This window comes from Bombina bombina, chromosome 2 (assembly GCF_027579735.1).
Source record: "Bombina bombina isolate aBomBom1 chromosome 2, aBomBom1.pri, whole genome shotgun sequence".
Lineage (NCBI taxonomy): Eukaryota > Metazoa > Chordata > Amphibia > Anura > Bombinatoridae > Bombina > Bombina bombina.
In genome coordinates, this window is record NC_069500.1 from 834,258,765 (window position 1) to 834,330,853 (window position 72,089).

Genomic DNA, 72,089 nt, shown 5'->3' on the forward strand with positions numbered 1-72,089 from the left:
GCAAGCCCCACGGCACACCCACAACATTCATAGTGAAATTGGGCAGGGGAGGAGCAAAGTATAAACAAGCAAAAGCAGCCGGGAAAACAATTTGTTGAAATTGCAGCACTGGCTCAAGGGGCAAAAAAATTGTGGGTCTACAATTTCCCCAGTCCCACTAATGTTCACAAATGCCAGCCTCTAATAAAATAATCTATGCATCTCAAAATTGTATTTATTTGAATTTCAATAAAAAATTTTAAAAAATGATTTTTTTTGGTGTCACCCAGGTGCGGCCCGCAGCCCCCGCACCCCCCTAGTGACGCCACTGGTTGGTCTCCTGCCCCCTCCCTCTTCCCCATATGATACACTCTGGCATGCAGGAATGCGACCAGAGTGTTCAGCGCGGTTTCTCTCATAAAATACTGTATTTATCCCTACTTCCTATTGCATTTAAAATATTTAACTTTCTATTAGACCTTCATATGCTTCAGACTATGCAGTAAGATGTTTCAGCTTGTGAGGAACCTATATGTTTTCTAATTTTTTTTTTATCTTTATGTACGTTCTCATATTTAGGGAACCTCAGTTTAATGTGTATGCTTCACATCTTTTATTGGATATTAGCGAAGCACCTTTTGATAGCTGGTATGTTTTTCCATAAGTTTTATATATATCTTCAGAACATTTCAAAGTTAGGGGGAAAAAATTAGAAAATGTGAGGTTAAGTTTATTCTATACATATTTAAATTCTTCTGTGACGCTGCAGATACAATCTTATATTCTCAACAATATGCATGTTTTAATTTTTTTTTTCTCTCTGTATTCATATATTTTTTTTTACATATCACATGTATGTTGTGTTGTATCTTTAACCTCAATAAAAATTACTTAAACAAAAAAAAATGATGTCATCAATGAAAGGAGTCCATGTGACTATGCTCTCACTGTGCAGATTATTATTCCAAATATACCCTCTCAGAAACCCATATATAGATTAGCGTATTTTGGGGCAAATTTTGTTCCCATTGCTGTTCCGCTAGCCTGTAAATAGTATTCATTTTCAAACAAGAAGTAATTTTTCTCTAGAAATTTATTCCAGAAATAAATTTTGGTGTATGTCAGAAAGCGAGGTAAACGTATTTAGCCAGTATTCAACTGCTTAAATCCCAAGAGTGTGAGGAAATAGTATCCAACACGCTCACATCCAGGGTTACCCATATATATGCCTCACACCACTAAATAATTTTGTAATGGTATCCGGAGTATCTTTAATATATCATTTTAAAATGGTAATAAGGGTTGTAAGAAATAATCTTCATATTCAGAGAAAGATGACATTAATGAGTTAATCCTAGAAACAATTGGTCTTCTTGGGGATTTTTCTTATTCTTGTGAATTTTAGGGAGGTGGTAAAAGATTGCTGCGGTTTTAATTCCCTTACAAAGAAATTTAAATGTCTTCTCATCTAGAATATTGCTATATTTGGCAGTATCCACCAAATGTATCTATATACTGCCAGATCTCACAATAGTCTATTTGACGCATTGATATAGTCTCCTCTATTTTGAATGACTATACCGCCTTCCCTTGTCTGCCTCTCTCACAACGTCAAAATTATTTTTCAACTTTTCCACTTGAAACTTTTTACAGAATTTCCTCTGTTACTAAACTTTCTAACTATGGGATAAAGTTCCCTTTTGATTGAACTGGATATAAAGTTGAAATCTGTGTATAAATCATATGTAATCTGTACTTGTCCTATTTCTGATATAGTTTCCTACCCATAACTGTTAGCCTCCCGTTCCTCCAAGGCTATAAATGCCTCAAAGTCCTTATTTAAAAGGGTAGCTATATTTACATTTTTGTCTGCTATACATATCCCCAGGACCGTCTTTAACACAGGGCAAAAGGGGCAGCTGCCCTGGGCCCAGTCTCTGTTGAGGGGCCCAAGAGTCCTAAAAAAAAATAAAAAAAAAAAAAATTTTTTTTTTTTTTAATGGTTCATACCAGACTGCTGATGTGACATGGGGAACACACACATTCAGTCCTAATACTGTCACAGTCAAAAGTACTCTGCTTATATTTTTTTTAAAAAACTGTGCCAGACCGTGCCGGTGTCATGTGACATGCCAAGCTAGTGCCATGTGCTGTTTTAGATTTGCACTGTGCAGCACTGAATGCAAAGCCCTAACTCGGCATCCAGCCACTTCCCACTGCATCAGAAAAGGTCCTACTGGGGTTACCACTGTTACCAGGTAACTGCTCTGGTGGTGGGGATTGTTTCTGGGTAGGGCTGACTATAGGCGCATGCAGCAGAAAGCTGGAGCGGCAGACACATGAGGATTTGAGCATCTGTGCAGCTGCATACACTGCTCTCTTCAGTCTTGAGGCTGTGTGACTCATCTCACACTGTATCCATGCAGCCTTGGACAGACAGCATCATGTCTACTGGTCCCCTTAGCCCTGCTCTTTCTGCTGTGGCCCTAAGATCAACTAACTGAAGTTTCTTAGGGGAATAGTGCTTTGTAGAAAGGTGTCAGTGGGAAGAATAAGTGAGTGCACACACGCCCCTCCCCATGCAGCATTGTCTAGTTCAGGGTGAGAGGGAACTTGTTCCTAGCAAAGAAGCTACATGTGCTGGTGTGGCTGATGTATAGCGTCATGCTGAAACTTCACACATTAATGTAAGGTTTATTTTTATAGTTTTTAATGTCTCTCTGTCTCAGATTTTACAGCTTCCCATAGTAGTTCTGCTGTTCCAGTCAGTAAACTTATATTTGTCTGCACCTCCATGCTTCCTCCTCAGTCTTTACCTTGCTTTGCTCCTGTTGGCTGCCCTAAATCTCTTTAACCAGCTAACCTCACACCAGAATCACATTCAAAAGAATATTAAATGAATCCACAGTGGAGGAATTTATATATTTATTTACTTATTAGTTCTGCTTAGGTCCAGTTTCACATATTGCAATGTATTTCATTTTTTTTAAATGATTAGCCCACCAGTGGATGATCCACCGCTGGGCTAATAATAATAATAAAAAAAAAATGGATTTAGTTGTTTTTTGGGATGTTGGGGTGGAGAGCGAAATTGCATGGGGTGGGGGAGGGGGGGCCCAAGAAAATTTTTGCCCAGGGTCCAATCAATATTAAAGACGGCCCTGCATAGCCCTTTTTACTTTCTCAACATGTAATTTTAAAGTTATTTTTTTGTGAAAGCCTATTGTGTTTTTAATATGCCATTTTGCTTGCGGTCATTTGGTATGTGTGCATTTTACATTTTTTTCCTGTTATTAAATAACTTACTATACAGATTCCTCCAAAGATGTAGTTTTTGACCAGTTACATTTTATATATATATATATATATATATATATATATAATATATATATATATATATTATATATATATATATATATATATACACACACACACATAAATACAAGGCTTGAAATTGTCCCGGACCTCTTAGAAATTGCAGCAGACAACTTAGAAATTTGACTTTTTCCTATCTTTAACATTGAGTGGATTAGTAACTTTTTTCTATTTCTATTTAAACCAATAGCAAAAATATAAAAAAAATCTCTAGTACTTTGTATAAATTTTTCTCTGAAACTCCCGGTAGCGATGGGGTTAATATCATATAGCACTATGTATATGACGGCGCAGCAATCAGCATCACCTTTTGCCTCAGCTAAACATATTATTTTACAAACTGCACAACGTTTTGGATTGCACACCAGAAACCATATAGTAAAAAGTATATTCTGTGTAATGCTATATCATGATGCATAATTCAATAATTGCTGAGCATTAGCATAGATTATTTTATTCGACTCTAGTATTGTTTATATTGAAATTATGGAGAGATGGACGAAAGATAAAAAACACAAAAAATCACCCTTTCGCATATATCTAGTCGAGTTTCTCTATAGTTAATGAAAATACAAAAATTGGTAGAATGAAAAAGGGTTGATTACTAAAGTTTCTGGTGTGATTTAAACGCTAGAGCTTCTCTTTAAACGCCTATCTGGACAATGACAAGTCTCTAAACCATCATAAAGACTATGCACGGGTCTTAAATATCATGGTTTTTCAATGATACGTAAAGCTGTAAGTTCTTTCTAACGACGGTACAACAACATAATATTCCCTGTAACTAACAAATAAAACTATGAGAGGCTCTTGTTAAACCTTAACCAATGAGCAGTTGCCAGTGTTTTCCCGCCTTAAAGTCTCTCCAATGAGATAAGCCTGTCTGCTGGGTTCGTCATCGAGAGTTGACTTGTGTATAGCTTGTTGTGATTACGTCATCTGTTAGCGCCTTTGAGAAGAGATCGTAGCTGCTGTGAAAAGGAAATATGTCGGAACGAAAAGTGTTAAATGTATGAATTATTATAGGGGATAGTTGTAGCAGAAGATGGGATGATACGTAGGGAATATCGGGAAGTGTGAATGTTGACTGGTTACATAGTAACATAACCCGGTATTTAGGTGTGATTGTGGGGTTCGTTCATATTGGGGAAAAAATGAGTTTCCTTTTTTTTTCCTAAGAACCACAGCAGAAGAATTACGCGGAATGTATGCAATGATGTGATATATATATATATATATATATATATATATATATATATATATATTTCTCTTATTTTAGCGTATTTTATTCTCTATGGGAGAAACAAGCGTTTTACATCCCCAGCCACTGTTGATGTTTTCTATACAATGTTGCATCTTGAAGAAACTGCACAGAGAGCTTCTAAAATGAAAACAGCACTGTCCTTAGGGCACATATTGACATACTGAAATCAATCTCTTTTCTATTAACCCTTGCAATGCCATCAGTTATAAACTATTAACCCCATTACCGTAGGCAATAAAGGGTTAATTTTACAGGGCATAATACTAGTTACTGTACGCAATAAAGGGTTAATTTTACAGTGCTTTATAGTAGTTAGGTTAATTTAACAGGGCATAATACTAGTTACTGTAAGCAATAAAGGGTTAGTTTTACAGGGCATACTAGTTACTCTAGGCAATTAAGTGTTAATTTCACAGTGCATAATACTGTACTAGTAAAAACTGAAGGCATGAAATGGTTAGCTTCACAGGTTTTCATGCAGTCTGATTACTTGCAACGTTGTATAAACATTGTGTTACCAGTGAGAGCACTGAGAATAAAATATGCTAAAATACTGAATTGGGCAGATGTTCCTAATAAAATACACTAAAGAGATTACCTATATATATATATATATATATATATATACAACAATGTGTGTGTTTTTAGAAGTATTATCAGGGAAAAATCGAAGCAACTTTTTTATTCTTGTGCAAAACAAATAACTAATGCATGGTTGCACTATTTAAAGAGAAATGCAGCAACATTGCAACAGGTGTTTTGGTAACCGTAAAGTCACGTTTAAGAAAAAGAAAAAAAAAAATTCTTAAAAATAAACATGTAGAACTGTGTTTATCATCCAGTGAGTTTCTGTTCCCCATGTCCCTTCCTGTCAGTATAAATAGATGTAACTAAACTTTTCTCTGGTAAAACATGTTTAATATAGTGCTCTTCCATATTCATAATAGAAAATTGCTGTATTTGATTTCATTTAAAATATGGCCACCGTACGTGTGTGTGTTTTATTTTTTACTTTTTATCATTCTGCTACTGGATTGTGTTTCCTTGTATTTATACTCACAATCTATCATTTGTAGAAATATTACCCTCCAGATTTTGATCCGTCGAAGATCCCAAAATTGAGGCTTCCGAAAGACCGTCAGTATGTTGTGCGTTTGATGGCTCCATTTAACATGAGGTGAGGAGTCAGCTCAATGCATATAGTTAATTTATATTGTTAAAGCTCATTATTAGATAAATTATATTATTTTTGATCTTAACAATTTTCTCCTATACATTGTAGGTGTAAGACTTGTGGAGAATATATTTACAAAGGAAAAAAGTTCAATGCAAGAAAGGAGACCGTTCAGTGTGAGCAGTACCTGGGACTTCCCATATTCCGCTTTTATATCAAGTGTACACGCTGCCTTGCTGAAATTACTTTCAAGGTAGAAATAGAAGAAGAAATTTTAAAAAAAATAAAACCCTTATATTAGGAAAACATATGGGTGACACATTAATGGATTGGTTCTACTTCAAGTCTTTTTTTTTTTTTATCATTTATGATTTCTTACTCATTGTATTCAGAAATGTTAGTATGTTAATGAGGAAAGCTTCCTGCCAACTGGTTTATGGAAAGCAATTAAGAGACATTGTAGAGCAAAAGTTACATGCTCCAAGTTGTTAAAGCATGTCATACTAGTAGTACTGACCTTGCAGGCCTATGTGGTTAGACACATAGTTAAAGTTCTGCTTGGGAAGCTCCAACAACTGCTAGTCCCCAAGCAGGCAAGCATGGTGAATGGCTGAGTCATGCAAGTGCTGCTGAAGGTCTCACCGTCCGTGTTTGCACGGGACCAGAATTCTCGGCGGCTCCTGACTAGTGTGACTTTGTGTTTCACTTCTTTGAACGGTTTAAACCCAGATTTCCAGGATCAGAAGTGCTAAAATGATTTGCTCTTACAATTTAGTGCTTGTAAGTTTTTGCAGTACGGTGTCTATTTAAGAATAAGGAGGTATTAATTATACATTTTTATGCTTTTTTTTTTTTAAATAGTCCTGCTGTTTTAGCTAATAGAAGGTAAACAAACATTGTTCAACTGTGATCATATTACTGTATTATACTTTGCATCATTATAAAGTAAAATATTTTTTTTTTGTTCTAGACTATACATGGCAAAAATGATTTATTTTTCTTTCTTTGACAAACAAATAAGAAAGTTGAAGTATTTTGTCATACATTTATTCGTTGACACAAGAAACAAATGAACAAATATATTTGTTCATTATTTCAAGCTAATAGATAAAGTTTAGTCAAAATTACACTTTTATGATTCAGATGGAGCATGCAATTTTAAACAACTTTCTAATTTACTCCTATAATCAAATTTTCTTTGTTTTCTTGGTATCTTTATTTGAAAAACCAAGACTAAGCATAGGAGCTGGCCCATATTTGGTTTAGCACCTGGGTAGCACTTTCTGATTGGTGTCTAAATGTAGCCACCAATCAGCAAGCGCTACCCAGGTGCTGAACCAAAAATGGACCAGCTTGTAAGCTTACATTCAAATAAAGATAGCAAGAGAACAAAGAAAAATTGATAATAGGAGGAAATTAGAGCATGCAATTTTAAGCAACTTTCTACCTGAATCATGAAACTGTAATTTTGACTAAACTATCCCTTTAAAGGGCCAGTAAAATCAAAATTAAACTTTCATGATACAGACAGAGCATGCAAATTTAAACATTCCAATTTAGTACTACTATCTAATTGACTTTGTTCTGTTGGATAAGATAATGAAGCAAATTGGAAAGTGTATTAAAATGCTATTCTCTGTCTGAATTTAAAAAAATATAAAAAGTTTGTTTCATGTCCCTTTTAACGCTGTTATGCCGTTCTATTCCGTCATAATTACACTGGGCTTTAAAACCGTTATGACGGAATAGAGCGTCATAGCCAACGGCTGTCCTGAAGCCTACTGTGCTTCTCAGATTTGATCGCAGTCTGGAGGGTGTTCCTAGGGTTATAGGGACACCCCCCAGACCCGATCCAATAATTGAAATCTCGCGATCGTGTACACTTTAACCCAGTCAGGAAAGGGTTAATACATAAGAGAATTTGTTTTGTCAAATGGTAAAGTGATTTATTTTTTTCAATGTCTTCTAGAGACTGATCTGTGCTGTGTCAGAAAGGATATCTAACTTGTTTGTAGACTAGAAACATGAAGTTGTAAGTCTGTATCAAAGGACCAGTAAATGCAGTACATTTGCATAATCAAAAAACTTATGATAAAAAAACCAATGCAATAGCACTTAATCTAATCTTCAAATTAGTATATTTTTTTTTTTCTGACAAATTTTAAATTTGTTTATTTCCACTCCCCCTATATCATGTGACCGCTATCAGCCAATCACAGATGCATATATGTATATTCTGTGAATTCTTGCACATGCTCAGTAGTACATGTAAATATAAAAAGACCGTGCATATTTTGTTAATAGAAGTACATTGGTTGTTTAAAATTGCATGTTCTATCTGAATCATGAAAGTTTAATTTTGACTTAAGTGTCCCTTTAAAGTGATAGTAAACTATGCAAATATTTTAAGTTTTAAAATCTTGTATCATACACTGGAATAGCAAAATGCATTCATAATTGTTATACATTTTACTTAATTTATTGTATTTTTAATCCCTGTCAATAACTCTTTTTCCTCCAACCCCGCAATGACTTCTTTCTGCATTGCAGTGATGTGTAGAGCAGTTCGCCCACTGTACGTGTCACTATATACGTCCCCACATCTCTCATTTTCTTTAACCCCTTAATGACCACAATGTACCCTGTATGTCACTGGTCGTTAAGGTTTTTTTCAGGACATAATAGCACAAGTCTAGCAAGAACACGCTATTAATTCCCTCCCTCCAGCAGGCTTTGCGGAATAGAGCAGTCTCAAAGCTGGTGGCAAGACCACGCTATAAAACAATCAAGTCCCAAAAAATGGCCAGCGACATACAGGGTACGTCGCTGGTCCTTAAGGGGTTAAAAAAGGAAAGGACCCTTTTACCAGCTAATACACTACGGATTAGCTAGTAAAGGATGATGTAATTAAAAAAAAAAAATGCAAGAAGGGGGCAGGCTGGCGAGCTGGATTACTGAAGGGAAGGGGAATACCACACTATTGCAGGGAGGTATGTGAGACAATTACATTTTTATACTTTGTTTGGGAGAAAGTTCACATTTCAACAAAGTTGTACATGCAAGTTTACCATGACTTTTAGAAATGTTAGAGAGATTGAAAACACATGCCTTAATTTGATAGCTAGTATGCAGAATTTTAAAGTGATGGTAACGTTCATTGCTCTGCACAATATCATTAGAGGTATCATCAAAAATAAACATCACTTTAATTCATGATTTTCCTTATATTTTTTTTTTATTTTTTTTAAACTGCCACATAAACCTCTTATTGCCGATACCGACATTGTATTTGGGATGCCACTCCTTCACTCGCCGCCCTCCCTTTTTTTTCTTCTCATGATGTTTGTATCTGATATCCAATGATCTCCCGGCCGTTAATGTATTGTATAAATCATTCTTTATTTGTGATATGTTAATGTGTGCTTTTTTTTTTTTTTTTTTTCTACAGACAGATCCTGAAAATACTGATTATGCCATGGAGCATGGCGCAACGCGCAATTTTCAGGCAGAGAAGTTGATTGAGGAGGAAGAGAAGAGATTTCAAAAAGAGCGTGAGGAGGAGGAGCTTAATAATCCTATGAAGGTATATACAGGGGTTTGGTCAGCAATGCTTTGCAGAGAGTTAAAATTAAATTGAAAACCTTGAGTTTTGTTTATCTAATGTATTTTGCTAGGGCCGGTTAGATGCAGCTATAAGTTCTTACACTGACCAAGGGATTCTGCACAAATTACTATAGCCATTTTGGGGGACAGTGGGGAATACCCCTACAATTTTTAGAGTTATATTACAGGGAAAGCAGGAAAAATAATGAAACTACAAATACTTATTTATTGCTACTCATATTAATCATTTTATGGGTAATTCAGTTGGAGTTTACTAAACATAAAAACAAAATTTAACAGCTTTGTAGTCAGATACTTGTAACATGTGCCTTTTTGTCTTTTCACTTGCATAGGAACATAGATTTCAAGGGCATGTAAGAAGCATATGCCCAACAAGTCTGCCCACATTTCCTATAAAGTATAGGTTTATTTAGTGCATACGATAGCCTTATGCTTAACTCCCCCACAGTGTTTTCCTTTACCACCTTTAATGGAAGTTTATTCCATAAATGATCTACCCTTTCTGTTAAGACGTGCTTCCACAAATTACCCCTGAACCTTCAACCATTTAAACTGTTATCTTTTTGCACAAGCGTGTATGGCATTGATAACACCTTACAATGGTAGTTGTAAATCTGCCACATGTCTGTAATATTGTCTAGCTCTGATGTCCTATAAAGGTTAGATTCTGGGTTTATCTGTGGACAGGTTCTGGAGAATAGAACGAAGGATTCAAAGATGGAAATGGAGGTTTTGGAGAATCTGCAAGAGTTGAAAGATCTAAACCAGCGACAGGCAAATGTGGATTTTGAGTCAATGCTGGAACGTTACAGGGAGACTGAGGAGGAGATGAGGAAGAGGCAGGAGGACGAGGATGAGCAGGAGATGAGGTAGAATTGGAAAGCAGTTATATTAACATTCATTTAAAACTTTAAGTCCATTGTAGTTAATTTCTGCGTATTGTACTGGTTTGGAGAGAATAAACAATATACTTTTCTTTGAAACTCATTGTGTTTAGGGCAATGCTTGCTGAAGCCCAGAAGAAGCGGTCTTTGGTGGATTCTGATTCTGATGAAGAACCTGCTTGTACGAAACCTAAAATGACAAAAGTCAACCCAACTGAAATTTTGAGTGAGGTCAGTGATCCCCAAGTTTCTTATGGCCCTTAGGACTTGCCCGATTGCATTATGTATAAGTAATAAGATGTTGTAACTTACAAGTATACTATTGTTACATATACTACATATCCATATAGAAACCCACTGATTTCCATCTGAGGGCTTACCATGAGTTTTACACTTCCTTGGAAGCTAACTAGTTAGACACTCACATTATTTTGGTACCTACTGCTGGAATAGGCCAAGATAGTATATGGATAAAATAACTTATAGCTATATAGATAGTTAAAAGGTTCAGCCTTTAAAAATGGTAGCTATAAATCAACAGACCAATACTGACACACACACATGCCTGTGGCTTGAAAATTTCACTAGTTTGCTAGGCCCTAACTATTAAGAATTTTGCAGTGTATGCGTAATAAATTAGATGATGTTCCTACATTTTTTATTTAAATCCAACTCTATTAATGCTTGACAAAGAAACATGCAAGGGCAAAACACAAATCAAGCAGTCAAGCAAACATTAATACACTTGAAAATCCTAGAAAATCATCCATCATTTTAAGTAATAACTAAAGAACAAATACAGATTTAAATATTTCACAGAATGCTCTAAACACAAGTAAATATCCATATCCTTATTACAGAGCAACTACATATGCCCGCTCATTCTCGAAAACTTATTTATAGAGATCATTATATCTCACACTGTTAATTAAAAAAAATCCTGCCATCTATAACTATATGATAATTTTATTTCATGATTATTTATAACTTATTTTATCATTAGCTTTTCCAAAGCATTTGCACATTGATGTACAGTTCTGTTATTTTGCTGTTGGTAATATAATTGCTCTAAATCAGTTGATTTGCTATCTTTTATTAGATATTTATGTATATAAAATATTTCAACACCTCCTTAATCCATAAAGTAAAATAATTAATTAGTCAGCATTAGGCTCTATCCGTATAATCAGCAGAATCAACTTTAGTTATCATAGTGGCTGGTGTTGGCACTCCTATAACACGTACATTAAATAAATACCATATGTTTATAGCATTCATAGTATCAGATTTCCTCATAGGATGCAACATTAGGCATTATAGAAGTCTATTATGAAACCATGCAAGATTATACTAAAGTCACAGTAAAGCAAAATGTGAACTCAATAATTATGCTAATTGACTGTTTTTCACCATGACAGTAAAAACAGTAGCTGAATGATAACTGCTAAGAGATGTTCATGTGATATTTTCTTGTCTGCTTTATACAGATATACTCCATCATTTCAAGTGATTTACCATATGGGTAACATGTTCCTTTTACGCTTTTCAGGATATAAATACTCCTCTTTGCCCCTTGCTGAATAAGTTAAAATAAATGACTTAATAAAGATTAGTCAAATTTGATTTGCTTTATAGACTTGACTGATTTGTGTTAATCTCTGTATAACCCTGTGCTGTTCAGCAGAACTTTGACTCTCAGAAGAACAACAAGGGCAAACTGAGTAACCGCCAACTAATTTCGGGATTGATAGTGGTGAAAAAGCAGGATGCTGCTCGATCTGGACAGGAGACACGACCACCAGTGATTGCACCACAAGTCAATGATAAAAGGCCTGGAGAGGTTACAACCAAGGGCATAGGAATAAAACCTGGTGAGTGTATATGCTGCTTGAGCTAAATACTTTCCACAGGTTTAATATGTCAATAAATAACATCCTTCACTCACTGAGGGTCCAATTTATCTAAAGGTCTCTGGGCTTGCAAGATTCTGTAAAAAAAAATCTCTACTATGAAGCACCACATAGAATTCCCTAAAGGCAGTTTATACCTTGAGAACAGTGTGTTTTTGCAAAGATTTGTTCCCCACATTTAAAGGGACAGTATACTCCAGCATTGGTATTGTTTAATTAGATAAATAATCCCTTTATTACCAGTTCACCAGTTTTTGCATAACAAATATGGTTATATTACTATACTTTTTACCTCTGTGATTACATTGTATCTAAGCCTCTGCAGATTGCCCCCTTATCTCAGTTCTTTTCACAGACTTGCATTTCAGCCAATCAGTGCTAACTCATAAATAACTCCACGGGAGTGAATACAATGTTATCTATATAGTACATATGAACTAGCACTGTCTAGCTGTTAGAAATTAGTATACGCATACCTAGGTTTAACTTTCAACAAAGAATACCTAGAAACAAAGCAAATTTGATGCTAAAAGTAAATTGGAAAGTTGTTTCAAATCGCATTCCCTATCTGAATCATGAAACTTAATTTTGACTAGACTGTCTCTTTTAAGTATGCTAAGGAGATGCATACATTAAAATAGGGCTCACAAAAATCATATGGAATTAAATATTGAAAAAGAAAAAGGAGTAAAAATCATATTGTTAATTGCATTTATAAAATCAAATAGTTCTGCAAAAATGTTATTTTATGGGGAAATTTAAAATTCTTATTGAAATTCCACAGGAAAAAAATTAATGTGGCACACAGTAGAAATTGTACTAAAATTTACACATTAACCTGCAAAAAAAAAACCGCTGTAATATTTATAAAAGTATGAAATTCAAAGTGTATTGTTTTGCTTATTGTAAAATGTTTTACAGTCTCTGCTAGTGAGCTAAACAGGGGCATTCTATAGATGCAACTGTTCTTTGCCAGGACTAAACGTATTTGCCCCTGCAGATCCCCATGTTTTATCTCACACTCTGAAAGTTGTCGAGATTGTGTCAAAATACACAGAACTCTTACTGTTCTAATTGGAAAAACATGCTATGACAATAGAGGGGAATGTAAGATACTGTACACTGAAAAAACAGGTAGTCTGATTTGTATTTGCTAGAGTAACCTTTCCATCAAAATTTAATTACTTTCAATGGGGAGGCATTAAGCAACTTGCAGGGAAAAAACCCTTTTTTACCAGTATTATTATGGATTACAAATTGTTTTGCATTTTCTTTGCAAATCTAGTGATTGCTGTCTCTCTTTTTTGGTTTATATTCTAATATTTTTGGATCTGGCAACCTGATCATTGTGTGCAGATACACTCAACTTTGTTTTACTTTTTTTTTTTTTTTCTTTCTGTATTGGGTAAACGTTCCAATAGCTATAAGACACAGGCTTTTTGCTATGGTCAAGGCAGTTGAATTCAGTTAATAAAAACAATCCTAAAAAAATGTCATGTCCCTTTTTAAAAATGTAAAAAGTGTAAGTATATATTCAAATTTATATTGGGTTGCAGTCCATTTTATTTACTTCGTTTTTGTTTCTTTATATATGGGAAGTGAGATTCAATAGCTAATTTATTTAGCAAGTAAAATAAACCTTTGTATTATATTCTATTATTAACCTTTGAATTTATGTGATTTCCTTTTTTATTTTTTTACTTGGTGATTGTTTTCATTCTTGTTTGACCTGTGTGGTGTTGTTGAGAGGTTGTTTTTTAACTAACTAATTTGCTGCAGATGACGACATGATGTCATCATTAGACATGTGCATTTGTAAGTTTTGAATGCGGAAGAAGGCATCCGCTTGCAGCATTCAGCTCTTTCAGAGCCAGATTTATTCTTGTGGAAAGTTCAACACTCTAAGATCTGTGCAAATCATGTAAAAATAAAATGAAAATTACTCCACAAAGATGCCATACTATGATTTTGTATTAGAAAATATTAAAATACTTCATTCATACATATATGTAACACTCATACACATATATCTAAACACATACATATTCCCCTTTTGAGCCCTTCCCAGTTTAAAACACCTGGTCATATACCAAATCCATATAAATCACTTTTTTTCCAAAAACTTTAATGTGTATTAATATGATAATATAATATTAAATAATCCCAGCCAATGAGTCTTAGCAATTTTTTCAGCAAAATATTTTAATAGTTTCACACTATGTCATAATCAATCTGACATTACTTAGAAAACCGTTGGAGAAGACCAAAGATACACTCATACAGATCCACACAAACCCCATCCACCAAAAAACACATCTGCACCATATAATCCTAAAATAAAAGTCAAAAATGCAAATGAAAAAAACAATGAAGAAAACAATAACAGAAATACACCCCCAGGGCGTCCCATGGGTGTAGAGTTAAACGGTTTGCATTTTTTGTTCTAGGGTACCTATGATAATGTCATATCAAATATATGATTTTGTTAACCCTTTAACTGCTGAATGGTTTTGGAGTTTTTTGATGCTGCTCACATTTAAGCCCTACTGTACGCAATTTTTAAGTTCCCTATAGCTCTCCATTATCTCATCTTATGAGCACAACACATAATAGAGGTGGAAAATGTTGCACTCTTGTAGACCTGAAGTAAAGTAAGTGTTAAGGCATGAAATATGCATAAAGTATTTCACTCATATTAATACACAGTAACAAAAGAGTGACCGCACCACCTAATAGGTATCAAATGCTCAGGCACGGGCTAGAGTCTGGTCCATGATTCAATAATAATATAATATTAAATAATCCCAGCCAATGAGTCTTAGTAATTTTTTCAGCAAAATATTTTAATAGTTTCACACTGTCATAATCAATCTGACATTACTTAGAAAACCGTTGGAGAAGACCAAAGATACACTCATACAGATCCACACAAACCCCATCCACCAAAAAACACATCCGCACCATATAATCCTAAAATAAAAGTCAAAAATGCAAATGAAAAAAACAATGAAGAAAACAATAACAGAAATACACCCCCAGGGCGTCCCCAGGGAGTGAAGGACAGCAGCACCTGTCTCATAACCTGTAAGAAATCTTATAGTATTTCCATTTCAGGAAGGCACAAAATAATTCCCTTCACAAGAAAAATAAATTGTATCCAATGTGTTGAGAAAGTTAATACCACATAGTCATTTCACTTGAATCCGGATATTTTGTAGTATGCTAGTATACAGTCCGGTCATTTGTAGCATGTGATGTCCTGTAATAGACCCAGGATACTTGTAAATACTTGAAATTACTAATGGTGTTTATAGTCCGTGTTATATTATATCACACAGGAAAATTCAAGCTGTCATATGAGCGGCCCCATTTCTAATATGCAAACAGCTATTTATAAGTGAGGTAAACTCCGGCTGCAGATCCAACCTCACACACTTTTAATATTTTCACTCACGGTAAGTATGCTAATATAGCATGTAAAATCACAAATGCTCAGTGTGTAACCCAAACCAGGGGGTTCACTGTAGATGTCAGTTAAGGTACCTTTATATATAGCTGGTAAACTCCTCACTGCAATGTGTTTTTTGGTGGATGGGGTTTGTGTGGATCTGTATGAGTGTATCTTTGGTCTTCTCCAATGGTTTTCTAAGTAATGTCAGATTGATTATGACATAGTGTGAAAATATTAAAATATTTTGCTGAAAAATTGCTAAGACTCATTGGCTGGGATTATTTAATATTATATTATTATTGAGTCATGGACAAGACTCTATCCCGTGCCTGAGCATTTGATACCTATTAGGTGGTGCGGTCACTCTTTTGTTACTACATATTATTATAGGTCCGTGACTAGCACACTTATTTATTTTGTATTGTTCTATTTATTCCTCTAATTACTTTAATGGAGGGCTCTAAGATATTTGCTTATTCAGATCTGGATGCCTCACGAATAGCAACCTTATGTGTAGGCAACAGAGATTTCTTAAATACAGAACCTGTTAATAAGGACCCACCCAGTTTAGAACAAATGATCAAACAGAAAATTGTTTATGATCTTCATTCTGTCACTTTGGCAGAATACTTCAGACAAAAACGTATTCCTAGGGGCCTTAAAAGTCACTTACACCCCACACTGTTCAGGGACAATACAGAATATTGTTACAAATTTGAAGGCATTTTAAATAAATGCTCATATGATATAATAATTCTTACAATTGAATACATACAGAAGGAATTACCCAGAATGCAACAGGAAATTGATACGGTAGAATTGTCCATTAAGGAGTTGAAGTCTGAGACAGAGTTTTATAGTTTTAAGAATAAACTAGATGGGGACTTGAATAATTTCAAAAAAAGTCTGGAAAGTAAAAAATACAAAAAATTTCAGAGGGATCTCAGTGACTACCAAAATAATAAAGTATATAGATGGCGCAATCCTGACTTTACACCCTTCAGGAGATTTAGAAGGGGTACACAACCAAGCAATTTTACAGGCGAATCCTCCTCTGATAGCGATTTTAGTGATTCACCTGTCCCTTTTCCTTTAAGAGGACGTGGCACAAGGAACAGAAGAAGAGGCAGAGGAGAGGGGGGAGGAAACACAGGCAACACAAGAGACACCACATACCAGATCTCTACCAGACAGAACAGGAGGTAACCACGGATAGTTTAGTGGTGAATATATCTGATCTTAATATTGCAGATGATAGTTTGAGAGTGTTACAGAAGGGGTTGTCCTTTGTCCCTACTACTCTCCCTGATTTCTTTGCGATTGAATGTGATCTACACAGATTTTTTTAGAAATCTATGGTTAAAAAGTTGTTTTGTTAATAAAGAACAATCCACTCAATCTGAGTCAACTGGTCCCTTTCAATTTCACACTATGAATATTAAGCCTAAAAGCACCTTTAATCCTCCTCATACTAATGCTTCTGTTGAAGCATATATTACTGTGTTTAAAAAGGAATTTGAAAAGATGAGGAGGAGCTTTCATACAAAGGCAAAATTCAATATGACTAAGAAGGAGAGAGAACTACTTGGGGAAATCCAGAAACACACTGATCTGATTCTGAAGCCAGCCGACAAGGGTGGAGCCCTTGTAATTATGAGTAAAACAAAGTATAAGGAAGAAGTTCTAAGACAACTTCAGGACCAAACAAATTATATAAAAATAGCAGGGGATCCCACCACAAGAATGAAAGACAAGATCTTGATGGTAGTCGAGGAAGCATTAGCTTCTGACATAATCACTAATAAACCAGCACAATTCTTGATAACAGCAAACCCGATTATACCAGTCTTCTATGTATTACCCAAAATACATAAAAAACTGCAGGATCCTCCGGGTCGCCCAATTGTGGCAGGTACGGACTCCATTTTCCAACCGATTGCAATATTTCTGGATCAATTGATTAGACCCCTACTGGGTTATTTAGAGTCATACTTACAAGATACAACAGGTTTCGTATGTAAGATTGCACCCAAGGTGGTTCCTCCTAATAGTCTGTTGGTAACTATGGATATAGCCAGTCTTTACACCTCTATTCCCCATGATTTAGGGATTGAGAGTATTTTCTATTTTTTGGATAAGGATAATTTATATTCACCGAGTGAAAGGAGATTCATTAGAGATCTCTTTGAGATCATTCTTTATGAGAACTTTTTTCTATTCGAAGACACATTATGTCCAAAAGAAAGGGACGGCTATCGGCTCAAATGTAGCACCAACCTATGCAAATGTATTCGTTGGCAAATTTGAAGAAGACATTGTCTTCAGGGATCAGGGCTTTAGAGATTATGTACAAGGCTGGTATCGTTATATAGACGATATCTTTTTCATTTGGACAGGGAGTGAAGAGGAATTGACCAACTTTGTGTCGAGGTTGAATTTTGCACATGCATCATTGAAATTCACTATGGAAGCCAGCCAGACACAAGTGAGCTTCCTAGATACCATGGTATCTGTGGTAGATAAACGATTGAGAACTGACCTATACACTAAGGAAACAGATCGCAATAATACATTATTGTATGATAGTTTCCATCCACCGTCTCTCATTAAAAATCTTCCTTTGGGCCAACTGCTACGAACAAAAAGAATTGTGGATGACCCAGAGATGTGCCTGAGAAGACTGGATGAGATGTCCAAAAATTTTTCAAATAGAGGCTATCCCACTGAAGTTCTGACACATAACATGAAGAAAGTTATGGATATTGATAGGTTGAGCCTCTTAACGAAAAAGAATCCTATCCCTAAGAAATTCTCGGTACCATTTGTAAGCCATTTTGGTTTCCACAGCAGAGGACTCAAGAGGATTATACTCCAACATTGGCATCTACTGAGAGATGATGCCCAAGTGGGTAAGATGTTTGTTGACACCCCACTTTTTTTCTTTCAGACGAAATAGAAACTTAAGAGACACATTAATTCGTGCTGACTGGGGTCCGACAAAGAAACCAATTGAAATGATTAAGAAAGGATCCTTTCCCTGCATGAATTGTGCCTTGTGCCATTCAATGCAACAAGGGGATTGTGTCACTCACCCTCTTTCAGGCAAGAGAAGACCTATCAAAGGGAGGTTCTCCTGTAGTTTGAAATATGTGATCAAGTGTCCGTGTGGCCTGGCATATGTAGGTGAGACCACTCAAACGGCCAGAGACAGGATACGTCAACATAAAGCAGCTATAGGCAAAGATGATGAAGATGCCCCGATAACGCATCATTTCACAAGATTTTCACATAATAAAAGCCAATTGAGATTCCAAATTGTTGATGGGGTACCCCCTCTATGTAGAGGTGGGGACAGACAGAAATTATTATTTAGGAAAGAAGCCCAGTGTATCGGGAAACTTGATACCATGACACCCAAATGCCTTAATAGGGATATCTCTTGGGGTAACTTTATTTGAATTTGTTCAAGCTTGAATGTTTCAGCTTGAGTGTTAGGTACCAAATGACAATTAATCCTGTCTAGTGAGCTCTTGTGTAGATAGTTCCTGTCCATAACACCTATCAACGTTAACATACTCCCTGGATCTCAGACAAGGTCATCATATCATGTCGAGATTGCGAGTAACGGTAGTAGTTTGGGTATCTCACTTTTTGACAATAGGGATAAAATACATTTTATCTAGGTAATATGTGGAATATTGTATTGATGGAAACAAAACAATTTGGCACTTATGATATCTGTAGTCTACAGGATATGATATGCCTTAGACTCACTGAGCTCTCCCTGAAACATTTGAGCTAAATATATGTTTATATAGTGTTGGGATTATTTTATAATCATCCTCTAACACTTACTTCATATCATTCACTTGGTCACTCTAGTGGTGACAATATGCTAGGGCGCGCTTCCAATACTCCCCCGTAGATTTAAGTAACTCTGTCTAGATTCCAAATAGAATGTTAGACTCTTACCTCAGTTTCTCTTGGGGTAAGTTACCAAGATATTAGGTATCTAGATGTCCGACAGTTGTATCTGGGTAACCCCCTGTATGTATGGCATCATTACTTTTGCGAATAAATAAAAAAGTTTTCCTTGTTCTCTATATTAATTTAGGTAAGCTTACTTTAATTAATAGGGATTATTACACTTAGGTCACAGAACTATTGCTCCGGACAGTGAGGGGTAGTCTGTGCCTTTATATTGCGTTCGGTGACTTCTTAATTGTTCAGATTGTTCTGAAAATGAGCACTTTTCCTTGAAATATAACCATGGAGAAAATAATGTGCATGTCAGTCTGACTTATACAGACCATGGGTTAAAGGGATAGGAGTACACCTCCTGATCTATATGTTAGCTCTGTTTTCTTTTCTTTGATATATAATGGTAGTGCGCTATTTGTGAGGATTTTCCACATCCGTAGTTCCATATACTTTTGAATGATATTGACGTGCATGGAGAGCTTGTGACGTGAAGGGGGAGTGAATGCGTGGTCCAATAAGCTTTTGGTAAAATTTGTTCAAATAATACCTCCTCACAAGCACCTGTACATTTCCTTGACAAAGGGGCGGAGTCCCCGAAACGCGCATCGGAATTAGCCTGGACGCTTGCACCTGACCTTACCTGTGCGGTCTGAGCCATCCTGCATGCTGATAGCTAATGGCTTCTAAGACGAAGGTAGCGAGATGGGAGTATCCTGATTGCGGTCCATTGCCACACTGAACAAACACGCTGCTGACAAGTCTCACGGTAGTACTGCATATACCAGAACTGATCGGTACAGGTAATATCATCTATCGCTATTTCCTTGGTTTGCGGTGAGGAGTTTACCAGCTATATACAAGGTACCTTAACTGACATCTACAGTGAACCCCCTGGTTTGGGTTACACACTGAGCATTTGTGATTTTACATGCTATATTAGCGTACTTACCGTGAGTGAAAATATTAAAAGTGTGTGAGGTTGGATCTGCAGCCGGAGTTTACCTCGCTTATAAATAGCTGTTTGTATATTAGAAATGGGGCCGCTCATATGACGGCTTGAATTTTCCTGTGTGATATAATATAACACGGACTATAAACACCATTAGTAATTTCAAGTATTTACAAGTATCCTGGGTCTATTACAGGACATCACATGCTACAAATGACCGGACTGTATACTAGCATACTACAAAATATCCAGATTTAAGTGAAATGACTATGTGGTATTAAAGGGACACTGAACCCAAAATGTTTCTTTTGTGATTCAGATAGAGCATGACATTTTAAGCAACTTTCTAATTTACTCCCATTGTCAAATGTTCTTTATTCTCTTGGTATCTTTATTTGAAATGCAAAAATGTAAGTTTAGATGCCGGCCCATTTTTGGTGAACAACCTTGGTTGTCCTTGCTGATTGGTGGATAAATTCATCCACCAATCAAAAACTGCTGTCCACAGTCTGAACCAAGAAAAAAGCTTAGATGCCTTCTTTATCATATAAAGATAGCAAGAGAAAGAAGAAACATTGATAATAGGAGTAAATTAGAAAGTATTTAAAATTGCATGCTCTATCTGAATCACAAAAGAAAATTTTTGGGTTCAGTGTCCCTTTAACTTTCTCAACACATTGGATACAATTTATTTTTCTTGTGAAGGGAATTATTTTGTGCCTTCCTGAAATGGAAATACTATAAGATTTCTTACAGGTTATGAGACAGGTGCTGCTGTCCTTCACTCCCTGGGAACGCCCTGGGGGTGTATTTCTGTTATTGTTTTCTTCATTGTTTTTTTCATTTGCATTTTTGACTTTTATTTTAGGATTATATGGTGCGGATGTGTTTTTTGGTGGATGGGGTTTGTGTGGATCTGTATGAGTGTATCTTTGGTCTTCTCCAACGGTTTTCTAAGTAATGTCAGATTGATTATGACATAGTGTGAAACTATTAAAATATTTTGCTGAAAAAATTGCTAAGACTCATTGGCTGGGATTATTTAATATTATATTATTATTGAATCATGGACCAGACTCTAGCCCGTGCCTGAGCATTTGATACCTATTAGGTGGTGCGGTCACTCTTTTGTTACTGTGTATTAATATGAGTGAAATACTTTATGCATATTTCATGCCTTAACACTTACTTTACTTCAGGTCTACAAGAGTGCAACATTTTCCACCTCTATTATGTGTTGTGCTCATAAGATGAGATAATGGAGAGCTATAGGGAACTTAAAAATTGCGTACAGTAGGGCTTAAATGTGAGCAGCATCAAAAAACTCCAAAACCATTCAGCAGTTAAAGGGTTAACAAAATCATATATTTAATATGACATTATCATAGGTACCCTAGAACAAAAAATGCAAACCGTTTAACTCTACACCCATGGGATGGCCACTTCTATCTACATTGTGTGAATGCTGTCATGGAACATGGATCAGGAAAATAAAATAACTGCAGGAAAGTTTAATTATTTTGTATTTCATGCTTCAGTTTTTATCTTCTATTTTTTTTTATATTTATATAGATTTTTTTTTTTTTCTTCCCAGGGATTGAGAAGCCGCACCAGAACTCACTTCCTACGTCTTTAGCACTGTTGGGGACATATTCTGATAGTGAGAGCAGCGACTGAGAGACAGGAGTGCCAGCAACTGTCCTGATGTGATGGATTACTACAGATTGTGTGGAAACTTCCTGTTATCTCTGCAATATCCCATGTGCTGATTTACTGGAACCACAGACCACAAAATGGTTAAAATGCAGTGGAAGGAGAGCGCAACATGTGCTTGTTAGCGCAAAACACCCACCATGTTTTCTCAAGTCACAGATGCATTTAAAGTGCTTAGGCTTTGATATAGGATTAGATTGCTGTGACTTCTGATGATTTGATTTAAAAGAAATTATTATATTTTAAGAGCATCTCTTACACCCATGTGTTTGAGAAGCATTTGTAAAATATCTTCCCGATTGCTTCTAGTTTGTACCTTTTATCTGGCAGGCAAGGCTTTTGTGATTAATGCATAAAACAAATACCTCTTCGGTGACAATATAAAAGCACATTCTATTTCCTGGCTACTTCTCTTGCACTGGTTGCATTTTACCTAAAAGATTAAGGGATATGTGAGAAAAAAAAGTGTTTTCATGTCAAATTGCAGAAGTAGGTCCCTTTCTGCCAGTAAAACAGAGGCTAGAGATGATTAGTAGTACAAAACAGATACTGCAGTATGTGTAAATGTAACACGTGCTCATGGCAGATTGATATATTTTTTTTTTTTTTTAAGCACAGTGTCCCATGAAATACATATAGTGCTTTCCTATTCTAGGAAAATGTTAATGTCTTGTCCCTTATTCTTGCACTGTTCATAGTGAAAATAGCACATTCCAAATTGTGTCTGTTTTATCTGGAGATAATCAAAGTCTGCCAGGTCACTGATGCATATAATTACAGGAAGTCTTTTTGTACAATCTGATTATTAGTATATACAATGATACTACAGCATGAATCAAGAAGACCAATTATCACATAGCAATAACTAAATAGTACCAACCAGTGTGCTGTAATTAGGAGATGGGTTATGTTCAAAGTAATTGTATAAACACTAGAATTTAAAGGGACAGTCTACACCAGAATTGTTATTGTTTTAAAAGATAGATAATCCCTTTATTACCCATTCCCCAGTTTTGCATAACCAACACAGTTATTATAATATACTTTTAACCTCTGTGATTATCTTGTATCTAAGCCTCTGCAAACTGCCCCTTTATTTCAGTTCTTTTGACAGACTTGCAGTTTAGCCAATCAGTGCCTGCTCCCAGATAACTTCACGTGCACGAGCACAGTGTTATCTATTTGAAATACGTGAACTAACACCCTCTAGTGGTGAAAAACTGTTAAAATGCTTTCTGAAAAGAGGTGGCCTTCAAGGTCTAAGAAATTAGCATATGAACCTCCTAGGTTAAGCTTTCAACTAAGAATACTAAGAGAACAAAGCAAAATTGGTGATAAAAGTAAATTGGAAAATTGTTTAAAATGACATGCCCTATCTGAATCGTGAAAGTTTATTTTGGTATAAACTGTCCCTTTAACAGCAGATACGATTTTGCATATTTGAAAGCTGAAAATTAAAGGGACAATCAAGTCCCAAAAAAGCTTTCATGATTCAAATAGGGCATGTAATTTTAAACAACTTATCAATTTACTTTTATCACCAATTTTGCTTTGTTCTCTTGTTATTCTTAGTTGAAATCTAAACCTTTGAGGTTCATATGCTAATTTCTTAGACCTTGAAGGTCGCCTCTGCATTTGACAGTTTTTCACCACTAGAGGGTGTTAGTTTGTGTTTCATATAGATAACATTGAGCTCATGCACGTGAATTTACCGAGGAGTGAGCACTGATTGGCTAAAATGCAAGTCTGTCCAAAGAACTGAAATAAGGGGGCAGTCTGCAGAGGCTTAGATACAAGGTAATCACAGAGGTAAAATGTGTATTATTATAACTGTGTTGGTTATGCAAAACTGGGGAATGGATAATAAAGGGATTATCTATCTTTTAGAACAAATAATTCTGGTGTTGACTGTCCCTTTAAGTTTCTGCTTGGAGCTGAGGAATCTGTACTCGTTGGGGAAAAATGGGACATTGAACTCACTCTCTGTTTTTAAATGATGTAGCTCAAAATCTGTAATTCTTAAATGTTCAGCAAAGTATTTATTTTATTATAGTCAAATGGTTTGCAGAGCTCTGTGTTAATCAATGGAAAGATAAAGTTTTATAAATGTATAGAATTTTTTTGTCTCCTTAATATGAATAATGTATTGAAGGTTAACAAATATTTTTATTTTTTTTAAAAAAAAATCATAAATAAGAGTGGTTTGAAATGGAATTTTTTTCTATACAATATCCATGTGTCCACCTAGGGAAATAAAAAGCCATCTTCATTTTATAATTTGAACTATAGTTGATGTAGTCTGCATAGAATTTATTGACTTCTGTCAAATTCACAAAAGGGGTGGCTTTCTCAGAGACTAAATCTTTATTAAGTGACATATAGGTGTAGAAATACTTATATAAGTAGACTGTTGGGTTATGTGGCTCTTTCAATACACTTTGAATACAAAAGATGGCATTATATGTAACAAGCATGAAGGGTGCCCAAGGAACTTATCCCTATATATATACAAGAGAAAATCTAGAGACACGCTCAGCTAATAATGAATAACAAACGGAAAATCTATGCTTGTTTGAAAAGGCAGTTCAGTATCTTTTTAGCTCACTCTGCCTTACAAAGTGGAGAAATATCCTGTAGTTTCAGTCTGATCCAGACAAAATACAGTTCAGCAATTCTCTTAATACGATAAAGCAAAAACAAAAAAGTGTGTTCAGCATCTCTGGGCCTTGACAGAGAGGTACCATTGCATATTTCTAGGAATATGAGCCCACGTCTGGTTTCCCCTTCTTATTCTTAGAGAGGCATAATTAACATACAAGAACAAAAAAAGTAGAGAGAGACGCGCACACACTCATCTGAAAATGAACAGCAGCTAGCGGGAAAAAAGACTTGTTAGAAAGGCCAGTGCAGTCTCTTTTAGCTGACTATGCCTTTCACAGGGGAGAAATCCTGTAGAATATCATTATGATCCTGCCAATAAGTCAGTCCAGCCTGAAAATGCCAGGCAGTTGTCCGTATGAAAGAAAGCAACAAAACACAAATGTATGTTTCAGGCTCAATAGGCCCCGTCCGTGAGTTACAGTTGTATCCCTCTAGGCATGTGAGCAATGAGTCCATGTCTGGTTTCCCTGTGTGGCTTTGGCCTTTTGAACCAACACATTTCTTACAGCTGTTTATTCTGTTGAGTGCATTTCTATATTTTGATTATTTTTTTATATAACCCTATACAGACTTTGAATATAAAAAAGTGTCCTTTGACAGACCTGTTTTAAATGCTTTAGAATAAAATTTTCCAGGTTTGTGCCAACCCTTGATTGATTCCCACAGAATTTTCCTGTTAGTAGAATATGTTGATAGCTGTTGTGTTCTGCTTCAGCTATGCTAGGTCTAGCTGTAAGGTAAACCTATTAGATCCAGTGTTTGATAATTCATCAGAGCTATAACAGTGTGTTATTTTGGGCCCATTAACAGACAAATGTCATTTTCTGGGAATATATATATATATATATAGGTAGCCCTCCGTTTATGCCGGGGTTAGGTTCCAGAAGGAATGGTTGTAAATTGAAACCCAGTTTATAATGTAAGTCAATGAGAAGTGAGGGAGTTAGGTTCCAGGCCCCTCTCAAAATTGGCATAAGTAACATCTAATACATTATTTTTAAAGCTTTGAAACGAAGACTTTGAATGCTAAACAGCATTATAAACCTAATAAAATAATCACACAACACAGAATATATAATTAAACTAAGTTAAATGAACAAAAACATTTGCTAAACAGCATTATAAACCTTATAAAATAATCACACAACACAGACTTCACTTGCATTTTTCTGCAAACAGTTATTTCTATGCATTCCAATCTGGACTGATTTATAGACAGGAAGATCTTGTTCCTTTGAAATCAGCTCGATAGCTCAGGTCTGGTTAAACTGATTAATTTCAGCTTGCTTGGCTTTGCTGCAACACAAGCGGACAGCGTCACCTACTGGCTATTTTAATCAATGCACTGCTTCTCAATGCTTTCAATTAGCAGTCACATGACTGGAAAAAAAGGTTGTTATTCTGAAACGGTGTAAATTGAACCGTTGTAAAATGAGGGCCACCTGTGTGTGTGTATATATATATATATATATATATATATATATTTATATTTCTCCAACATTGGTGTGTCCGGTCCACGGCGTCATCCTTACTTGTGGGATATTCTCTTCCCCAACAGGAAATGGCAAAGAGTCCCAGCAAAGCTGGCCATATAGTCCCTCCTAGGCTCCGCCCACCCCAGTCATTCTCTTTGCCGTTGCACAGGCAACATCTCCACGGAGATGGTTAAGAGTTTTTTGGTGTTTAAATGTAGTTTTTATTCTTCTATCAAGTGTTTGTTATTTTAAAATAGTGCTGGTATGTACTATTTACTCTGAAACAGAAAAGGATGAAGATTTCTGTTTGTAAGAGGAAGATGATTTTAGCAGACAGTAACTAAAATCGATTGCCGTTTCCACATAGGACTGTTGAGATGAAGTAACTTCAGTTGGGGGAAACAGTTAGCAGACTTTTCTGCTTAAGGTATGACTAGACATATTTCTAACAAGACTGTGTAATGCTGGAAGGCTGTCATTTCCCCTCATGGGGACTGGTAAGCCATTTTCTTAGTCAAACAAACAGAATAAAGGGCTTAATATGGGCTAAAAAACTGGTAGACATTTTTATGGGCTAAATCGATTGCTTTATTTGGGCATATTATTCAGATTTAGGCTAACAATTGGCATTTATAATCTTGGGGAACGTTTAGAAAACGGCAGGCACTGTGTTAGACACCTTTTTCAGTCAGGGGGCCTTTCTAGTTATAGACTGAGCCTCATTTTCGCGCCATTACTGCGCAGTTGTTTTTTGAGAGCAGGGCATGCAGATGCATGTGTGAGGATCTAAAAATCACTGAAAAAGCTTCTAGAAGGCATCATTTGGTATCGTATTCCCCTCTGGGCTTGGTTGGGTCTCAGCAAAGACTATAGCTGGGACTGTATAGGGGTTAAATTTTAAAACGGCTCCGGTTCCGTTATTTTAAGGGTTAAAGCTCTGAAATTTGGTGTGCAATACTTTTAATGCTTTAAGACACTGTGGTGAAATTTTAGTAATTTTTGAACGATTCCTTCATACTTTTTCACATATTCAGTAATAAAGTGTTTTCTGTTTGAAATTTAAAGAGACAGTAACGGTTTTATTTTAAAACGTTTTTTGTGCTTTGTTGACAAGTTTAAGCCTGTTTAACATGTCTGTACCTTCAGATAAGCTATGCTCTATATGTATGAAAGCCAATGTGTCTCCCCATTTAAATTTATGTGATAATTGTGCATAGCGTCCAAACAAAGTAAGGACAGTACTGCCACAGATAATGATATTGCCCAAGATGATTCCTCAAATGAGGGGAGTAAACATGATACTACATCATCTCCTACTGTGTCTACACCAGTTTTGCCCATGCAGGAGGCCCCTAGTACATCTAGTGCGCCAATACTTATTACCATGCAACAATTAACGGCTGTAATGGATAACTCCATAGCAAATCTTTTATCCAAAATGCCTACTTATCAGAGAAAGCGCGATTGCTCTGTTTTAAACACTGAAGAGCAAGAGGGCGCTGATGATAATTGTTCTGTCATACCCTCACACCAATCTGAAGGGGCCATGAGGGAGGTTTTGTCTGATGGAGAAATCTCAGATTCAGGAAAAATTTCTCATCAAGCTGAAACTGATGTTGTGACATTTAAATTTAAATTAGAACATCTCCGCGCACTGCTTAAGGAGGTGTTATCTACTCTGGATGATTGTGACAACTTGGTCATTCCAGAGAAATTATGCAAGATGGACAAGTTCCTAGAGGTTCCGGTGCCCCCCGACGCTTTTCCTATACCCAAGCGGGTGGCGGACATAGTAAATAAGGAGTGGGAAAAGCCCGGCATACCTTTTGTTCCCCCCCCTATATTTAAGAAATTATTTCCTATGGTCGACCCCAGAAAGGACTTATGGCAGACAGTCCCCAAGGTCGAGGGGGCAGTTTCTACTCTAAACAAACGCACTACTATTCCTATCGAAGATAGTTGTGCTTTCAAAGATCCTATGGATAAAAAATTGGAAGGTTTGCTTAAAAAGATTTTTGTACAGCAAGGCTACCTTCTACAACCAATTTCGTGCATTGTTCCTGTCACTACGGCAGCGTGGTTCTGGTTCGAGGAACTAGAAAAGTCGCTCAGTAGAGAAACTCCATATGAGGAGGTTATGGACAGAGTTCACGCACTTAAGTTGGCTAACTCTTTTATTTTAGATGCCGCTTTGCAATTAGCTAGATTAGCGGCGAAAAATTCAGGGTTTGCTATCGTGGCGCGCAGAGCTCTTTGGCTAAAGTCTTGGTCAGCGGATGTGTCATCCAAGACAAAATTGCTTAACATCCCTTTCAAAGGTAAAACTTTATTTGGACCAGAATTGAAAGAGATTATTTCAGACATCACTGGGGAAAAGGGCCACGCCCTTCCACAGGATAGGTCTTTTAAGGCTAAAAATAAGCCTAATTTTCGTCCCTTTCGCAGAAACGGACCAGCCTCTAATTCTGCATCCTCTAAGCAAGAGGGTAATGCCTCACAACCCAAACCAGCCTGGAAACCAATGCAAGGCTGGAACAAGGGTAAGCAGGCCAAGAAGCCTGCCACTGCTAACAAAACAGCATGAAGGAGTAGCCCCCTATCCGGGACCGGATCAAGTGGGGGGCAGACTCTCTCTCTTTGCTCAGGCTTGGGCAAGAGATGTTCAGGATCCTTGGGCGCTAGAAATAGTTTCTCAAGGTTATCTCCTGGAATTCAAGGAACTACCCCCAAGGGGAAGGTTCCACAGGTCTCACTTATCCTCAAACCAAATAAAGAGACAGGCATTCTTACATTGTGTAGAAGACCTGTTAAAGATGGGAGGGATACACCCAGTTCCAATAAAGGAACAAGGAATGGGATTTTATTCCAATCTGTTCGTAGTTCCCAAAAAAGAGGGAACGTTCAGACCAATTTTGGATTTGAAGATCCTAAACAAATTTCTCAGGGTACCATCGTTCAAAATGGAAACTATTCGAACGATTCTACCCACCATCCAGGAAAGTCAATTTATGACTACCGTGGATCTAAAGGATGCGTACCTACATATTCCTATCCACAAAGAACATCATCAGTTCCTAAGGTTCGCTTTTCTGGACAAGCATTACCAGTTTGTGGCCCTCCCATTCGGATTAGCCACTGCTCCAAGGATTTTCACAAAGGTGCTAGGGTCCCTTCTAGCGGTTCTAAGACCAAGGGGCATTGCAGTAGTACCTTACTTGGACGACATTCTAATACAAGCATCGTCCCTGTCAAAAGCAAAGGCTCATACGGACATCGTTCTAGCCTTTCTCAGATCTCACGGATGGAAGGTGAACAAAGAAAAAAGTTCTCTGTCCCCGTCGACAAGAGTTCCCTTCTTGGGAACAATAATAGATTCCTTAGAAATGAGGATTTTTCTGACAGAGGTCAGAAAATCAAAATTTCTAAGCTCTTGTCAAGTGCTTCATTCTGTTCCTCGTCCTTCCATAGCGCAGTGCATGGAAGTAGTAGGATTGATGGTTGCAACAATGGACATAGTTCCTTTTGCACGAATTCATCTAAGACCATTACAACTGTGCATGCTCAAACAGTGGAATGGGGATTATACAGACTTGTCTCCAATGATTCAAGTAGATCAAAAGACCAGAGATTCACTCCGTTGGTGGCTGACCCTGGACCATCTGTCCCAGGGAATGAGCTTCCGCAGACCAGAGTGGGTCATTGTCACGACCGACGCCAGTCTAGTGGGCTGGGGCGCGGTCTGGGAATCCCTGAAAGCTCAGAGTCTATGGTCTCGGGAAGAGTCTCTTCTCCCGATAAACATTCTGGAACTGAGAGCGATATTCAATGCTCTCAGAGCTTGGCCTCAACTAGCAAAGGCCAAATTCATAAGGTTTCAATCAGACAACATGACGACCGTTGCATATATCAATCATCAGGGGGGAACAAGGAGTTCCCTGGCGATGAAAGAAGTGACCAAAATAATTCAATGGGCGGAGGATCACTCCTGCCACTTGTCTGCGATCCACATCCCAGGAGTGGAAAATTGGGAAGCGGATTTTCTGAGTCGTCAGACATTCCATCCGGGGGAGTGGGAACTCCATCCGGAAATCTTTGCCCAAATAACTCAAATGTGGGGCATTCCAGACATGGATCTGATGGCGTCTCGTCAGAACTTCAAGGTCCCTTGCTACGGGTCCAGATCCAGGGATCCCAAGGCGACTCTAGTAGATGCACTAGTAGCACCTTGGACCTTCAACCTAGCTTATGTATTCCCACCGTTTCCTCTCATTCCCAGGCTGGTAGCCAGGATCAATCAGGAGAGGGCCTCTGTGATTTTGATAGCTCCTGCGTGGCCACGCAGGACTTGGTATGCAGACCTGGTGAATATGTCATCGGCTCCACCATGGAAGCTACCTTTGAGACAGGACCTTCTTGTTCAGGGTCCATTCGAACATCCAAATCTGGTCTCCCTCCAACTGACGGCTTGGAGATTGAACGCTTGATTTTATCAAAGCGTGGGTTTTCAGATTCTGTTATAGATACTCTGGTTCGGGCCAGAAAACCTGTAACTAGAAAAATTTACCATAAAATATGGAAAAAATATATCTGTTGGTGTGAATCCAAAGGATTCCCATGGAATAAGATAAAAATTCCTAAGATTCTCTCCTTTCTACAAGAAGGTTTGGAGAAAGGATTATCTGCAAGTTCTCTAAAGGGACAGATCTCTGCTTTATCTGTCTTACTACACAAAAGACTGGCAGCTGTGCCAGATGTTCAAGCATTTGTTCAGGCTCTGGTTAGGATCAAGCCTGTTTACAGACCTTTGACTCCTCCCTGGAGTCTAAATCTAGTTCTTTCAGTTCTACAAGGGGTTCCGTTTGAACCTTTACATTCCATAGATATTAAGTTACTATCTTGGAAAGTTTTGTTTTTAGTTGCAATTTCTTCTGCTAGAAGAGTTTCAGAGTTATCTGCTCTGCAGTGTTCTCCGCCCTATCTGGTGTTCCATGCAGATAAGGTGGTTTTGCGTACTAAGCCTGGTTTTCTTCCTAAAGTTGTTTCTAACAAAAATATTAACCAGGAGATAGTTGTACCTTCTTTGTGTCCGAATCCAGTTTCAAAGAAGGAACGTTTGTTACACAATTTGGACGTTGTCCGTGCTCTAAAGTTCTATTTAGAAGCTACTAAAGATTTCAGACAAACATCTTCCTTGTTTGTTGTTTATTCTGGTAAAAGGAGAGGTCAAAAAGCGACTTCTACCTCTCTTTCCTTTTGGCTTAAAAGCATTATCCGATTGGCTTATGAGACTGCCGGACGGCAGCCTCCTGAAAGAATCACAGCTCACTCCACTAGGGCTGTGGCTTCCACATGGGCCTTCAAGAACGAGGCTTCTGTTGACCAGATATGTAAGGCAGCGACTTGGTCTTCACTGCACACTTTTGCCAAATTTTACAAATTTGATACTTTTGCTTCTTCGGAGGCTATTTTTGGGAGAAAGGTTTTGCAAGCTGTGGTGCCTTCCGTTTAGGTAACCTGATTTGCTCCCTCCCTTCATCCGTGTCCTAAAGCTTTGGTATTGGTTCCCACAAGTAAGGATGACGCCGTGGACCGGACACACCAATGTTGGAGAAAACAGAATTTATGCTTACCTGATAAATTACTTTCTCCAACGGTGTGTCCGGTCCACAGCCCGCCCTGGTTTTTTAATCAGGTCTGATGAATTATTTTCTCTAACTACAGTCACCACGGTACCATATGGTTTCTCCTATATATATTTCCTCCTGTCCGTCGGTCGAATGACTGGGGTGGGCGGAGCCTAGGAGGGACTATATGGCCAGCTTTGCTGGGACTCTTTGCCATTTCCTCTTGGGGAAGAGAATATCCCACAAGTAAGGATGACGCCGTGGACCGGACACACCGTTGGAGAAAGTAATTTATCAGGTAAGCATAAATTCTGTTATATATATAGATAGAAAGAAAGAGGTATCGGTAATCAGCGCTAAGTGGAAACCTAGAGATTAGTTATAGTATTTGGATATTCCTTTGTAAGTGCTGCCTAAAATCTGAACAGGGGATATCTGAGGTACCCACCACAGATAAACCACTGCCCAAAAAGGATACAGTAGGAGAGTAAGGAAGAGTGATCAAAGGCGCACAAGCAATTGAATAAATACAATAGCTATAAATGATATTACAGTCCTTGCCACAATTTGAGGGTCAGTTTATATGTTACACATTCTATGATAATATGCTCAGCTAGAAACAAGCTTAATGATACACATGTCAATATATAGTATAGTATTAGTACAACTACAACACCTAAGAATTTCAGCAATATAAGCTGATAATAGGGAGTGGTGCAGGTTCTCTTTATATAGAGCAATCAACAAATGTTTTTTAAAAAGTTCATGTGATGATCATAGAGGAACAAATGGTGGTTCCAGCAAAAGGTCCTGGCCAAATAATAAAATTGCCCATTTACTAGAAGAAACCTCAATCAAATGAGGTGTTGTTCATTAGTAGAATAAGAGGTCCTGGATTCACCAGTCAGTCAAGATGCTTCAGTGTTCTTTCCTCTCTTTTTCCTCGGTATCCCCAGAGGCAGAGTATATATATATATATGTATATATATATATATATATATATATATATATATATATATATATATATATATATATATATATATATATATAGGAACAGAAAGGCCACATAATAGTGCAATATTGTTTTGACAGAAAATACAGCTTTTATTTAAGTTAAAAGTAAAACCTGCTTACAATTGTTAACCCCAATCAAATATGAGGTATCAGTTAGGCGTTTAAAAATTGTACAATTGTTCCCCAAAGTACTTGTGTATTTTCAGCAAAAATTCAACCATCCACATAGCAAGCCAAAGTCGTAGAAAAGAGTTCCTAACGCGTTTCAAAGGTGATAAATGACCTCCTTCAGAGGATCGATCTGACTGAATGTGAGAAGTCCAGGTGTGTAACTCCAGAAGATACAGCTATGACAAGCAGCTAAACACACATAGTTAAATGGATATAAAACTCAAAATTTTTATTTCATGATTCAGATAGAGCATGTGATTTCTAATTTACTTCTATTATCCATTTTTCTTCATTCTCTTGGTATCTTTTATTGAAAACCAGACATAAGCTCACAAGGCTGCCCATTTCTAGAGCACTATATGGCAGCAGTTTTGCAAGAATATTACCGATTTGCAAGAGCACTAGATGGCAGCACTATTTCCTGTCATAGTGCCTACCTAGAATATCATGGGGAAAAGCTAATTTTTTAATAGAAGTACATTGGAAACTTTTTTTTAAACATTTATGCTCTGTCTGAAAAGCCAAAATAAATTTTGGCTGTTTTAAATCCCTTTTAATGAAAATTTCTGCCTTATCCAAAATGTTTGTCTCATTTATACAGCACTATGCACATATGTGTTTTCCTGCCACACTTGACTTTTCTCAAGTAACACTTTATCCATATTTATGTACTGTTTGTTGTGTGTGTCTTAGTCACCCTATCTATCTTCTCCTAACACGCTTGCATTTTCTCTCGGATATTTGCAAATGGAGGGGTCATATTTCTTCCTAAGTGATGTAACCAATCTTCCCAGTTTCCTGTGCAATGGATGAGGAGGGACTTTAGTAAGACCTCTTTGTGCTTTGGTAGATAGATCGTGCAAAGAGTAGAGGGAATTCAACTCTGCAAATTATAGATTTTTAACTTGCTGGAGGTTTTTTGTTTTATTAGCAGGATCTTGAAGAAATATAAAGGATAAAAAACAAGCTATATGGTTTAGCCCCCCACAGCCCCAGTTGTATAAAGGCAAATATATAATTTAGCTTTTTTAAATTTTAGTAGAATTTGAAGGGACATAAAAATGACATAAATAAACAAAATGCTCTGTTATTATTGCACTGTTGTTTGCATATCATTTTGTTTTTAGCCCCTGCAAAGGGATTAAAATAAGTCAGTTCCAGAACAGCAATGCACTGCTGATGGCTAGCTGAATACGTCTGGTGAGCCAATGACAAGAGACATGTGTGTAGCCAGCTAGATCCCAGTACTGCATTGCTGCTCCTAAGCTTACCTAAGTAGGTGCCCTTCAACAAATGATATCAAAAGAACAAAGTAAATATAATACTATTAGTAACTTGAAAAGTCGCTAAAAAAAATGCATGTGCAATCTGAACCCTTAAAGTTAAATTGTGACTGTCACGTTCCTTTAAAAAAAAATATATAAAAAGAAAAAGAATATGCACATATCCTACACTAGTGGGAGTGGGCTGCTAATTGGTGCCTGAACACATTTGTCTCTTGTGGTTGGCTAACTAGATGTGTTTATCTAGCTGCCAGTAGTGCAGTGATGTTCCTTCAGCAAAGGATAGCAAAAGAATTAAGCAAATCTGAAAATAGAAGTAAATTGAAAAGTTGTTTGAAATCATATGCTCTGAATCATGAATTGAAATGTTGCTGTTTCCTGTCTCTTTAAACTTTCATGACTCAGATAAAGCAGGCAAATGTGCACTTTCTTTTTTAATATTTACACTTTTTTTGAGTCACCAGCTGCTACTGAGCATGTGTAAGAATTCACAGAATTGGCTGATGGCTGTCACATGATACAAGAGAAGTGAAAATAGACAACTTTCAAATTTGTCAGAAAAAAATCTACTACTCATGTGAAGTTCAGACAAAGGGGCCTATTGTCAGGGTATTCACTATTACAATCCTGTCCCTTTAATTCTGAATCCTCTTTTCCTATTTAAGGCCCCTCCTCTCTATGCTCCTCGCTTGGTAATTTGAATCAGTTACTTTATGTGACTCCTCTCTGAAGACACCTAGCCTTTCCTCAATCTGTGGGGATTTCTTACTTGTTGTTTTGAAACTTTGCAGCCTACATTAATCCTTCATTGCTGTGTGCCGGTGTGCCTATTCTATTACTTGCAGTTTCTTAGGAACCAAAGGAGCTGCTTTCAATTCCCTAACTGTTACACCGGGTGGCTGTGACGTCACACCCGGCATCTCAGCGTGTCTGCAGCGCGTGTACCGCGCTGTGTCCTTTCTACAAACAAGCATTCAGGATACCGTAAGGTTTTCATCTGGCTCTGACTTAGCCTTCCAAATAACCATCAGGAATTGGTCTGTATATTTTATTACTCTATTTGGATATCATTATGTCTCTCAAGTAAGCAAACTACTTAAGCACTGTATTCAATGACTGTTACTATCACTAAAATACAGGATTTACTTCAACTGCCTGTTACATTGCCTACTCTGTTTGAACTGCTGTTTGTTTAACATCATTTGCTGTGTCCACCATGAACCTAAACTAAGTGACTTATCGTTTGTTACTATCCTTTCATTGCATAATCTATATCTGATAACAAAATCCAAAATATCATTCTAACTACCTACTCTATCTATAGATACTCCTCCTATCTGTTGAAATACAGGCATCCTATAACCTGGTTGCGTGACAGCTCCGTTTTCACTCTGTACCCTGCAGTAGTGACCCTCAGTTCAATGAGCAAAACCGGATTCCTATAAGTTAAATCTGTGTGAATCCAAGGTTTGGTGTGAGGCTGAGTGGTCCTACTATAGCGGATACTAGGTACCTAAACTTATTTACCACCTGTTCTACCACATATCTTTACAGAACATAACACCTATTTATTAAAGGTCTTGCGGACCTGGTCTGACAGTGCGGATCAGGTCCGCTAGACCTAGCTGAATGCGGAGAGCAATACGCTCACCGTATTCAGCATTGCACCAGCAGCTCACAAGAGCTGCTGGTGCAACGCCGCCCCCTGCTGACTCGTGGCCAATGGGCCGCCAGCAGGGAGGTGTCAATCAACCCGATCGTACTCAATCGGGTTGATTTCCGGCGATTCCTGTCCACTTAAATCAGAGCAGGCGGACAGGGTTATGGAGCAGCTGAAGACTCACCAGAAACACGGGCCCACAAGCTCTGTTTGGTCTTTTTATCATGCATTTGTTGTTTATGCAAATTTACTGTATTTACTTGTCCTTTAAAAACTCAGTGGTTCACATTTGAATTTCGGCTTAATATGTGTTAAAATTACATAAAACCTTTTTTTTTTCTTTTTCATGATTCAGATGATCGAATTTACTTTTTTCTCTTATTTTTTTTTTAATGAACACCTGAGCAGGTAGTTTTCACTTGTCTGGAGAATTATATGGCAGCTGTTTTGCAGGAATACTTTTGAGCACTAGATGGCAGCAGTGTTGTCACAATGTACACTACTGGTCAAAAGGCACCCTAAACCAAACAGACTAATATATAATCTTGCAGCACCAGGCAGTAACCTCTGGTATATGCCTAGTTGATGAGGGGTGACCTAAGTACTTCTCCGGGCTATGTCAGAAGTTACTTCCTTGAAGAAAAGAACAAGACGGTAGGTTTCAAATCAGGGAATGTCCAGCACAGTCTCAAGACTTACATTTCATCAAGTTGGTTTGGGATGAACTGGACAGATGAGGGAAAACAAAGCTAACTACACGTGCAGCACATTTGTGGGAACCTCTGCAACAGTGTTGGGAAGAACTTTCTTCTGAACATTTGTATATCTGTATTTAATGGACCTTTAAAGGGACAGTCAAGTAAAAAAAAAAACTTTCATGATTTAAATAGGGCATGCAATTTTAAACAACTTCCCAATTTACTTTTATCACCAATTTTGCTTTGTTCTCTTGGTATTCTTAGTTGAAAGCTAAACCTAGGAGGTTCATATGCTAATTTCTTAGACCTTGAAAACTGCCTCTAATCTGAATACATTTTGACCACTAGAGGGCATTAGTTCACATGTTTCATATAGATAACATTGAGCTCATGCACGTAAAGTGACCTAGGAGTGAGCACTGATTGGCTAAACTGCATGTCTGTCAAAAGAACTGAAATAAGGGGGCAGTCAGCAGAGGCTTAGATACAAGATAATTACAGAGGTAAAACGTGTATTATTATAACTGTGTTGGATATGCAAAACTGGGGAATGGGTAATAAAAGGATTATCTTTCTTTTTAAACAATAAAAAATCTGGTGTTGACTGTCCCTTTAAGTGAAAAGTAAATTACATTTTGTTAAACAGCAATTCCATGACCTCTTTTTTTATATTTAATTTTTCATTTGTTCTATGCTTTAATTTCAAAATTCATTGAGATTTAAAAGCCTGTGACAGTTCAATAATACATTTATTATCAGTTATTTGTAGAGCACCAACAGATTGTGCTGCTGTTAGGTATGATATGAAAAGGTAGCAATTATAGGGAACTAATGGGTAGAGGGCCTTACCAAGAGTTGTGCTGTTTGTGTTATGTATTATAATTCAAATGAGGCAGAGTATTTAGGGTGAATACAAAATTTATTTTGTATTTATAGTCAATTATAACTGGGGGGGGGGAAAAGCTGGGATTTTAAGATACAATGGACACACATACTGAGAATTATTTGCCTTTTTTTTTTTTAAAGGGATATAAGACTGCTAAAAATAAAATGCTTTACTGTGTTAGAGCATTTGATTATTGTACTTTTGCTTGCATATAACTATACCTATACATTTATTATATACATATAATACACATTTATTATTGTACTATCTCAGGCTGTATGAAGCATTTACTGTAGGTAGTCTAAACAGCGTGCATGTTCCTGCAGCAGTTTTGCAATCTTATAAACTACTGGACAAACATTTTTAAAACATTTAATTCCAGTTTTATTGAAATTATGCAATTTAATCTATTAGTGTACTTTGAAATTAAAGTAGTCTGCTAATGCTCCTTTGATTTTTACATTACAGCAATATCTATTCAACCAAGACAAGGCAATATTCAATTCTATATTTTGCTAAATTAAAACATTATGTAAGAAACAAGGCAATAAAGAATCTCTTTTATTTTGTCTCTATCTACCATAAATCACATTCTTAAGAATATTTGTAGTCCATGTAATTGTGTGTGGTTTAAATATGAAGCAAAAATGGCAGTTTTACCAATTGTATTTTTTTTTACATCCATTTGGTGACTGTGACTCTACACAATAGCTGTGTCACAGCTATCCACCCCTTCATCTTCTGCACACAAAGCACTTCCTATATCTCTCACTCACACATATATCAGCCCCAGTATCTCAAACAAATGCTCACTGACTCATCCTTCTCGGATGAATAGATAAAAACATGAACTGTCAGTCACTCATCTCTGTTCAGAGCTCCCTCAGGTTTAGAGTCTGAAATAGAATAGCTGGTGCATGTGTGCTTAGATGTTATAAATCTTTTGTTTAAAGGAACACATTCCTATTAAAATCAAAATGACATACATACTGCATGTTTATTTTTTTGTATTTTATATAGCTGTTTTTGCTCATTTAAGAGACAGAGACACTATACTGTAAAATAGTTTTTCCCTTAAAGGGACACTCAGGTTAAATTTAATTTTCATGATTCAGATACAGCATGTAATTTTAAACAACTTTCCAATTTACTTCCATTAAAAAAAATGTGCTCAGTCTTTTATATTTACAATTTTTGAGCCACCAGATCCTACTGAGCATGTGCAAGAATTCACAGACTATACGTATATGCAATTGTGATTGGCTGATTGCTATCACATGGTACAAGGGGAGTGGAAATATACATAACTTTTAAATTTGTTATAAAAAAATCAACTACTCATTTGAAGTTCAGACTAAGTGCTATTGCATTGTCTTGTTATCTTGCATTTGTTGATAATGCAAATCTAATGTGTTGACTGGTCCTTTAATGTGTTTCCTTTTTTATTTTTTACCAACTGCTCTCCGTAACCTAAGACCAATAGAACAATGGAACATTAACATTTCATTACCTTATCTCTTCTATACCCCACTGTCATTTCTGCTGGCTGTATTTACACAGCGTATCTATAGTTTGGACCTATGGCCAGAAACTTTCAGATTAGCTGGGGATACCACAGGCTAAATCAACTATTTCAAATGCCAATATAAGGGTAAAGGAAATACTTGCAAACAAGTTATTACACTCCAGCAGGTTAAGTGGATCATTGGGAACAAATTAAAGAGGGGGAGATTTTGAGTAAACCGTCTCTTTAATGCAATCAATTCTCAAGGACGTGACCATTTAAATGGGCTGAGTCTGTAGGTAAATCAGACCTTATGTTGTAACTAATAAAAAACACAGCTCTATACCTATTAGCTATAGTAAAACTATATAAACAAGAAGCAGCAACAGAAATCAACCTCATAGTGGGGTTGGGAGTGAAAGCCCGGTCCATTTGATATAGTGTTTCTGCAGCAACATTGAATACAACACGCTCCTATCAGCTGTTTGCCTGAGTACACTGTACTTATAAAGATGCACTTCCTCAGGGCTTAAAGGGACAGTCAAGTCCAAAAAACTCATGATTTAAAGGGACAGTCTACACCAGAATATTTATTGTTTAAACAAGGCCATTTTTCAATTTCTTGCCCTTAGGGACCAGTGCTATTTTTACATTTCTGCAGTGTTTGTGATTAGCTGTAATTTTCCTCTTACTCATTTACTGTACCCACACATATTATATACCGTTTTTCTCGCCATTAAATGGACTTTCTAAAGATACCATTATTTTCAACATATCTTATAATTTATTATAATTTTTTTTATAAAATATGATTAAAAAAATTGAAGAAAAACACTTCTTCTAACTTTGACCCTCAAATACTGTTACACATCTACAACTACAAAAAAACAACCACGCTAAATAGTTTATACATTTTGTCCTGAGTTTAGAAATACACAATGTTTACATCTTCTTTGCTTTTTTAGCAAGTTATAGGGCCATATGTACAAGTAGCACTTTGCTATTTCCAAACCATTTTTTTTTTCAAAATTACAGATAGTTACATTGAAACACTGATATCTGTCAGGAATCCCTGAATATCCCTTGACATATATATATTTGTTTTAGCAGACATCCCAAAGTATTGATCTAGGCCCATTTTGTTATATTTCATGCCACCATTTCACCGCCAAATGCGATCAAATAAAAAAAAAAAAAACTTTAGGGTTCTCACTGAAATTATTTACAAACTTTAGGTTTCTCACTGAAATTATTTACAAACAGCTTGTGCAATTATGGCTTAAATGGTTGTAAATGCTTCTCTGGGATCTCCTTTGTTCAGAATTAGCAGACATTTATGGCTTTGGCATTACTTTTTGGTAATTAGAAGGCCGCAAAATTCCGCTGCGCACAACACGTGTATTATGCCCAGCAGTGACAAGGTTAATACCCTATCCCCTCCCAGACCTATATTGAACAAGTATTTCCCCCCTCCTCTTCCACCCACAACCGCCACCCACCACCCTCTCCCACCACTTCAACATTATCAATACCGGATTGCGGGCCCGCGCACCCCCCCCTACCCCCCGCGTGCACCCGACAGACTTATTTCCGACTGATGGCCGGAAGATTGCCAGCGATGGGCCGTCCACCCGCCTCCCTACAGCTGCTTCCACCCACCAACGATCGGCACCATCACTGGCCGATGCAGAGAGGGCCACAGAGAAAAAAGGATTGCAGTGATGCCTCAATATCGAGGCATCATGGCAATACATTCAAAGCGGCTAGAAGCGATCAGGATCGCTTCCAGCCAATTTAAACCACTAACGACGTACAGGGTACGTCGTTGGTCTTTAAAGACCAGTTTGTGTTTGACGTACCCTGTACAACGTGTGTCGTTAAGGGGTTAAAAAGATAGATAATCCCTTTATTACCCATTCCCCAGTTTTGCAGTTGATTACCTTGTATTTAAGCCTCTGCAGACTGCCCTCTTATCTCAGTGCTTTGACAGACATGCAGTTTAGCCAATCAGTGCAGACTCCACAGGAGTGAGCACAATGTTATCTATATGGCACACATGAACTAGTACTGTCTAACTGTGAAAAACTTTCAAAATGCTCTCAGCCAAGAGTCGGTTTTTCAACGGTTTAGAAATAAGTTTGAGCCTACCTAGGTTTAGCTTTTCAAAAATAACACCAAGGGATCAAAGCAAAAAACAAAGTCAATTGAAAATTTGTTTAAAATTGCATGCCTTATCTGAATCATGAAAGTTTAATTTTGACTAGACTTTTCCTTTAAATAGGGAATGTAATTTTAAACAACTTTCCAATTTACTTTTATCACCAAATTTGCTTTGTTCTCTGGGTATACTTAGTTGAAAGCTAAACCTATGAGGTTCATATACTAATTTCTTAGACCTTGAAGACTGCCTCTAATCTAAATGCATTTTGACCACAAGAGGGCATTAGTTTATGTGTTTCATATAGATAACATTGAGCTCATACATGTGAAGTTACCTTGGAGTGAGTGCTGATTGGTTAAAATGCAAATCTGTCAAATTAACTGAAATAAGGGGGCAGTCTGCAAGGGCTAAGCTACAAAGTGATCACAGAGGTAAAAACTGTATTTCTATATGCAAAACTGGGGAATGGGTAATAAAGGGATTATCTTTCTTTTTAAACAACAAAAAATATGGTGTTGACTGTCCCTTTAAATATGAAAATAAGCAGTTTTAACTTTTCCTATTCATGCAATAAATAAATAGTATAACAATATATTTATAACCTATGTAAATCGTGCAATTTTATAAGCATGATATCATTTTTGTTTATTGAAATATTAAATAAATATTTTGTTGGGTACAAAGGATGCAAAGAGAATGAAGCAAATTTGATAATAGTTGTAAATTGAAAAGTTGTTTAAAATGACTGTCTCTATCTGAATTATGAAATAAAATATTTGCTATTCATGTCCCTTTAATTTTGAGTATAAGAAGTTGAAACACAAAAAAGTCTCAATTATTATTGAAGTGTTTTAAAGATATATTTAATTTGGACTATCATTTAATATTATAATACAATCTTTTAAGACTTTCTTGTCTTCATCAGGTCTATAAAACAACTGACAGCCCAAACCTGACAGAGAACAGAAACTCTCTAGTAATATGTTAATCCAACAACAAAGTATAAATAATGTGATACTCATTGTGTTTGTATCTGAATTACTGGTCTAAAATGGCAACATTATATATGTTCAAGTCAATATAGAGTATTGTTGTTAATACCATTTGTTACAAATTTCCAAGGAAAGTGTTTTCAAACCTGTTTTTAGGCCTCCCTAACAGGCCACATTTTGAGGATATCTGAACTAAAGCACAGGTGGAATAATCAGCTGATTAGTAACCATGGTTATTTTATCTGCTCTCAACCAAGGTAATCCTGAAAATCTGGCCGGTTGTGGATGCCTGAAGACAGGTTTAAAAACCAGTGTGATAGACTAAAAGTGCTTTGAGGGTAAAACAAAATGGTGTGAATCTATAATGCCCAAGTTCTTTAGACATGGGGCTGCAGATCAATATTGTAGAATCCTTAAAGGGACAGTAAACACCTTGAGATTTTAATATAAAAGGTTTAGTTATGTATAGTAAACGTTGCAATATACTTTCATAATTTTTTTCCTCACTTTTCATTTTATGCAGCCCTGAAAATTGTGGCTTTTATAATTCCCAGATCTGCAAAAACGCTTAATGCAGACCTATCCCTTCTACTTATCTGTCCTTAAAGGGACACTGAACCCAAATTTTATATTTCATGATTATGATAGAGCATGCAATTTTAAGCAACTTTCTAATTTACTCCTGTTATCAATTTTTCTTTATTCTCTTGCTATATTTATTTGAAAAGTAAGAATGTAAGTTTAGAAGCCGGCCCATTTTTGGTTCACAATCTGGGTTGTCCTTGCTGATTGGTGGATAAATGCTGTCCAGTGTTTTGAACCAAATATTGGCTGGCTCCGTAGCTTAGATGCCTCCTTTTTCAAATAAAGATAGAAAGAACAAAGAAAAATTGATAATAGGAGTAAATTAGAAAGTTGCTTAAAATTGCATGCTCTGACTGATTCATGAAAGAAACATTTTGGGTTTAGTATCCCTTTAGTTAGGCTTTAATTGTACCATGCAAATATTTAATAGCTCTTTGCCTGGGAAATCAGATTATATATATACATACACACAGTATACAGTACCATATAAATATGTGTGTGTGTGTGTATATATATATATATATATATATATATATATATATATATATATATATATATATATATATATACATACACAGTATACAGTACCATATAAATATGTGTGTGTATATATTCATATATACACACACATACATAAACAGTATACAGTACCATATATATATATATATATATATATATATATATATACACACACACATTCACAGTATACAGTATCATATAAATATGTGTGTGTATATATATATATATATATATATATACACACACATACATACACAGTATACAGTACCATATATATATATATATATACATACACACACACAGTATACAGTACCATATATATATGTGTGTATAAATATACATATATACACACACATTCATACACAGTATACAGTACCATATATATATATATATATATATATATATATATACATACACACAGTATACAGTACCATATATATATGTGTGTATAAATATACATATATACACACACATTCATACACAGTATACAGTACCATATAGATATAAATGCAAATGCTGTTGGTTTCCTGATTCCCTGTATTGAATGCACATTACAGCAATCTATTTTCCAGGCAGTAGTTCTGGTCAGGAGCTAGTTAATTGTGCTGTCAGTTTTTGAATGAATGGTTTCTATGTAATTAAGGCTTTCCATGCTGCTTACTGCCATATTATCCTCTTCTTATTCTGATCCTCTTTGTTTTCCCTCCCAGGGGGTGAGTAAAGTGTCCTTATACAATCCTGCTGACTGCTTCCCCTCCTTCTCTTTAGATTCTGTTCCATATTGTTCCTGGGACAATCCAAGGTATTCATTCGGCTTCTGCACACTATGAGTCCTGACAGAATTCCTATTGAGAATGTATTATGTGTATGGAAAGTAGGACTAGTTTGTGTCAGGGAGCCGTGTCTGGTTTCCATGCTGTTCCCTGGCATTCATATAATTGTCCTGTATTATTTCAATTGTATAATCATATTCACAGTATAATACAATGAGCAGATAAGGAACAGGCTTAAGCCTACAGAATAATAGCGTTAGATGCAATAAAGGGGGATTCAGTCAGGGGGGTATTTACCTTAAAGGGATATTAAACTCATTTAATTCTGCCTGCTTGCTTGTTTTGCTTTCTCTAGAGAGACAGAAGTTAATACTGTGACACTTAGATAATTGTGGGAGCGCATTTATGGCCTTTCCCTAATTGGTCAAATTATAGGGCATAAACTTACTCTGCATTCGTCAATTATTTTGCTAAACAAATGCCTAAAAATGGCTGGGGGTATCTGCAAATCCAGATCATTGTGTGTTGCACTTTCACATGAATAAATCTGATGCCAACAACAGACGAATGCTGCTACCCATTGCCATATTTTGCAATTCTTTAGCAAAAGAGTCAATGAATGCACTAGTGTTTTTTAAGGGGTGTGCCCATGGACTGCTGAAAAACCTTGTAAATTGTGCTAAAACAATGCGTTCAAAACATTTATCTTGTGTGCTTTTGCAATATACAGTTTAATTGCTTGTATATACTGTGCATACAGAAGAAAAAAAATCTATTTAAAAGTATTTCCCTAAAGGGACATACAACCCAATCCTTTCATTCATGATTAAATTACACACACTTACAAAAAACTTTCCAATTTTCTTTCATTATTCAATTTACAGGTAACCTTTTTTAAGCAGGTATGTCGGCTCAGGAGCATTGGAGAACTACAGCAGCAATTTTGCAAGAATGCTTTTAATGGGACAGTTTACTCAAAAAATGTCTCCCCTTTAATCTATTCCCAATGATCCACTGCTGGAGTGTATTAAATTGTTTACAAGTATTTCCATTACCCTTATATCAGCATTTGAAATAGTTGATTTAGCCTGTGCTATCCCCACCTATCCTGAAAGTTTTTGGCCTTAAGGCCAAGCTGTGTAAACACAGCCAGTAGAAGAAATTACACTCCCAGTGGGGTATAGAAAAGATAAGGTAATAAAATGTAAATTTTCCATTGTTCTCTTCAAGTATTGGTGATTGGTTTATGGACAGATATAAGATAAAGGAGCAAGTGTATGTACACAATGTGATAAAGTAATAAGATCTGATTACACCTACAAGCTCAACCCATTTTATTAGGTTGTGGCTTCAAAACACACCAGCTAATTCATATACACAAATAAGCCTTAAAAAAGCAAATCTCATACATTTTATACTCTGCATCCTATAAAAAAAAGTAGTTAGAAACACATTAAGGGAATTGTTTTTTGTAGTATACTGTCCCTTTAACAATGTTACATTGTGCAAACACTGCTGCCATCTAGTGCCATCAATGATTTACCCACAAAAAAAAGATATATACCAAACTCCCCATAGACTTTTAATTTGGATTTTCTATAGAAAATTATTAGATTTTTCTGTTTAAGGATTGTTTGTGATTGACCCCTCAATTTGATACAAAATAAGTAAATTGGAAACTGGGTATCATATTTAGGTCTTTTTTATCATTATCAAATTACAAATGCATTTGTTAGATTTGCCACATTTGATTTTTAAAGTAATAAACAAATTCTATTCTCACATTTCTGCAAGGGAACATAAAGAACCTTTAGTAATGTGTTAGGAAAAGGGTATACAAATGCAAGTAGTTACTAGCGCTTTCCAAATTAAGCAAACGTTTTATCAAATGATTTATCCACAAAAATCCCCATAGACTTTAATGGTGCTTTTCTGTTTATAATTACTTGATACATTTTTCTAAAGGATAGTGATCGACTCCTATATTAACCCCTTTGCAATCGGGAATTTCAGAGAAGAACTTTGTGTATTTATATATATATATTATTTTTTTTTTTAAGTAGACAACCCAAGGTATTGATTTAGGCCAATTTCACCACCAAATGTGATCATATAAAAAAAACTTTTTCACATACTTTGGGCTTCTCACTAAAATTATTTACATACCGCTTGTGCAATCATGACACAAATGTTTGCGAAAGCTTCTCTCAGGTTCCCTTTGTTCAGAAACAGCAGATATACATGGCTTTGCCTTTGTTTTATGGTAATTAGAAGGCAGCTATTTGCAGATGTGCACCACACTTCTATTTTTCCCAGCAATGAAGGGATTATTCAGGTAGCTTGAAATGTTAATTTTAACTGTAGTATAGAAATTACCCTCCTACCTGAAACCTCCCACCCACTGATCCCTCCCAAACAGCTCTCTATAATAATTATATATATATATACTGTATATGTATGTATATATATATATATATATATATACACAAAAGGAAAAAACAGGCACTCTCCGTTTAGTTCACAATTTTACTTATTCAAAAGTGACGTTTCGGGGTTTTACTCCCGTCTTCAGACTTACAGGTACATAAGTAAAATTGTGAACTAAACAGAGAGTGCCTGTTTTTTCCTTTTGTATGCAATACTGTTTGCAGTGCACCCCGGATTAGAGTTGTGGGTGCTGAACCATCAGGAACTATATAAATATATATATATATAAAAAAAATTCTGCAGTGTATGTAGTGATCCTCCTCAACCCTCCCACCTCCCTGATCCCTCCCAAATAGCTCTCTAACTCTCCCACTAATGGCTGCCATCTTTGGTGTTAGCAGCTGTCTGCCAGTACCTAATTTATAGGTATTTTATTTTATATTTTTTATTTTTTCTGTAGATTAATGGTCTCCCCCATCTCCCCTTTCCGGCAATTGTTACCTAGGGAACACCCATCCCTCATTCCACTCCTTTTCTGTAGTGCAATGACCCATTCCTCCCTCTCCCTTCAATTTTTTTCTGCAGTGTAGGGACCTCCAACTAACTCCCCTCCATCATTGGGTCACCCACCCACCTTCAATTTCCCTCCATCACCTCAGGCAACACCAGCAGATGATTGTTATAGACAGTGACACACACAGTGTACTGTTTATATACATTGTGATCATATTTGGTCAAGGGGTTAAAGGGATATGAAATCCCCAAAAAATATTTCATGTATTGGATCGAGCATACAATTTTAAACAACTTTCCAATTTCCATCTGTTATCTTATTTGTATCATTCTCTTAGTATCCTTTGTTGAAAAGCATACCTAGGTAGGTTAGGAGTAGCAATGCACTACTGGAAGCTAGCTGGGGATTGGTGGCTGCAATTATATCCCTCTCGTGATTAGCTCACCTGATAAGTTCAGCTAGCTCCCAGTAATGCATTGCTGCATCTTCAACAAAGAATATCAAAAGAATGAAGCAAATTTAAGTAAATTAGAAAGTTGCCTAAAGGGGCAGTCAACACCAAAATTGTTATTCTTTAAAAAGATAGATAACACCTTTACTACCCATTCCCCAGCTTTGCACAACCAATATTGTTGTATTAATTTACTTTATAACCTTTAAACCTCTAAATTTCTGTCTGTTTCTAAGCCACTACAGACAGCCTCTTAATTACATGCTTTTGTATTTGCTTTTCACAACAGGAGACTGCTAGTTCATGTGGGCCATATAGATAAGATTGTGCTCATGCCCATGAAGTTGACACTGCACTATAATTGGCTAAAATGCAAGTCAATACACAATAAATAGTCATGTGATCAGGGGGCTGTCAGAAGAGACTTAGATACAAGGTAATCACAGGAGTAAAATGTATATTGATATAACCGTGTTGGTTATGCAAAACAGGGGAATGGGTAATAAAGGGATTATCTATCTTTTTAAACAATAATATTTTTGGAGTTGACTGTCCCTTTAAAACAGCATGAATCATGAAATACATTTTTGGGTTTTATATTCCTTTAAATACAACTACTCACTGCTTGCTTACAATTGTTAGAAGTAGAAGAAGCTTATACCCACTAGCGCAAAATCTATATATCTATTGACATTTGCTTACAATTGTTGCAAGTTGCAGTTCCACTGCTAACATATTAACATTTCTACAACTTTAACAATGTCTACTACTATACTATATATACATCTAATTCCAAGAAATCTATTTCATGATTCAGATAGATCATAGATTTTTAATTAACTTTCCAATTTACTACTTATAAAAAAAAAATTTCATTCTCTTGGTATGCAGCAATGCACTACTTACTGGGAGCTCCCAGTTCCTAACTCTACCTAGGTATGCTGTTCAACAAAGGATACCAATAGAACAAGGTAAATCAGATAATAGAAGTAAATTGTTTAAAATTGTATCCTTTGTCTGACTCAATTAAGAGACTTTTTATCTAGACTCAGGAGTAGAAATGCGCTATTGGGAGCTAGCTGCTGATTGGTGACTACACACATATGCCTCTTGTCAATGTTCATCTAGGCCCCAGTATGCAAGTGCAATAATAAAATGATCTAATTTTCTTTTTGTACTTTTATTTACCTATAAATGATTGTTAAACACTATTTTTGTTTACAGATCTTTTGCAATACAGTACTTAAAGGGACACTAAAGTAACAAATGAAACTTTAATGATTCAGATAGAGCAGCAATTTTAAACAACTTTCCAATTTACTTTCATCAAAAAAATGTGCTCAGTCTTTTTATATTTACACTTTTTGAGTCACCAGCTCCTACTGAGCATGTGCAAGAATTTACAAAATATACGTATTGGCATTTGTGATTGGCTGATGGCTGTCACATGATACAGAAGTGGAAATAGACATAACTGAAATTTGTTAGAAATTGTCTTACATTGTTACATTGTCTTTTTATCATTCATTTGTTGCTTATGCAAATATACTGTATTTACTGGTCTTTTAAAGAGACAGTAAAGCCAAAATTAAACTTTCATGACTCAGAGATAAAATGCAATTTAAATAGCTTTTCAATTTACTTCTATTATCTAGTTTGCTTTGTTCTCTGTTGGAATCCTTTAAAGGGATACTAAACCCAATTTTCTTCTTTCATGATTCAGATAGAGCGGGCAATTTTAAGCAACTTTCTAATTTACTCCTATTATTAAATTTTCTTCATTTTCATGCTATCTTTATTTGAAGAATCAGGAATGTAAAGCTTAAGAGCCGGCCCATTTTTATTTCAGCACTTGGGCAGCGCTTGCTGATTGGTTACTAAATGTAGCAAACCAATCAGCAAGCTCTACCAAGGTACTGAACCAAAAATGGGCTGGCTCTTAACCTTCCATTCCTGCTTTTTCAAATAAAGATAGCAAGAGAACGAAGAAAAATAGATAATATGAATAAATTAGAAAGTTGCTTAAAATTGCATGCTCTATCTGAATAATGAATAAAAAAATTGGGTTTTGTATCCCTTTAAGCATGCTTAGGTTTAGAGCCATACTGAGAGCCAGCTGATTTACATATATTCCTCTTGTCATTGGTTCACTCAATGTGTTCAGCTATCTCCAGTAGTGCGTTACTGCTCCTTCAACAAAGGGCACCAAGAGAATGAAGCAAATTTGTTAATAAATTGGAAAGATGTTAAAAATTGTATGCTCTTTCTGAATCATGATAGAAAAAAAATTCTGTTTTATGTCCCTTTAACTATTGCTATATTATATGTCTACGTGACAAAAGGAGATTTGCCTCCCAATTAAATCACCATTATCATAGAAGGCAGATGTCCCTAATACAAGCTGTCCCGAAGTATGAGAATAAATACTACATTCAGTCAACAGTAAATTACAAGTTAATTACTATTGATTATGTGCAGAATGCAATGCAATACTTTAATACAAATACAGCTCATATTACATGAATCTGCTTTTTTGTTTATAGCATTTATGTAGATTATAGAAAGTAGCACCAGAGTCATTTATATTTATATTGTTCAAATATTGTATATGTTTATAACAAAACTTGAGATTTATACAATTTAAAGATATATGGAAGTTGAATTTACATTTTTACCTCTTTCAAAACATCATTGTGTTGAAATAATATATCATTTCTTTTCTCTACTGTGATTCCAAAAGTGTATACCATTTTGTTGGGCATACCTAGGTAGGTTACTATTCAATTCTTTATACAAAATAAATGTTTTTAAGGCAACCTTGCAAATTTTGTTAGCAAATGGTTTTGCAAATTCAGAACAGTTAGGGATACAACCATTAAAGATTTTAAAGAGAAATTAAACCCATTTTTTTTCTTTCATGATTCAGGAAGGCAATTTTAAGCAACTTTCTAATTTACTCCTATTATCAATTTTTCTTCATTCTCTCAGTATCTTTATTTGAAAAAGCAGGAATGTAAGCTACCAGCCTATTTTTAGTTCAGCACCTGGGTAGTCCTTGATGATCGGTGGCTAAATGTAGCCACCAATCATCAAGCACTGCCCAGGGTGCTGAAGCAGAAATGGGCCGGCTCCTAAGCTTACACGGTCATATTCATCATTTGTTCATTGGAACGAATCACAAATGCAGATACCATATATATATATATATATATATATATATATATATATATATATATATATTACAGGTAAAGTAAGAAATCAGTGTAATCCTAGGATTACCCAGGTAAAACAGACATTACCTAAATGGGTAAAGCCTGATTACCCATAAACTTTACCCATAACATATAAACAACTTGTTTAACTGTTGGTCTTTCATATACATGACATCACAAATATAAATACGTGATTGATAGATGATAGATAGATAGATAGATAGATAGATAGATATATTAAAAATGGTTAGGTCAAAGTTGAATTTGTAGCACATAATTGGATACAACTGGTTCCTGGGACTCTACTGCTCACTGGCTGACCATCCATAATGCATAATAATGAAAACAGATAACTTTAAATTTTTTACAGTATTGTTTAATCAAGGATATAGTTAGAGTACATCTTTATTTAGTAGGATAGTGTTGATGCTGCTTATCACCTGCCTGCTTTAAAAGTTAATGGATAAATTATAGAAGAGATGTGACTGATAAACGGATCCTCAGTGGAGTTCTGAAACACAACACTGATATAGGGGTTGATTTATCAAAGGCTTCACTAGCCGTCACCCCCTACACATGCAGGTTCACATGCAGAGAACCTGCAGTTCCGTAATTATGAAGCAGCGGTCATCAGACCGCTGCTTCCCTAACCTCTTTGCCACCTCTCCCGACCAGGGAGATTGATAGTTCATTCCCGCACGTGATTGGCTGTTCGCTTGCAGGGGGCGGCGTTGCACAAAGGTGCAAAATTGCGTTCTTGTGCAATGCTGAATTCTGGCAGCAGAATTCAGCTCGCCAGAGGGGAATAAATCGACCCCATACAACTAGTTATAATCTATTGTCATTCTTGCTTAGATATATAGTACCCAGGAAAATCCTTAAAAGGACATTATACACTAGATTTTTCTTTGCAGAAATGTTTTGTAGAAGATCAATTTATATAGCCAATCTGGGAGTGTTTTTATAACAATGTATATTTTTTAATAACATAGTGCTGATTTTAATACTCCTAACCAAGCCTCAAATGATAAGATGTAGACCCAGGTCTATAGATTCTTGCTGCTATTGTTTGTGTAATGGGTCTTTTCATATGCAGGGTAGGGGGGAGTGTATGCTCTTCCTGATTTCCCAGCCCATTTCATTGAGTGTCCCAGCCTAACCTCATCAACAGAGCTAAACTGAGAGCTTCTAAGTACGTTTTTAACAGATTTTATACTGGATTTTTAGATCAGTATCTGTGCATATTATTCTTTATAGTAGTGTCTATTACATGCAGTTATATGAAAATTGTTCTACACTGTCCTTAACAATAAATAGCAGCTGACTATGGTTCGAACGTTGCTCAATAATCCACAACAACTGAACCTGTCAAACAATTCCTTAAAACTCCAGGAAAAACTCCTCTGCGCTACACACATGGAATGACAAATGCAGGTATAGTGGAATCCCAGTGCCATTCTACAGAAGGATAAACTCTGTCACTTTCACCAATGAGAGCTCTGCAAACGCACTCACATTATGATTCATCTTTACAGCCAAGCTTGTTAAACAATATAAATTACTGAAGAAGACAAGTAGCAGGTTCTGTTGTTGTCAACTGGTTATATATTGTTACAGATATTGGCATGATGTAAATGTGAAAAGATGTCTTTAGGGGTACTGTCTCTTTACCAGCTAGTCTACCATGTTAAAACATATCCCATGAAGATCCAATAGGACATTTGGTGACATAAACTTGATCCTAGAGGAAACACGAAGAATCATTTGCTGTACATACAACTACTGCATCTCCAAAGCACTGAACAGTTTTACTTATTAAGAAAGATGTTGGTGGAATAGCTATATTCGTAACTGACAAACTAAACTACAGCTGTAATTCAAATGTTCAATGCAGGAATGCAAATTGTGTCAGCAGATGTGAGGTTCATTATATATATTTCTAAAATTGATACAAAAAAAAAATGTCTGCATCAAGGAAGTCTCCTCTATTAGTCTCATTGAACCTGTATTTCATGAGCAGTTCTCCAATAATTTTAAGTTTCTTCTGTCAACAGTGATTGGTTAACAAGTTCAGCTAAAGATCCTAATAGCATAAATCAACCTCAGAACAGACCCATGTGACAAAAGCTCCTGTCATTATATGCCCATATTGGACCTTAGATCAAACCTATGGCTTGGTTGCCTGTGTTAACAATATGCCCACATTTTACAATACAGCAAGCTGAAATATTAAACTCTACAGCTAAATACTGCTGATATGGCAACCCTACATGTACATATATATCCAGAAGTGTTTGGTTCTTCCCAAAAGCATTATTTTAGGGGGGGGGAAGCAATCTCCGATACTGTACTCACATCTTAGCAACCCTCCTTTTTAAATATAATAAGCTCATATTTTCATACACAACCTTATGGTTTACCAATAAATGTTGAATACAATAGGTTATGAAAACTGCTATAAAGGGACAGTCTACTCCAGAATTGTTATTGTTTAAAAAGATAGATAATCCTGTTATTACCTATTCCCCAGTTTTGCATAACCAGCACTGTTTTATTAATACACTTTTTACCTCTGGAATTACCTTGTATCTAAGCCTCTGCAAACTGCCCCCTTAGTTCAGTTCTTTTGACAGACTTGCATTTTAGCCAATCAGTGCTGGCTCCTAGGTAACTCCATGTCCGTGCGCACAATGTTATCTATATGACACACATGAACTAATGCCCTCTAGTGGTGAAAAACGGACAAAATGAATTCAGATAAGAGGCGGCCTTCAAGGTCGAATAAATTAGCATATGAGCCTACCTAGGTTTAACTTTCAACTAAGAATACAAAGAGATCAAAGCAAAATTGGTGATAAAAGTATATTGGAAAGTTGTTTAAAATTGCATGCCCTATCTGAATAATGAAAGTTTATTTTGGACTAGACTGTCCCTTTAAGAATAACATATGAATATCCATACAACTCCAATATAGTCAATTACTAATCATCATTTATGCAACCTGGCCAGTCACTTCCAATGTAGCCAAAGTGACATAAGCTACTACAATTGTGTCACTACGTCATTTGGTCTGATTGTCTCAAGCAAGATAATGAAATGAATACAATAATATAAGTCTATTTAAAAGGAGAAATTTAAATTGCATGTCAGAATAAACCACAATTAACTAATTCCACATAAAGGGACAATTTACTCAAAAACGTTCTCCCATTTAATTTGTTCCCAATGATCCACTTTTACCTGTAGGAGTGTATGAAATTGTTTACAAGTATTTCCTTTACCATTATATTGGCATTTGAACTAGTTGATTTAGCCTGTGGTATCCCCACCCATTCTGAAATTTTCGGGCCTTAGGTCCAAGCTATAAATAAGCTGTATAAAAACAGCCAGCAGAAGAAATTACACTCCCAGTGGGGTATAGAAGAGATAAGGTAATAAAATGTTAATTTTCCATTGTTCGCTCCAAGTATTGGTCTTTGGTTTATGGACAGATATAAGATAAAGAAGCAGGTATATGTACACAATGTGATAAAGTAACAAGATCTGATTATACCTACAATTGCAACCCATTTTATTAGGATGTGGCTTCAAAACACAAGTTAACCTATTTCATATACACAAATAATCCTTAAAAAGCTAATTCTCATACATTTTATACTCTGCAGTTGGTAAAAAAAGTAATTGGAAACATATTAAAGGAAAAACAATTTCACTGTATACTGTCCCTTTAAGAATATACTGTTTCACATCCGAGAGTTTAACAGACCCATCAATATTTTCATTAAAATATTTATGTACCATAACAAGATCATGTATAGCAAAATATTGGAAGGTCGTTACCCCTTCATGGATTGAAATAAAAAATAAAATTCAACACATACATACAATGTATGAATCAGCAGCCTGGACACTAGGTACAAAGGAAGCTAATGATGAAATATGGTTTTATTGGAATCTTAGGAATGGAGCAAACTACTCCAGATAAAATTACAAATAAAAGGTAGTCTGTGTATAGCTCACATTGACCCAGGGATTAAATGGGAGCTCCCTTGGTAATCTATTAGTCAATTTTTAAATTCAAACCAGTCTTTGGCATCCAGTTTACGTTGTTATTATTTAATTATCTGTTTTTTACCCACCCCCTTTTATTCAATTTCAAAAAGTCATTCTCTCCCCTGAAGATATCTATGATCTGGACATTAACTAGGTTTGACATAGGGAGATGAACACTAGTTCCAGACATACTTTGAGCAATACCTGCAAATGATTCTCATTGGGACTTACAAGAGGGAACTGTGGTCTTGGACCAATGATATTCTTTATAACATAAAGACTCAATGACAAAAATATATGATAGGCTCTGTATCTTTCTTTACTTATGATTATATGTAATGAATGACTTGATGTGTTGTGTTAAAAACAAAATGTTTCAATAAAAATAATTTTAACATAAGATAAGAATATACTGTTTGTGTAAAAATAATAAGGAATCCTGCCAACCATTAGAAAATACCTTCAATAAATGTTCATTAGATTTACTTATATTTTCCAATTTGCTCCATTCTTTAGATATCCTTTGTTGAAGAAATAGCAATGCACATGGGTGAGCCAATCGCACGAGGCATCTATGTGCAACCGTTAATCAGCAGCTAGTTGAGCCTATTTAGATATGCTTTTCAACAAAGAATATGAAGAGAATGAAGCAAATTAGATAATAGGCGTAAATTGGAAAGTTGTTTCAAATTGCATGTGCTTTCTAAATCATGAAAGAAAAAATATGGGTTTCATGACCCTTTAAGGAAAGTTTAAACAATATATTGAAGATAACACAATGTGGTTTACTCTTGGTACAGAGATGTTGCACAATACAAAGGAGAAGAGAGTAAATCATAAGAATTAAAGGGACAGTTTACTCAAAAATGTTCTCCCCTTTAATTTGTTCCCAATGATCCACTTTACCTGCTGAAATGTATTAAATTGTTTGCAAGTATTTCCATTACCCTTATATTGGCATTTGAACTTGTTTATTTAGCCTGTGGTATCCCCACCCATCCTGAAAGTTTTTGGTCTCGAGGCCAAGGAGTGTTAACACAGCCAGTAGAATAAATTACACTCCCAGTGGGCTATAGAAGAGATAAGGTAATAAAATGTTAAATTTCCTTTGTTCTCTCCCAAGTATTGGTGATTGGTTTATGGGCAGATATAAGATAAGTAAGCATGTATATGTACACAATGTGATAAAGTAATGAGATCTGATTATACCTACAAGCTCAACCCATTTTATTAGGTTGTGGCTTCAAAACACAAAACCAGCTAATTCATATACACAAATAAGCCTTAAAAAAGAAAATCTCATACATTTTATACTCTGCAGCGGGTAAATAAAGTAATTGGAAACACATTAAGGGAAAAACAATTTTATAGTATACTGTCCATGTATACTAATTAAACTCCAGGCTATTCTTTACAACTTATTTTTAAAGCTACAGAAATATTACCTAGTTGAGACACCAAAGGATCTCATAAGATCCGCAGCGTATTTGTGGCGAGGCTGATTCGCCATAGTTATCAAGCCCTACAGACCGGCAAAAGTAGAATCTAGTGACGTAACATACGATCCGCTGGACTCAGTCCGACACAGATCGATGCTTATGTCACTCCAGATGTTCCGAACGCAAGTTCGGCACTATCTGGCTACTTTTGCTAGTTATCAAGATCCTACCAGGTACGCTCGGCACTTTTCCGTCCCAGCGTACCTGGTTTTCAATCCGCCGCCCTAGAGGCGGCGGATCAAATAGGAATCAATGGGAGTCTGACAGCAGCGAAAGCTCATGTTCGCTGCTGCCCGATATCCCATTGATTCCTATGGGAAATGTCTGCACCTAACACCCTAACATGTACCCCGAGTCTAAACACCCCTAATCTGCCCCCCTACACCGCCGCCACCTACATTATACGTATTAAGCCCTAAACCGCCGCTCCCGGACCCCGCCCCAACTATAATAAATTGTTTAACCCCCTAAACCGCCGCTCCCGGACCCCGCCGCAACTATAATAAATTGTTTAACCCCTAAACCGCCACTCCTGGACCCCGCCACAACTATAATAAATTGTTTAACCCGTAAACCGCCGCTCACGGACCCTGCCGCCACCTACATTAAAGTTATTAACCCCTATCCTGCCCCCCCTACACCGCCGCCACTATATTAAAGTTATTAACCCCTAAATCTAAGTCTAACCCTAACACACCCTAACTTAAATATAATTTAAATAAATCTAAATAAAATTGCTATCATTAACTAAATTATTCCTATTTAAAACTAAATACGTATTATAAATAAACCCTAAGCTAGCTACAATATAACTAATAGTTACATTGTAGCTAGCTTAGGGTTTATTTTTATTTTACAGGCAACTTTGTATTTATTTTAACTAGGTACAATAGTTATTAAATAGTTATTAACTATTTAATAACTCCCTAGCTAAAATAAATACAAAATTACCTGTAAAATAAATCCTAACCTAAGTTACAATTACACCTAACACTATACTATAATTAAATAAATTAAATTAATTAAATACAATTACCTAACATTAAATAAAATTAACTAAAATTAACTAAAGTACAAAAGAAAAAAACACTAAATTACAGAAAATAAAAAATAAATTACAAGAAGTTTAAGCTAATTACACCTAATCTAAGCCCCCTAATAAAATAAAAAAGCCCCCCAAAATAATAAAATTCCCTACCCTAAACTAAATTACAAATAGCCCTTAAATGGGCCTTTTGCGGGGCATTGCCCCAAAGTAATCAGCTCTTTTACCTGTAAAAAAAGAAATACAACCCCCCAACATTAAAACCCACCACCCACACACCCAACCCTACTCTAAAACTCACCCAAACCCCCCTTAAGAAAACCTAACACTACCCCCTTGAAGATCACCCTGAATCATGGAAGAAAAATTTTGTGTTTCATGTCCCTTTGACCCTGAATGAAGTTCAGCCCTAACAAAAATCATATGCCCCATCCAAGCAAAATATGCACATACACACACGTGCACACACACATATAAACACACACGTGCACACACACATATATACACACACGTGCACACACACATATATACACACACGTGCACACACACAAATATAGACATAAGAAAAAGACAAACAAAATGACTAAACTGAAATAGTTAAAGAGTCCCTACCAATTCTGTATTCCGACCCGATCAATAGAGATATTTTGAAATCAGGCTGTGATTTCATTCCCAAAAGAGGCAAAACATTGGCCAATCATTTGTCTCCCTGAGATATGAAGCCCATTAAAAACACATGCTGGTTGACAAAGAAAAAATGTTTATTTAGGTGCAGGCAGCAGACGTCCTATCTGCAAAACCTGTTACTTTGTCTCAGAGGGAGATAAGTTTATGTCCTGTACAACTAATAAAAAGTATGACATCAAATTCTTAATAAATTGCGCAACCACTCATGTGGTCTATCTGCTTACCTGTGAACAGTGCAAAATTCTATACACTGAAAAAACTAAAAGATCCCTCAAAGACAGATTTTTACAACACTTAGGGCTAGATTTATCAAATCCATTCTTCTTTAATTCCGTCCAAAATAGACAATACGAGCTGATCGTCATATTCATCAAAGCACTCTGTGCCTATAATTGTGCAAATCTGAAAGAAAGTTCTTCGTACTCAGCTTGCATTCGCCTAGGCGCACAGACGCGCTCCTGAGTGCTACAATTTACATTAGTAATAGGCATAATTTAACAGCCCGACCTACAAATACGCCCAGTTTCTTATTTATCATTGCTTTGCGCCAATAGGGAACTGCAATTTCGGCTTCAATTACGTGTTGTATATTTCGCCATGCAGACTGAGGCGAACACCATTATAATACATGCTTTTACATCTTGTGATGCAGTACTTTCTTCTTTTAACTAATTTTTCAAAGGCTCAGCGCCAAGAAGAGACTGGTATTGTCAGAAATTTGCGCTTCCACTGGCGCATATGGGTACCAACAGTTTTATATATACAGTATATCGATATTTAAATATATTTATTTTTGCAATTGTAAATTATCAACATATGTCAAAAACAGCACAGAAACATTATACAATATAAATATAAGCTAAATATTAACTTAAAAAATTCTTTTTTAATAATCAAAACATGGCGGCGTAAATATTTATAGGGATGTACTGTGATAAATAGGGAGTAAATAGGGAGTAAATGCCGTTTCCGACAGGCGAAATTTATCATTATTACGCCCCAGCTCGCCTCCGCAAAGTTACGTCTATTTTTTTTATAAATTCAGGCACACATGTGCGCTTCTCCGGAGGCGAGCTGGGGCGCAGTTACAGGCGAAGCACATACAGAGTTCGCCTAGCCTTTGATAAATCTATCCCTTAAGATCAATTGAGGATACAGATACCCCAGTTTCTAGACACTTTAAGCAACTACATAATTCTGATGTCTCATTCCTTACGATACAAGGCATAGACCATATCAAATGGAAAAGAGGAGGCAATAGGGAGAAACGCTTTTAAATAAAAGGGAAATAAAAATCTTCTGGATGTTCACTCTTCAAACGCGTGACCCAAGACGAGATTGAGATGTATTTGTATGATTTCTATATAATACAAAAAACAATCTTTGTCCCCTACAATCTACTTTTTGCCAATGTATTTCTCTTTCAAGCACAATACCCCATGTAGTCAGAACATCTGCTTTCAATTCCACATAGGTTTCTATACATACATTGCCATACAGTTATATTATGGAACTCTATCGCTGCACAACTAGTAGTATTTTTGTTTACGTTACTTTATTTATTCGATACATTCTTTTTCTGAGCAAATATCTAGATTGACTTACAGTACTTACAAACAACTAGGTATTACACGCTAGCAAATGTGTACACATAAGGGTGTCATTTCACATATCGCTCTTTATTCACCAGAGATAAGAATGGCTTTCTCCTTCGAAACCTTATTTGTCCTGTTCTACAAACACATAATATGTGTTCCTAACAACATATGCTTTATAATTAAACATTACCATGGAGCTCTCATATGCACTAAGTAATAACTTGCTTACTCTTCTTGTAAGTTTATACTGTAAAAGAAGTGTTAGAGTATTAAGCACATCTCTATTTCAGTGTTGCATATTGTTTTTGTAGTGCCATTCAGTCACGTAATTTAAATTGTCCTGTCTATAAGCACTCATAATCTGTTCTTAATTCCCGAGTTATTTGGTACTGGGAAATGATAATACATATATCCTTTCTTGAAAATATATCGCAAGGGAAGGGAAGCAATTCTATCATTTGGCTCTTATATGCATTGCTATACATTATATATATGACTATAACAGCACAGTATTTGTTTTCCTGCTGATTACTTACATTGGTGTACATATGGGCGTTTAACATGGTGTGCGTTTCCAATCAGGTACTAGGTAGATGTATCTAATTAGCGGATTAGCCTTAAAAGGTATCTGGAGTGATCCTCAGGTAAGCAGTGAACAAGTGCGCAAGCGCACGAAACGCGTCTGCACGAGGATCAGTACAGCTACCTGATGGAAATTGTCTCTGCTGGCTTTTTTCACTTGGATGTTCTTAACGTCTTTTTATCATTTATAATAAAGTTTGGATTTTTTTTATTTTTACAAGTCAATGCCTTGGGACTTTTTTGCTCTGCACATGCCTATTTGGAGTTTACAAGCCATTCTCTGAGTGCTACCTATTTTTTGGATGTTTATGTTCACTTTCTGTTGTTTGGGGCGTGCCTGGCAGTTCCGCCCGGTGTAGCAGCCAGCTCATTGGCCGAAACAAGGGTGTGTGTCGCCGCCCACTCTCCATAGTGCCGATTATACTTCTGTGCACCGGACTTCTCAGGTGAGCGCTATTTACAGTTTTTTGTGATTCTTATACACACATATATACACACACACATATACACACATTTACACACATAGACACAGGCAAACACTTACATACACACACATATACACACAGACACACACATATATACACACACACATAGACACATGCAAACACTTACATACATGCATATATACACACATACACAAACACACATATACCCTCATACAAACACACACATAGACACACATGTAGACACACACAAACACATACACACATATACTCACATACACGCATGTATACATACACACACACACATAGACACACTGTCACACACAAACACATTCACATACACACATAGACACACATGTAGACACACACAAACACATACACACGTATACTCACATACACGCATGTATACATACACACACACATAGACACACACAAACACATTCACATACACACATAGACACACATGTAGGCACACACAAACACATACACACGTATACTCACATACACGCATGTATACATACACACACACACATAGACACACACAAACACATTCACATACACACACATATATACACACATACACACACAAATATGCAGACATAGACTCACATGTAGACACACACAAACACATACACACGTATACTCACATACACGCATGTATACATACAAACACACACATATACACACATAGACACACATGTAGACAAACACATACACACATATACTCACATACACGCATGTATACATACACACACACAAACTCATTCACATACACACACATATATACACACAAACACATACACTCACACACACATATACACACACACTTACCTCTCCCAGTTGGCTGCATGCAAGCAAAAATAGAGAAATGATTACACCATCTATTTTTTTTGAGAGGGGGGGTGGATGACACAAACCTTAAATTACATTCATTTGGATCTGCTTGTGGTGCGTTGATATATTTTAGTCACTATGGATTATCATGAAATCTGATATGGTGATTACTCAGCAATGCATGTAAATCCAAACAGTATTTGTCGTGATATTTGGATGAAGAGGACTGTTAGCTGAAGTTACAGTCCTTTTACACCAGCAGTTTTGTTGTGATATTGATCATTTATATTTAAAATTGTATTAATATCATGCTGATTATGTGTTTAAAATGTTTATGTTATAATAATAAAATGTATAATTACATTTAAAACGAAAAATTGCAAGTTCTTAAAATCTTACTATATCCTTACTATATTCTGTGCATGTGAGGATACATTTAAATCAGGAATAATCTTTGTCCAAATTGAATTTTCTGAGGCAAGCATTTTTTTTCTTTTAAAGGGACAATGTAGTCCAATTTTTTTTATTTTTAGAAAAGATAAATAACGCCTTTACTACCCATTCCCTAGCTTTGCACAGCCAACATTGTTATATTAATATACTTTATAACATTTAAACCTCTAAATGTCTCCCTGTTTCTAAGCCACTAAAGACAGCCTCTTGCTTTGTATTTGATTTTCACAACAGGAGACTGCTAGTTCGTGTGGGCCATATAGATAACATTGTGCTCACTCTAGTCGAATTGAGCACTAATTGGCTAAAATGTAATCTGTAAATAGCCCTGAGATAAAGGGCTTTAGATACAAGATAATCACAGAGGTAAAAAGTATATTAATATAACTGTGTTCTTTGTGCAAAACTGAGGAATGGGTAATAAAGGGATTATCTCTCCTTTAAAAAAATAAATAAACATTTTTAAATAGACTGTGCCTTTAAATAAAACATGCAAAGTAAATTCAGAACTTCCCTTGATTTTAATCCCCAGGCACCCACCCCTGGAATGTGGTTTAAATCACAGCAATCTGACCACATGTTTGGCCTCTCTGTATCCCTTGCCTTGTAAATGGTTACCACAATCTGGCAGTGATTGAGTTAACCATGGTTAACCCCCTGGTGTGTATATATACGGTATATATATATCAGCTCTGCTCTCTCATTGGCTATAACCTAACATAATTTGGTTACACACACATAGAAAAGAGAGGTCTGGACTAAAGTGCTTGCAATCTATTGTCTTTTCTATTTTAGGCTAAATCTTTTTATTCATGTACACCCCTTCACAACTTCTCCATTGTATCTTCATGTTATTTTTTTTTCTATTCACTCTCTTCCCATCTCTCACCTACCCCTCCTCCCCTCTCCCTGAGAGCTGACACCTCTCCCTCCTATATTTGCAGGATTTGTAATAGCAGCTGTTGTGTCTGCTCCTTCAATCAGGCACTGACATCTCTTTCTCCCTATGTACCAGTATCACAATGAGACCACCTCCCCATCCTCCTCTCTAGCACTCCCGCTTCACAACTTTAGTCTGGAGCCCCTTGAATATATGAGAGTTCTTTCCTTTCTGTAGGTAAATTACATGTAACTTATAAAAAGGTTTTTTGTCCCAGCAATGACTTTTTGAGTAAGAGAAAAAAAAAAACCCCATTGCATCCTCCCCCAGATGTTCTGCTTGGTTCACCTCATCTTTTGTGTGATTCGGACAATAACATCTCTAGGAACCACCTCCCACCCAGGAAAGAGTCACAACAGATGTTAAGAGAAGAAATTACCAACCCCCTAGGGACTCCTTTATGTGTAGATCTGTGTGGGGAGGGAGGGGTGAGTTTTTAAGGCTGATGAAGAGTTCTTAAAGGAGATGTTTTGCCTGGAGGGTGGTGATGGGGAGGAAGGGAGGGGGGAGCACCTTCATCTGAATTTTAATGACTTCAGTAATTACCACTTCTGCTCTTCTCACCTTTTCTTTTTTTTCTAGCTCCACGTGTCCCAATCTCAGGAATATTTGTGTTAGGGGTCCGGATTCTTCTTTCTAGGAAAACTCACACTCCCCTTGCAAAGAGTGGGTGGTCTTGTGCAATTTGAACGTGCTCCTGAATCAGAGTAAGCAGATCTGCACAAAGACAGACAGGGAAAGGAGCAGTTTCACGTGGTAAGAACTGATACCCCCCTCAGTATCTTTTTCTCCTCATACTATTTCTCACTTCTTATCTATTTACTGCCTCCTCCCTCTAAACTAGATTTTAGCTCTTTATCTTTCTTATACTCTTTTTACTTTTTCACCTCCACCCATTTTCTTACTCCTTTCCTTTCTTACATCTTTTTTTTTCTTTTACTTTATTTTTTTCTTGTCTCTTACACTAGCACTTTAAATACATTTATTTTTCCAATTTGTTGTTTTCATCGTTCTCTTTTCCTTTTCTCTTTAATCAATCTCCTCTCAGTCTCATTCCACCTCTTAGTTACAATTTTATACTTTAATATTTCCAGTTTTCCACCTTCTGTTTCCAATCACTGCTCTCTTTGTCTTCTTGAACTCACTTTTATTTCAGCTCTCAATTATTTCCTTTTTTCACCATCTCCATTTCCTCTCTGCCTACTCCTGACTGGGACAACCTCTCCTGCCTCTAATTTTCCTAAGCTTTTTTTTTGTGTGCAACTTATTCTATAACATTCAAAGCATAAGCACTGGAAAACCTGATACATTGTTAACAGTCTTTGTAGAATGTTTAATTTCTCACACACATTTCTCACTATATTTTTACAGCATTCTTTTTATTTTACTTCCCATGTTTTTAGTTCTTCTATGTTGCTGTATCTTATTGTTTCTTCCTGTAAACTGATGATGTTTTCTCTATATTTTTTCTTTGATTCCTAGCTCCATTTTCCCTCCTCAATGTATTTTCTATGTCTCTGCCTTTTCCTACCATCTAATTCTTTTTCTCCCTCCAAATGTCTCTAGGTCTTTTAAGGCCACATATAAATTATTTATTCCTGTACAAGCGCTTGGCAGTATCTGATGATATTAATGCACTAAAGTAAGAGACAATTTCTTCTTCACAGAACTTGCACTGGTCTAGTATTGGAGTAAAGTAGCTTATCCATAGTTGACTGGAGTCTTGATCACCCCCATTTCAAGGATCGATGTAGGAGCTGCAATGGCAAAGTGGTTGAAAGATTATCTAAGTTTTGGAAGCAGGAGGTCTCCACCACAGCCTCCCAAACCAGACTATACAGAAAGTGAGATATTAAGGGCATACAGAGCGCAGAAGAGTCTGGATTTTGAAGACCCCTATGAGGAAAGGGATCCAGAAATGGTTCGTCCAGGATCCCCTGGCAGGCTGGGTGCACACCAGATGAATATCATATCCCCCAGACACAGACTCATAAAGGTAGAACCAGCAGAAAATGGCCGAAGTAGGAGGACGCGACTGGGTGCAGCAGCAGCAGAAGATGAGGATGCATCTGGAAAGGTCAGTGATGAACTGAACCATCTCAGGAGGAGATTGTGTTAGGTATTCAGAATCAATTGGGTGGAATAATTGGTCTGCTGGAATAACACCAAGAGAACCTGAAACGTTTTCCAGTCAAGGCATGATTTGTCAGGAGACAAAAGTAGGAAACTCTTTATGGCCCCCTGCTTTAGGTTCACATACAAGGTATATCTAGTGGTACACCTTTGGATTCAACTTCACTTTGTGATATATTGAGAATAATGGAGAATGCACTGATGAATTTGCAAATATGTTTATTGTGGGTGCATATGCTAATAGTATCATCATCCAACACAACCTATAAGAATAAAACGATGAGTCATGATACCAATCCAATTAAAAGTGTAAATTGCAACACACACACACATTATATTTTTATATATATATATATATATATATATATATATATATATATATATATATATATATATATATATTAGTCATGGAGATTTGCGCTCTCACTTTCAAGTAAACACAACTGCAAGGGTGACAGGACCTTGTTTATGATTGGATGAAAATTATTTTGCTGACTCCTATATTTCATTAAAACATAGGGATGATACTATATCACCTGTGCCATTGGATGAAATGGAATCATGTTTCAGAGAATCTCTAGCCTGTATGTTATACATATGAAAAAAATAGATGCAATGTATGCTCAAAATATTACTACTTCTAAGCATTGTTACATGTAACGGAAATTGTATTTTCTATCTAAATCCTGTACGAAAAAAGGGGTTTCATATCCCTTTAACCCTTCTGAAGGAGTTAAACACCTAAGAAATTAACTTGGTCAAAAATAAAATGCTCTTCCAAATAAAGCATTTTATTTTTACACTAAAATGCCCCTTTTAATCCTCACTTAACAGAAATGATATCAATAAACTATGTACCCACATTGCATTCAAGTTCAATAGTAATAATAATTTTAAACAGCTTTCTAATTTACTTCTGTTATCAAATTTGCTTCATTCTCTTGATATTCTTTGTTCAAGGAGCAGCAATATACTACTGGGATTTAACTGATGTAACGGTTCGTACCCTTTTCCCCTTATAATGCCTTAGAGAGACGTTATTCTGAAATCTAAATTCCAGTCACCTAGCTCTAATATTATATTAATAAAAATGGTCTTATGAAATATTTTGAGTACAATATATATAGAAAAAGGCGTGAGATAAAATATAAAAATATGTATTTTATTGTTACAAATATACATTATTATATTACAAAAAATGTTTTATTGCTAAACAAATGCAATAGAAATTGGAAAAATATGAATCCAATATAACAGAGTTACAATAATGAAGTCATTGTTGCATATAAATAAATATTATTCCATACCAGACAGTATTTGACAGCATTTTGGTTCAGATAATCTTTTCTGCCCCTTATAAGGTCAGGGAACTTACCCTTTTAAAGAATCCTTTGGCATCACATCATAAATAATTAGCAACAAAAAACAAACAAACAGTCCTCTAACCTTGAGCTAAAACACATGTAGCATTGAGAGTGGTCATAAGACATAAACAATTTTATAACCTTGAGTGAAAGTTCATTTCACAGTAAAATACATTTTTACTTGATTTCTTACTCATTTTATTTGAAACTATTGATTAATGTATATCATAATAAAGCATTACATTGAATTAATAAATGTATCCATAAAGAAATTCAGTATAGCATTTTCTCTTCTCATTTGGAATAACTACCTTTATCGATAAACTCCCAAATAGCTCAACTGTATAGCATTGTAAACATAAATAAATAATGTGCCTGTAACACTGATCACATCTAGTTAGCCAATCACAAGACACAAATGTTTGCAGGCACCAATCAACAGCTCCTACTAGTGTAGGACCTGTACATTTTTTTTCAACAACGGGTACAAAGAGAACAAAGTACATTTGAAAATAGAAATTAATTTAAAGGGACAGTCTAGGCCAAAATAAACTTTCATGATTCAGATAGAGCATGTAATTATAAAAAAAAATTCCAATTTACTTTTATCACCAATTTTGCTTTGTTCTCTTGGTATTCTTAGTTGAAAGCTTAACCTAGGAGGTTCATATGCTAATTTCTTAGACCTTGAAGCCCACCTCTTTCAGATTGCATTTTAACAGTTTTTCACCACTAGAGGGTGTTAGTTCACGTATTTCATATAGATAACACTGTGCTCGTGCACGAGAAGTTATCTGGGAGCAGGCACTGATTGGTTAGACTGCAAGTCTGTCAAAAGAACTGAAAAAAGGGGCAGTTTGCAGAGGCTTAGATACAAGATAATCACAGAGGTTAAAAGTATATTATTATAACTGTGTTGGTTATGAAAAACTGGGAAATGGGTAATAAAGGGATTATCTATCTTTTAAAACAATAGAAATTCTGGTGTAGTTTAAAAGTGTCCTAAAATGACCTGCTCTATCTGAATCATGCAAATTTAATTTTCACTTTCCTATCCCTTTAAACGTGTAGTCATAGTACTCTTAGAACAGCTCCTTTTTGCTCCTTTTGAGGATAAAGTCAGTGATTGGAGGATATGCATATATGCTTATTTCTCATTTGCTGAACAGATGTATTCTTATCTAGAATACCACAGGAGTACAACGTTGGCTATATATTTAAAGAGACATACAACCTAATTTTTTTTCTTTCATGATTCAGATAGAAGATACAATTTTAAACAACTTTCCAATTCACTTCAATTATCAATTTTTTTATTCTTTGTTGAAAAGCAGGTATGTATGCCCAGAGTGTGCACATGTCTGTAGTACTATATGGCAGCAGTTTTGCAACAATATTATACATTAGCAAGAGCACTAGAGAGCAGCATTATTTTTTGTTATGTAGTGCTTCAAGCATATGCACGCTACCTACCTAGGTATCTCTTTAACAAAGAATAACATAAGAACAAAGCAAAATTGATAATAGAAGTAAATTGGAAACTTTTAAAATTGAATTCTCTATCTGAATAATGAAAGAAAATGTTTGGGTTTCATGTCCCTTTAAATGCAAAGTCAGAATTAAAGATTCATGATTCAGATACGGCCAGCAATTGTAAATGATCTAATTTACTTCTATTATCAAATGTGCTTCATTCTCTTGGTATCCTTTGTTGAAGATAATACCTAGGTAGGCTCAGAAGCAGCAATTCACTACTGGGAGCTAGTTGATGATTGGTGGCTGCACATATATGCTTATTGTCATTAGCTGATCAGATGTGATTAGTTAACTTCTAATAGTGCATTGATGCTCCTGAGCCTACTCTTCAACAAAGGATACCAAAAGAACAAAGCAAATTTGATAATAGAAGTAAAACGGAAAGTTGTTTAATATTGCATGCCCTATCGGAATTATGAAAGTTTTACACTAGCGTGTCTCTATAATCCCTTAATGACCATGATGTACCATGTACTTCACTGGTCATTAAAGGGACAGTATACTATAAAATTGTTTTTCCCTTAATGTGTTTCCAATTACTTTTTTTTACCAGCTGCAGAGTATACAATGTATGAGATTTGCTTTTTTAAGGTTTATTTGTGTATATAAATTAGCTGATTTTGTGTTTTGAAGCCACAACCTAATAAAATGGGTTGAGCTTGTAGATATAATCAGATCTCATTACTTTATCACATTGTGTACATATACATGCTTACTTATCTTATATCTGTCCATAAAACAATCATCCAATACTTGGAGAGAACCATTGTATTACCCTATCTCTTCTATAACCCACTGGGAGTGTAATTTCTTCTACTGGCTGTGTTAACCAAAAACTTTCAGGATGGGTGTGGATGACACAGGCTAAATAAACTATTTCAAATGCCAATATAAGGGTAATGGAAATACTTGTAAACAATTTAATACACTCCAGCAGGTAAAGTGGATCATTGGAAACAAATTAAATGGGAGGATTTTTTTGAGTAAACTGTCCCTTTAAGGTTATTCTTGTTTACAATTGAATGGGTCTTGTCACAAGTGGCGGGACCGCACTATTATACCCTCCTTCCTCCCTTCTGGATTATTAACACAATCCACATAGAAAGACCAGCAATGTCCTTAAGGGGTTAATATAGATTTTTGCCATATTTTGTGCACTTGGCCAAGAACTTGTCTGCCCTTCTCTTTCTAGATAACTGCTAGCAGTGAGTATTCTGATCCATTTGATGTGAAAAATGAAAAACATTTCAACAGTGATGAACCAGACAACACTAGTTACATGGAACCATATGAGATTCAGAAAACATCTAAAGGTGAGTCAGATAACCTCTGTATTATAATAACACTTAATATAGATTATCAGCAAAGACTCAGATGCTACTGTTTTTCAGATATGACTTCCTGACTTGATATTTTTAAAGGAACATTAACCCCTTAAGGAAACAGCTTCAGTTTGCTCAATGGTTCCATGATGAAAAAATTCCGTCATTGGTCATTAAAGGGACACTGTACCCAAAAAAATTATTTCGTGATTCAGATTGAGCATGAAATTTTAAGCAACTTTCTAATTTACTCCTATTATCAAATTTTCTTCATTCTCTTGGTATCTTTATTTGAAATGCAAGAATGTAAGTTTAGATGCCAGCCCCTTTTTGGTGATCAAACTGGGTTGTCCTTGCTGATTGGTGGATAAATTCATCCACCAATAAAAAAGTGCTGTCCAGAGTACTGAAACCAAAAAAAGCTTAGATGCCTTCTTTTTCAAATAATGATAGCAAGAGAACGAAGAAAAATTGATAATAGGAGTAAATTAGAAATTTGCTTAAAATTGCATGCTCTTTCTGAATTACAAAAGAAATTTTTTTGGGTTCAGTGTCCCTTTAAGGGGATATACAGCTGTGTACAACTACAGTACAATGGTTTCTACTCACCATACTACTGTATTTCCCTCCTGTACCTGCAGCTCTCTTTAAATCTGTTCTATTATTTTAACTCATTAAAGGATCCAGCTGGTAAATCTCTACATTTTATACTGGGCACCGCCATCTTGTAGCTCTCGTATTGTTGCACCCTGTGAGTGCACTTTCACAGATCTGTGTTGCTACCGGCTTTCTGTACCTTTCACTTCAGTTTAGATCACATAATAGAGAGCGGAATTGTTACATTTTTGCACAGTTTAAAAGTTGTGAAGATTCAGAGCTTCACTAACTGATACTTGTAAGGGGTTAAAATAAGGGAATGTCTTTGAAAACAGCTGCAGACAGAGGAAGAAAAACAATAACAAAAGACTAGTTGTACCCAGCAGTTTAATGTCCCTTTAAGACCATCTGGTACATTTTCATATAATGTAGTGTGACCTCTTGACTGCAGATGATCAATTAAAGACCATTTTATGCTTGATATCATTGTAATGTAGAATGACCCTATCTGACTGCAGATTATCAATACAAACCAAATCTATACTAGAATTCTTTATAATGTGAGGTGACCTACTGACAGTACATTACCAGAGCAAGCCCAATTTATGCTTGATTTACTTATAATGTAGGATGCCTCTATCTGACTGCAGACTCTCAATACAAGCCTGATCTATGCTGGGTTTATTTATAAAGCAGGGTCACCCTTTTTGAGAGTAGATTATCCATACAATCCCAGTCTATGATGGCTTTTCTTTATAATAAAGAGTTATCATATCTGACTGCAGATTCTCAATACAAGCCTGGCCTATGCTGTTTTTTTTAATAATGTATGGTCACCCTTTTGGAATGTAGATTATCAACACAAGCCCATTCTATGATGGGTTTTCATTATGATAAAGGGTGACCCTATCTAACTGCAGATTATTATTTCAAAAGTAGTCTATGCATATAGGGTATCCTTCTCCGACTGTGGGCTAGATTACGAGTGGAGCGGTATTTTGCGCTTGCATGTTAACTCTGCTAGAAGTAAGCTTTTTGTGTGCGTCAGGGAAGCAACAAGTAAAATGTTTGTGCACAAGCATGCAAGAAAGGCAAAGAAAGACAAATGTTTAATATCACAAATGCGTTAATGTATTCCCCAATAGACTTCAATGTAACGCAAAAAGTGTGGGAATAAACAAACACTCGACAAGTCGTGCAAACTCGTGCAAACTCGAACATGTTTTCTCAAGTGTGCTAACCCGACATGAAATAGTAATATATATACATATATCTGATTTTTTTTATTGTTAAAATATATATCTATTTATGATTATATATAGGTAAAGATATATACATATATATATATATATATATATATATATTTAGGAATATCTATATATAAAAACTTAGAACATATTCCCCCATGTGCAGAACATTGGAATGTACAATATATACAGTAAATACACAGTTAAACACTTTATTAAATATGAATATTGCATAAATATGATTTTTCATGTTTTCAGCTACTTGACTGCAGAGGGTTCCAATGCACTTGTATTTATGTTTATATGTGTGTATACATATGTATGTATGTGTTTATATGTGCATATATGTCTGTAAATACATATATACACATATAAATACATCTGTACACACACTCATGCACACACACACACGAGCAAAACAGTTAACCAGAGATCTCAAGTCGTCCCGAGGCACGTTAAATTCAATCGTGCTTGAGCGAATGCGTTTACTTTCAACTTGTAATACGCTTGCTGCTTCCTTTTCGCTTGTGCACAACAGTTAGCTTGCCACTCATAATCTAGCCTTGTATCAGTACAAAATTGGTCTATGCTGAGTTTTGTTTATAATGTAGGATGAAATCCTGACTGTGAATTTTCAGGATCAGAATTGACTGTGATGTTTTTTTCCTAATGAAGAGTGACCATCTGACTAAATTATCTTTCCTACAGCTTGTGTGCACTGGGTAGGTGAAAAGTTATCACAGAAAGGGGTGCAACTGTACGACTCCCCGTATGAAGAACGTTGTCGAAGGTCTCCGCGAGATAGTCGACAACCCCCAGAAGATGAAAGACCAGCAGACGAA

The 72,089-nt window shown here is 36.0% G+C and overlaps 2 protein-coding genes across 3 annotated transcripts in view; both read left to right on the forward strand.

Moving 5' to 3' along the window:
* The first annotated feature begins 4,274 nt into the window (after nt 1–4,274).
* Nucleotides 4,275–22,707, forward strand: YJU2 (YJU2 splicing factor homolog). 2 transcript variants are annotated; one of them, XM_053703143.1, is made up of 8 exons: nt 4,275–4,364; nt 5,695–5,795; nt 5,901–6,045; nt 9,241–9,375; nt 10,104–10,285; nt 10,414–10,531; nt 11,982–12,171; nt 22,186–22,707. In XM_053703143.1, exons 1-8 carry the CDS (start codon nt 4,341–4,343, stop codon nt 22,266–22,268), a joined length of 978 nt encoding a protein of 325 aa, XP_053559118.1. In that variant the 5' UTR covers nt 4,275–4,340; the 3' UTR covers nt 22,269–22,707. The 2 variants fall into 2 exon arrangements, with proteins under 2 accessions (XP_053559118.1, XP_053559119.1); XM_053703144.1 differs by having other exon boundaries at nt 11,985–12,171.
* Nucleotides 22,708–64,720: 42,013 nt separating this feature from the next.
* Nucleotides 64,721–72,089, forward strand: part of SHD (Src homology 2 domain containing transforming protein D) — a 20,229-nt gene continuing 12,860 nt past the window's right edge. The window contains exons 1-3 of the mRNA XM_053700735.1: nt 64,721–65,125; nt 69,274–69,394; nt 71,956–72,089. The exon at nt 71,956–72,089 is cut by the window's right edge and continues 52 nt beyond it. Of these exons, the coding sequence (XP_053556710.1) occupies nt 64,811–65,125; nt 69,274–69,394; nt 71,956–72,089 (570 nt within the window). The 5' untranslated portion in view covers nt 64,721–64,810. The remainder of the gene's footprint in view (nt 65,126–69,273; nt 69,395–71,955) is intronic.

What these genes read in the sequence shown, in the direction of transcription:
- YJU2 (XM_053703143.1), top strand. Translation starts at nt 4,341, where the DNA reads ATGTCGGAACGAAAAGTGTTAAAT. An exon ending in ATGGCTCCATTTAACATGAG is followed by an intron (nt 5,796 to 5,900) that starts GTGAGGAGTCAG and finishes TATACATTGTAG; the next exon opens with GTGTAAGACTTGTGGAGAAT. An exon ending in CAACTGAAATTTTGAGTGAG is followed by an intron (nt 10,532 to 11,981) that starts GTCAGTGATCCC and finishes TGTGCTGTTCAG; the next exon opens with CAGAACTTTGACTCTCAGAA.